Source organism: Helianthus annuus, chromosome 12 (assembly GCF_002127325.2).
Source record: "Helianthus annuus cultivar XRQ/B chromosome 12, HanXRQr2.0-SUNRISE, whole genome shotgun sequence".
Classification (NCBI taxonomy): domain Eukaryota; kingdom Viridiplantae; phylum Streptophyta; class Magnoliopsida; order Asterales; family Asteraceae; genus Helianthus; species Helianthus annuus.
Genome location: NC_035444.2, coordinates 134541687 through 134613775, shown reverse-complemented (window position 1 = coordinate 134613775; position 72089 = coordinate 134541687). Strand labels below are relative to the sequence as shown.

The window sequence follows — 72089 nt, the reverse complement described above, 5'->3', positions numbered from 1 at the left end:
AATGTGTAGCAATGCAGTGTGATGAAAATGTATTTAGTATAACATAACCTTTTGTTTATATCGAATCTCAGAGTACAAGACGGTTACAAATCGAAGCAAGTAGAAAAAGATAACAATCCGAAAAGTCGGGTTGTTATACCTGTGCGAAGACCCACCTTCGTACGAAGGCACGCCTTCGTACGAAGCCTCTGTTTTCCCACCAACACTCTGATTTTCGACCGTTTCAGCACTTTGGAGGACTTACGCTTCTGTTCCCGTACGCAGGCTGATCTGGCGCTTCCTTCAATCCACTTCAGACCGTGTTTACTTGTTAGAAACGCACTGTGAGTATACTCGAACCCTTTTTCGCTTAACGCACTTTTGGGTGTTAAATACGTTTTCTATCAAAAACACAACACTTAAACGCTTTACAAACGCTAGCCGCACTTGCATGTTATACGTGATTAGTTGAATACTTGTTGCTATGTTATACAGTGATGACTTGCCTTCCGCCTTTAGCAACGATAGTACTATAGTTTGGACTCAAGACCTGTTTAGTCAGGGGTTGCTAAGGATCACACACTTTACTTCACTTGTTCGCCTCGGTGAACTTGTGTCGCGCATACTCTACTCGAAGTCATGTGGATAGCTAGTATCATTGTGATAGTTACTTGTTTCGCCTGTTATGAGTTACATGCTGGTTATGCGTAAATGCTTTTTATATTATACTTATGCTAAACTTGTGTACTCACCTTTACATTATTGTATTGACTTTATTTTAACGTATGTGTCAGGTTGATGATTATCGTACACTGCAAACGGATAGGAAGTCTAGAAACCCACAATAAAATCTAGGTTGTCGGACTTGTTTTTGTTTGAGAGATGTGAACTCCGTTATGACTGTTTTTTGAAATATTTGTTTATTAGTATGGGATAATGAACCTTTTAAATATTGTCATTAAATTAGTCGTTATGGATTCTCTTGAGCAATCTAGTTCGCCTAGTGCCGCGCCCCGATAATTCCGCCATCGGTCGGGGTGTGACAAGAACAATGAAGGAAGCAAAACCGGAAGAAAAACATAACAAATGGAAGAAAATGTCCAGATATACCCCATGTCTTTCTAGGCACACCCTGTACCTAGGATTTGAAGACTGCTAGATACATCAAAAAGACAATTGGGTGAAGACCCGAGAAGAAAAGCCTAGGAACGCCTCGTGCCTAGTGCATAAAACAACTAAAATAATCACCTTTTTATAAGCACACTGCATCACGTCACAACTAGTTAGAATGAGAAACCACCCAGGCAATGAATCCCTAAGAACACGCAATCACCACTTATTTGATAATTAACCAAATTTTTGATTTCTAACCCAGCAAACCTCCCGCTAGAGATGGTTAAATCCTATAGTAAGTAAGAAGCTAGGGATGTGATCTACACCCTCAAGATCCTAAAACCCGGTCTAAGAAGTGCAATCAGAACAATATGTAAGATGGACTCAGTTCTCACTAGAGATAGTGAATCCCACAACTATCAGATATGGGATACCAAAAATATTAACAATCTTCTAACTGGGAAACTAACCCAAAGATGATAAACCGAAAACCTAGGAATAACCAAACGCGAATAAATAGATGAACCTCGTGCTAACGGGTATCCAGACTATCAAACAACAACTAGAGTAGAACTTAGCAATCTCAACTCACCTCTCGATTTGTCTCAATAGGATGCATACTTTATTTAACTGATTTTCTTGATTAGTTAGTTTGTATTATCTCTAATGATAAGATCTAGACCGAAAACCTACCGATTAACAACCTAAGAATGGCCATCACCACTTTGGTGGGGTGGTAGAGGCTTTGTGCCTCTTGGGGAGAGACCATCAGTGGCGGAACTAGCCCAAAAAGTTAGGGTATCCTATCTTTTTTTTAGGCTTAGAGGTATCCTTTATATAACGGAAACGGAGTTGAGAGATGATTTTACACTACGAAAATAAAATTAAGGAGTATTTTTACACTACGGAGACGGGGTTGAGGGGTAGCCAGTGCAACCCCTACTTTCACTCTAAGTCCGCCTCTGGAGACCATGGTTTAATTCTTGTCATGGGGTAAAATTTGGTGTAATTTAAGAGTAGTGTTATGTAACCTTTATCGTTAAAAAAAACAACCTAAGAATGATTTTATCGAATCTAGGGTGTATATCTACGTGCCAAGACCAACAAAATCAACAACTAAGTCAAGAATCACAATCAAAACCGGTACACATGATCATAATCAACACCAAATTTAGTTTATTTTAAATCAAACACAATTCGATCAAAAAGTCAAACTAGCAAGTCAAAGCATACGTTCAAAGTTCATCAAAACCTATAAGGCTATGGAAAAATAGCCCATAAACGTGTTAAAAACATTAAAAGAGTAGTATCTAGTCGAATTCATGATGATTCAAACGACAATCAAGTTTTAACCAAAACCGAAACACCAACCGAAGAAGCAATACTCAAGCCTTCGATTAAATCTTCAAGCTCTAATCCTTCCAAAAAGCTCACGTGCTTCATATCATCACAGTCATCTCCAAAATTAGGGTTTTCCTCTGTTCATTGTGATCGCCATTTAAAAAGAATGTGTTTTACTCGACACCGTCTTTCACGGACCGGGAAACACAGGTTCAATCTTTCATGGTCCGTGAAAGAAGAACTTTTCTTTAAATGACGGTTACCTTGAATTCTGGAATATTCTTGTATTCTTGTTGTTTCACAGACTGTGAAACTCTAACTTGTTCTTTTTTCACGGTCTATGAAAGACTAGTTTGACCAAATTTTTGACCTTTTCTTTTCTTTTCCAATCTTTTGCTCCGGAACTCCAATTTTGACCGTTTTGCTTACAAATCTCTAGTTTATTACAACAAAACCCATATATCACAATTAAGTACCAAACTCCGACAATTCCATAATAAAAACCGAAAGGATAATATTTGTAAATTAAAGCATATCAATATTCGTATGCGAATCTCGTAAATCTCTAGTTAAATTAGATGTGTATTATAAGGCCACCCGAGGCAGTGCCTTTTTTGCACGTTAAACTTAATATCCACGCGTGAAACAAACAAGCAAACCACCGCCACCAACAAAGTTCAACGCGTGAATTGTTGTTTCCGTGATAAAATTGACGTGTGATGGAAGGAAGGATGTGAGGGGGTGTAAGGGTTTATTATTGGGTGTTGTGAGTTGTAAAACCTCGTAAAATCACGTCCAATGATGTATTGACACGTGTAATAAAGTCAAACCTTGAATTTAAGGGACTAATTTTTCGAAAAATCGAAAAACAATGATTATGAAAGAACTGGAAGTATTAATATATCTAAAATAAGTTTCTGAATAACCTTTTACGGTTTTATATTCACAAATGTGCCACTTCTTGATCAAGTGTAGCCGTTTGCGTAATTAATTGAAAGTTTGCGCAATAAAGTGTTAAAAACGTCAACATGTTAATTCTTACCTCTGAGTGACCTTTTAACAAACTGGGAGCTTCATGATATTTGATTGTACTCTCGGGAATGCCAATTATTGGCCGTCTAAGGTTTTTATGCCTATAAGTAAAGTTACGCGCAACTTTGCAAGTTAGAGGGACTAAAAGTGTCAATATGTTTAATTATAACTCTGAATGACCTTTTAGCGAACCCGAAGCATTGTGATGTTTAATAATACTTTCAAGAATGCCTAATATGGATTAGATGAGGCTTCAATACTATTAAATGATGAGATGCGCAAATTTGCGCAATAGAGGGACCTAAAGCGTCAACTTTTGAATCTACGCCTTTGGTGACCATTTAAGCGATCGAGAGCGTAGAAATAGTTATACTCATGTTTAGGAATCCCTATTATGGGCCATGGAAGGCTTGGATATCATTAAACGACATTTCGCGCTACTTTGTGCGATTAAAGGACTATTTGCGTCAAACTGCAAAAGTATGTCGATTTGCATGTTATCGGACCTTCTGGAATATGACCATGAGTTAAACATGCCCTAATTATCCTTTATATAGCTTAGATATAGGCTTAGAGGTGTTCGGTGCGCAAAAATAAACTTTTAAGCCATGCAGGGACTAAAAGTGTCAAAAAGTGCACAAGTTTGCATTTTCGCGCATATCTTACATTCTGGATATATCCGGACATCCAAAAATTTGTGTAACCACTAAAATATTTTATTTTAGTGTTCGGCATGATAAAATTCCATTCGTCGCGTAATTTGGATCGTTTTTCGCGTCCGTTCGTGTTTTGTCGTAATTAGACGAACAACGTGACCGTACGACCAAACGAGCCGACATCCGACATGTTTTTAACATGTTTTATGTCCCCTATGTTTAAACATCATAGTGGAGCCTTGAAATGAGGTTAACGGGCCTTAAACGTGCCTAAAATAACCTTTTATGCTCACAGGGACCAATTCTGTAATTTCTGGAAGTTGTTTGCTGATCTATGTAAGCCAGGCGGGCCGCGTAAGGCTGGGGACTCATCCTACGCGGGCCGCGAGAGTCCCCAGACCTGCAAAAACCAGTTTTCCTTGAACCACAGCTGGTTTCTGGTTTAGCACTTGGTTTTATCAAACTATGGGCTGGTTTTTGGGCACCCATAGATTGCCAAACCAGTGGGTATGAAGTGTACGGTTCAGATCAAGGCTCGTTTATCGATGAACGATCCTAACGGTCTTGAAAAACCTATAAATACCCTTCCCTACTTCATTACAACTTGCACCTCTTCCATTCTGATCTTGTTCTCTTATTCAAGGAGGATTCTAAGCTTGTGGAAACCTCCATTCAGTCCTTAGGACCTCTTGTAAGTGTCCTTTCGTGCTTAGTTTAATTCTTTTAGCGTATATAGCCGAAAAGTCAAAAGTTGCGATAAACGCTTTGACTTTTAAAACGGTTGAGCCATTGTTCGCATAAAACATGGCTATGTGACCGTAATTAGGTAGGTATTAAACCCTCAAAAGGGCACCTCCTAATTACCATGTTTTCACAGTTAATTGTCGGGTCAAACTTCTTAATAAAAAGTCAAACGAGTCAGTTTTTACAAATAAATTCATAATTAATAATACTAATGTTATGGAGCATGTTTTAACACTTAAATAACTTGGTAATTAATATAAGAACATGTTTAAGCATGTTCAATCCGACAATTTTGAGTATAGGCTCGGTTCGGAACCGAAAGTCGCAAAAGTAGACTTTTGCGTTGACTTTCAGTTCTGACCCGATTTAGCTTAGTTTAGATATGCCTTAGGATTCCTTTAGGACCATGTTATAGGTTAGTATAACCCTCTAAGGTTATACAACTTGGATCCTTAGTTATCCTATTCATTTACATGTTTCCGTTATATGCCTAATTATTGACCATTATGCCCTTTTGACCCTATAACGAGAATTTTGAAAATGTGAGAGGACAATAATCTTTATTACTAATTTATAAACTTGTAGTTAAAATTTGACATCAGTCTGAGGTCTAGATTAGGAGTTATGCTCAATAGCGTAATTAGAAGGTTTTTTTATTAATTAAACGGCGAAATTAGCATAAAGCCTATCTAAACCCAATTTTTGAAACCAAACTTTTTACCTACTGATATAAAATAATATTTTGGGATTTTTAAATATTTTTATTTATTTTTAGGCTAAGCATAACATAGGGTTCTAGCTTTAATTCGGTAATTGCTGGTTTTACCCTTTTGGCCTATAAAATGAGTTTTACAAATCATTTTGATACCAAACCTTTTTCTACTGATCCTTTTTTTGGGTAAAGGGTTACCCCAGGTGAATTTTATAAATAACTCAAATAAGTACAAGGGTATGCCAGAATGACATACCAACTAGGCTCCACAAACCGAAGCCTAGGAAACAAACCAAGACAAAACACAACCCCAAACATAACAATGTCCAAACCAAACAAAAAAACCTAAGAAACACACACAGCCACGAGCCACACACTCGAGATCCAACACGCCAAGAGCTAGGCTCTAACCCGGGTCATCCTCCTGTTCACTTGAAGCGATCTCCCAGTTCTTTAACATCTTGTCCACTTTGGAATCACCTTTAAAGTCGAAACCCATAAGACGTAACCTGACCATGTTCTTAATCCTACCAACCACCGACTCAACTTTAGCCTGATTATTTGAAAACAAGCAATGGTTCCTCTCAAGCCATATAAAGTACGTAGTCGCCGCAATGACCAATTTGCAAACAATGTGATCTACCTTCTTAGACGAAGCATGAACAAACATCCAATCCATAATGGATTGCCAAGAGTCATCAACCTGATCCAACGACACCAACATCTTAACATCCTTCCATACCTTAGAGGAAAACGAACATCGAAAGAACAAATGGTCTCTAGAATCACGATTTTTCCTGCACAAGGGGCAACACATGAGGTTAAAGTTTGTTGCACTACCCACTTCCCACACAGCCAACCTGTCTTGAGTTTTAAGCTTATTCTTGATCACCAACCATAAGTGAAACGAGTGTCTTGGGATACACTGGGGAAACCAAACTCCATTAACCCACGGCACAATGCTTTCACGATGTCTAACCACGTTCCAAACCTCCGATGACCGAAAACAACAACTCTTACCCTCCAAGTCTTTCCAAATCGTACGATCTAGCATGTTATGGCTTAACTGTGGAACCTCCAAATCGATCAACACTGGATAGAGATCATACCAAGCTATCGGCCACTTCCATTGCCCATTACCATCAATCAGATCCGCAACGGTAGAGGACATAGAGAACCCCGCATGAGCAATACGTCTAGGAGTTATAAAGGAGCTAAGGGGACTAAGGTGGCACCAATTATCGGTCCACATATTGGTTTGACACCCACTCCTAACCTCCTTCCATATGAACGATCGAACAATGCCTCGGATGGCTAACATTTTCCTCCATCCCCAGCTGATACTCCCACGGGGTTGAATGTCCCAAAAGCTGCGATCATTCAGCTTATAAGCGTAGATCCAATCAACCCATAGGGACTTCCTTCGAGTAACAATGCTCCAAATATGGCTGGTCATCAGAGCCTTATTGACGTCTGATATGCTTCTAATACCGAGGCCACCTTCCGTCTTGGGCAAACAAACTTCCGACCAAGCCACTTTGGCTTTCGCCCTACCCTGAGACCCCGCATTCCATAAGAATCTCCTCATAAACTTCTCAAGATCATGAATAACTCGAGCCGGAATAATGAAAATCGACGCCCAATAAATATGCATGGATGATAACACTGCGTTAATAAGCTGTAACCTACCCGCAAAGGACAAAGATTTGTTAAGCCAACTATCAATCTTCTTTTCCATACGATCAACTAGGGGTTTGCAATCTTTATATATCAGCTTTGTTGAAATTAACGGTACCCCCAAGTATCTAACCGGAAGAGAACCCTCCCGAAAAGGCATCAAACTGAGAATTTGCTGACGAACATTAAGCGGGATATTGCAAAAATACACCGTACTTTTAGCTGGACTCGGCACCAGACCCGAGATCTTAGTGAATTCCTCAAGAGCTTGTTTCACCTTCCCCACGGACAACACATCCCCATGAACAAAGATGAAAAGATCATCAGCGAAGGAAACGTTAATTATTTTCTGCTTAGCACATTTAGCATGATACTTGAAGCCGTTACCTGACGTAGCCACATGCTGAAGCAATAACGATAAAATTTCCATAACCAACGTGAATAGGTATGGGGACATAGGATCACCCTGTCGTAACCCCCGTTTCCCTCTAAAATAACCATGCAAGTTCCCATTAATGCTGATTGAGAACGACGTTGTAGTAACACATCCCATAATCCATGCAACCATCTTATGATGAAAACCAAACGCCTTAAGCACATTCTCTAAGAACACCCAGTTAACCATATCATAGGCTTTCTGAATATCAATCTTGAAAGCACATCTAGCCGGCCCCTTATTCAGATGATAGTTATACATGAGCTCCTGAGTTAATAAAATATTGTCCGAAATTTTTCTACCCGGAACAAAGGCTGACTGATTAATACTAACCAAATTCTCCAGGCTCCCCTTGATTCTGTCAGTGATAATCTTGCTTATGCACTTATAAAGAACATTACAACAAGATATCGGACGATAATCCAGCACCGAATCCGGAGTATCCGCCTTAGGGACAAGAGCCAAAATTGTATGATTAACTTGTTTCAACAGCTTGCCATTGTTAAAAAAATCTAACACATCAGAGGACACTTCTTCACCCACAATATCCCAAGAAGACTTAAAGAATGCCGATGTATACCCGTCCGGCCCAGGGGCTTTGTTCACTCCAATACTAAACATAGCATTTTTTACCTCCTCTCGAGTTACTTCCGGAACCATATTGGCTGCACCATCACTACTTAGCGTATTAACACAAATGCCATCCAAGTCAATAGCTGCAACCCGATCCTCAGTACCCAAGAACTTAGCGTAATGAGCAACCAAAGCGTCCATAATACATTCCCCATCATACCGCGTCCCATTAACATCCTTAATAGTGTGAATTTTATTTCTAGCGTTCCTGCATTTAACACTATTATGGAAAAACTTAGTATTCGAGTCACCCGCACATAGCCACTCCACTTTAGCTTTTTGCTTAAGAAAGCATTCTTCATCATATGCTGCAGTCTGAAACTCTTTTAGACATTGAGCTTCCATGTTACGAAGATTGGCATCTAACGGATTGTTAGTAATCCGCATCTGAATATCATCAAGCTGCTTCCTCAAATCAGCGACTTTATCGTGCAAATTCCCCTGATTGAACAAAATCTTACGCAAATACGGCTTCAGATTCCTAAGCTTCTGGGTTACCGCGAACATATTGTAACCATCCACCCGCTTAGCCCATTCCTTTTCGACGCATAACCTGAATTCCGGCTTGGAGGTTATAAAGTTAGCAAACTTAAATGGTTTCGGCCGAACCTTGGCTGACGGAGCTATCTTAAGTATGCATGGGGTATGGTCAGAAATCCGAAACGGGTGATATAAGACATACGCATCCTTAAACATTTCCAAGAACTTCATATTACCCATCACACGGTCGATCTTTTTAAGCAGCCCAACACCATTCCCACCACTATTCGATTGTTTCTGGTTCCATGTGTAGTGTAATCCATGACCCTTAATATCCATTAACTCCGCATATTGAACACAGTCATTAAATTCTCTCATACCAATTGATGGAGTGGAGGGACCATTCAATGAATCCTCTATATGTAACGCGGAGTTAAAATCGCCCATAACGACCCATGGCTTGTTATAACAAAAACCCTTATGTTTACATAGGTTATCCCACAACGTTCTTCTCTCCTGATACTTATTCTTAGCATAAACAAACGAAATAAACACAGAATGATTATCAGCTTTAGAGAAGACCTGAGCATGGATGACTTGGTCCGATTGGGCCAAGATCATAATATCAACCACATCGGCATTCCAACCCAAAATAATTCTCGTACCTCGATCACATAATCCTCCATTCGATGTCCAATTCCAAGACCGGAAAACATTTTTACACACCTTAGCAAGCTTAGAAATATCCACATGAGATTCCAGAAGAGCACAAACAGATAGTTTATTTTCAGACACTAGAAGCCGAACCTCACTTTGTTTCAGGGGTCGGTTCAAACCCCTTATGTTCCATGCAGCCATACTATCCATTAACACCATTGTGACCGGGAGTGCTTGCCCCCTCAGATTGTTTTTGCCGCTCACATCGCATAAATTCAGCCATTTCAGTAGGGACCTTTTCCACCACCTCATCATCCAATCGAGGATCTTTCCCATTATTATCTACTCTACCCGAGTTCCCATCACCAACTTTTCTCGTGTCACAGACATCCGCGTCCCCATCATCCATATGCAAAGCATCAAAAGGGTTATGAGTATGTACCTTACCATTCTTAGCAACATTCTCCGTATCCTGTTTCGTGCCTGACGTACTCGGCCCATACTTGTTCACTTTAGGACGATAAACAAATTTCTGTTTTGGCTTTTGCTTCTTGTGCATCATTCCCCCACGAGCCACCTTTCTCTTGTCCACAGTGAAGCCATCCTCATCAATTACCACTTGTTTCTCTTTATTTTGGACGTTCTTGGCACAAGTCTGGTCATTATGGCCAAAAATACAACAAATCGAACAACGTTGCGGTTGCCATTCATATTCAATTTTCACCTTTTCAGTAATGTACCCATCTTCATCAAGCTTCGGAATGGCTACTACAATATGATCTTTCAGTTCCTGATCCGCATCTATCTCAATTAATGCCCGAGCAAAACTGCTCCTCCCCCAACTATCTGCACACATATCAGCCGTGTATCCATCTAGTCTCTTCGGGTTACCTATCTTGGATGCTAAAAGACTCAAGCCATCATCTGTGTAGACAGAAATAGGTACATTAAACATTTTAACCCACACCGGAACAGTTTTGATACCCTCCTTCCTCAAACTAACAGACGGCGACCATACATTCAAGAATAAAGGAGCCTTCCTGATTAACCATGGGCCCCCCTCCAGCACTTTGGCCATACCCTCCTTCGAATCAAACTTAAAGAAGAAGAAACCATCGGAATTCATCATAAGTTTAGAGTAACCATATTTCGACCATACATTCTTCGCGTAGTACTCCACCACAGGAAAAGGGAGACGATTACCTAAAAAATATCCATATAGAACATTATCAAACTTTTCCTGAACCTTCCGAACGACTTCTCTAGGAATTACCACATCCGCATCCTTAACAGTCTCCACCGAATCCATCTTTCGGAATTTTACTTCTCTTTTCAGCACATCATTCATCTTGACCTTATCAGCATATGAGACATTCGTAGTGTTCATCATTTGATCAGTTGTCCTATCTTCGACTCTATTAATATTCTCCATTTGAACCGGCACGGTAATCTTTTCCAGTTCATCAATAATATTTATTGGATTTTGCTCTTTCTGGACTGTACCTCGTCTCGGCAGAAGAGGGTTTCCATCAATTTTCAGTGACCTGATTTCAATACCCCTTCCAGATGTATGCATGTTACCTCGCACCTCTTGTGCATTTATCGGCTTTGTACTGCTCTTGCTAATAAAAACATCCCCATGCAATCTTTCTGAAAACGACCGAAAACCTAAATCCCCTAACCCTTGTTCATTAATGTCAGGCGATTCAGAATTCATTGTCACAAAAACCTAATACCATGCAGACGTAACAATGGCTAAAAGTAAACCCTAGTTTAGCCGACAAGGAATAAACAACTCAGCAAATCAGTAATCCACCAACCAATCAATACCTTGATGAAGAAGTAATAGCAATTCAGAAACCCTAATCCGCCACCACTCCAAACCAAGCAACGAATCCAAAGCAAGAAATCAACCCGAGCAAGTTGGCGGCAAACCCTAGCAAGAAAAACGAAACGAACAAACCCTAAACCTGATTTCAAAAGATTAGAAACCACGGTAGAAGTCTAGAAACCTTACTCAGAAGGATCGACAACACCACAATTGCTAACCCAGATCAATCAAGAATAAGCTCAGATGAACAAGAAGCTAGGGTTTCTCAGAAGTCGCCAAAATCGCCATTGAGTTCGGGTTACACATGGTATTTTTTCTACTGATCCTCTATGATAAATAAAACATTTTAAGCTTTCTCGAATGATAAAAATATCAGCTTTTCTTATAAAACCCGGAAATCGCTTAAAATCGCCTTTTTACGTGTTTTTAACGCATAGTATAAGTTAAAACTATTTTTAACATATAACGTTTGATACCCACAGATGTTCTAAGTAAATTTTCATAATTAAACAGTAGGCAAAAGTTTTAAACTCAGAATTCTAAATTTTGGCCTTTAAAGCTTATGTGAAATTACCAAAATGCCCTTCGGTGCATAGTTTGGTTATAATCAATAAATTTCACATATATTAAATACCCTACTGATATAACTTATTAAATTAAGTATTTTTACTGATCAAATCAGACCTGAACCTCAGATTTATATTTAATCTCTTTTTTAGCCTTTAAAATGACCAAAATACCCCTACGGGGCATAATTTGAGTTTAAACCCAAATTGAGCATAACGGAAGGTATCTTATTGATATCACAACATATTTAAGGCATATTAACTTAGGAAACCTGTATATGACTCTTATGGTTACCCGTTACGCATATTTCGCGTTCGGATCGGTTTATGTAACTAGTTTGCGTAAATTGATAGAAACGGGTCAAACCTTATCATTTTTGTCTCAAAATACAGAATGTGTTTAGCTTACCCATATTATGCAAGTCTCCAAACTTGTCGGGTCTAAATCACATTCTACTCCGATCTTCGCTTAATCATGCGTTTTGAACCGTAAACCTTTCCTTAAAACTAACCGGTCTAAGTTACGACTTAAATAAGACCCGTTAGGAATCTAATAGGTTAATAAAACCTTCGTTCCAGATTAAGAGCCCCAGTAGAAGTACTTGTGCTTGCTGATTAGAATATATGGCTGATTATAAATTGAATTGCTAGCTCAGGTAAATACTTTTAACTTATTTTCCCTATACGGGCTTGGGAGACGGTATTATAAAAATACCGCTTGGTCAGGTGTAGAAACCTTTTAATCGGAGATGACTAAATTGCATAATCCCGTTTTAATCCGTATTGCTTGATAACAAATAACATTAGGGGTTAATGACCATGTCCTGGATATCCTTGGCTCATTTAAAAAGTGAATGGCCACAACTTAAGCACAAGGTGTAGGCATAACACCTCCTGTTGCGTATGTAAAAGATATACTCACTCGTAAGGGTGTCTTCTTGTGAGATTATATTTGTGGTGTGTCGATTAATCTTGATCGGTTTGTATAATCACTAGCCCTAAATGTTGGACAAACATGTAAATCTGATACAAGATTTTTATTAATAAAATTGTCCCAAGTTATAAAAAGTTTTGTGCCTTGTGCATTCAAATCAATTTTCTTAAACATTTTCAAAATGAGTCAGTTAATTGTATTTACCAGTGTAAACTGACATATTTTCCAAAAAGGTTAAGTGACAGGTACTGTACGTAATTGGCTGGGAGCTCAGGGCGTTAATTGGGAATCTTGCAAGTTCTAGATGCCTAAAGTCTGTTGAACAGTTTTCTTTTATTTGATCCGCCTGTGGATCTTTTACATACCATTTGTAATGCTTTGATATTCTCATTAGGTTGTAATATAATTATCTTTTGCTTCTGCTGTGCATTTAAACTTGTGTTGTTTGACTATGACGATATCAACTACGTCACGATACTCCCCTCCAGGCCCACCGGTAATACGTGGAATTATCAGTGTGACATGAGTGATGGGCATTTCTGTAAGTCCCAAAACCGAGATCACAATGATATCACACAACTCGTAAGGTGGCGGAATCACACAAACAAGTTGTAAAAGAAATGAAAGATGAAGAAGAAGGATGATTGATATTCAAATGATTCACTAATCTTGCATACAAGTGTTTGTCTAATACAAGATTGCCCAAAATCACCAACCATGCACCTATTACATCACTTTCTATTTATAGAAGGAGTTTAGGGAGTGTGCTCCCTAAACCCTAGGCCCATAACGCCATAAATAGGCCCAAAACCCATAATTAACCCATTTCACCAACTAATCCACCTATTATCTTATCCATAAACCTTAAAGGGCCTAACAATATCCCCCTAGGTTTATTGGATAAGCAGACGCATCAGACTCTTGGATTGAGAGGACCTGGAGGAGGATCAACAAAGAGATAGTTCTTTAAAATGTTGGCAGCAGCACTTGTCCATGATTTTGCACATTCTTCGTACTTTTCATTGGTCCGAATTTGATGATGTGTGAGAATCAAGATGTCTTCTTCATGAAAGCTCATCAGGTCGTAAGAGTTTGGAATCCTGATCGACTGTTCTTCAGTAACAATAACATCCTCTGCCAGAACAGGATCATAAGCCCAGAACCTGAACTTCCTCAGTATACCTTTCTCAAACTTTCTTGTGAGTGGAATGATCTTCTCTTTGTCGGTGGGAGGCCAGATGATAGATTTCACTGTACTTTTGGTGAAAGAATCTCTAACGCCAGGATTTCTTCTTACTATGGGCTCGGCAGTCTTCATGGTTGCGAAGTTTGTCCTCACTTCCTTTTCGAGACGTGAGTGGAATGCCCAACCTCTGCCTCTCTTGCTCAGATCTGGATCATAATAAGGAGCTCGTAACAGAGTCTTCAGATCAATCTGAGTCCAGGATTCAAATTGGCTTTCCTTGGCATAATATTCCCTGTGCCCACTCTTTCGAGTAATCAACCACATCTGTTTGTCTGGCTCAAATCTCCAACACGCCACTTCTGATTTGTTTCCAACTTCATCGTAATGAGTAGATCCCAATTCCATCACTAGTCTGTCAGGTCTTTTTGTGCGATCCTTTAGTTGAAAGTTTTCATCCAAAGGATTCATATCTTGATTCTTCATCACCAGCAACTGTTTCTTTCTTTGCTTCTCTTGTTCTTTCTCTAACTTCTTCTGTTCACGTCTCTTCTTGGTCTTGCTGTTTAGCTTCTTTGGTTTTGCAGCTAAGTAAGCTTCTAGAGCTGCTTCACGTTCAGCTTCAGCTGCTGCATGAGCTGCTGCTCTTTGTTCTTGTGTCTGCTCAGGCCTTCCAACATAGAACTGCTCGTCCTCTTTATCAGCAAATTCATTTCCAAACTTCTTTTCAAGTTTCGCCTTCAGATCATAGACAGTTGACATTAACATCCCTAAATCCCCTTGTAGTTGATCTATAGTAAGATCTTTGTTTGAGAGTTGAGATTGTAGAGATGAGATCTGGGCTTCCTTCAATGCAGCATCTTGTTGTAGAGAAGCAATCTGAGCACTTTTCAGTTTTCCGTCTTGTTCCAATATCACTACACGCCTTTTCAAGCTTTTAACATACTCCTCTTCATCACTATCGCTTTCATAGACTTGTCTCTTCTCGCTTGCATATCGAAATGCAGCTTCATCATGCTCTGTTGTATGAGCCCCACTTGGGCTTCCTGCTTCAAACTGAACACCACCACTTGAACTGCCTGGCTGCGAGGGGGTAGTTTCAAAGTCGAAGTTGAAATCATACAAGTCTGTGTCTTCCAGGTCTGTTTTCTTTGATGCATCAGCTGTTTGTAGATCAGGTTGAGGGTCAATTGAAGGAGTGGGCTCAGAGATAGTCGAGGGCCCAGAAAGAGTGTTGTCAGGTGCATTGTCGGTCTTTTGTTTCTTTGGAGCCGTTTCTTCAGTCACATCAGCTGTTTCTTGAATATCAGTAGTGGAAATGGATGGAGGGTCTCCATCACCACCCTATAAACTTCGAATCAAAGCTGCAAGATTATCAGAAGTCATTGGCACTGGCTCACGAATAGCATCTTCTTCTTTATCAGATGTTACTATCTCTATTTCGCTTTCGGAATCTGTTTCTTCACTGGAGTCTGTATCAGATTCAGTATCAATCATAAGAACTTCTTCTTCATTATCACCTGCCTGCTGTTCTTGCTGCATAAGCTGCACATCATGCTCTTCCGCTACTTGTGCATTAATTGGAGGTGGAACAGGAGCAACAGGGATGACTGGAGGAGCTGGTGCAACTTGAGCTCCTTGTACAACGTCAGCAAACCGCCCATGCTTCTCAAGAGCATATCTTCCTTCAAAATTATGATGTTTGGCTCGTTTGTTTCTGCATCCATTCTCAAAGCATCCTGGCCCCAATGGCTTCAAATTGATGTAGTTTGGCCCCTTGACCAACGTTGGGTATCTCTTGTTAAGAATCATCTGTATAAACCTCGGGTATAGCATAAATATCTTCTTCTTTGGATCCTCCAACATCTTCTTCAGGTTAACAAAGATGAAAGCTGAGAAGTTGTAATCCCATTCATTCACAAGTGCTACAACTGCTGAAGTTTGCATCTTGTTCAATTGATCCCATCCACGCTTGTTTTCAGCAACACACTAGAGTAAAAAATGAACTAACAACCTCCAATAAGGTGGAAATAGCTTCTTCAGCACAGTAGGATATCCTCCTTCATAGCTCATTCTCTTTAAAGCAGCTTGAACTCTAGCTTGATCGTATAATGTAGGATGATGCGGCTGATCTCCTAGTCTTAATACTTCTCGAATTACTGCTTCAGATACGATAATCTTCGTCTTTTGTACAGTAGCTTCGATGGATCCTGCACCTTGCCTGTCAATCTTTGCAGTATTCCAAAAGGCGTTGATGCAGTTGCTGCAGATCACATGATTTGTTCTTAATGCATGTGTAAGAGGACAGTTGTTCAGACCCCTGATTAGCCATCCAAACAACTCAGCTTGATCTGTTGGAGGATTTGACAGAAAGCCCGCTTGATTGTGGAATTCATTCACCTCCAATTGTCGTTGATTTCTTTCTTGCAACATTGCGCCTGCCATTTTCTGCACTTTACAAACTGTCGTTAGATGAAATTGAAGGTTTTACTTACATTTTAAGTTAACGACAAGTCGACAAAATCAATTCAACGAAAACTCAAACATAAGCAACATTTTCAAATAAGCAGTCCAAAAACAGTCCAAAGGTTCATTGCAAAGAGTTCAGATGATCAGGTCCAACAGTCAAGTTTACAAAAATGGGGTTCATTTTGAATGAACTTCTTCATCCGGAATGGAACTCCGTCCGAAGTCATCCGTAATGAGCTTCATCAGTCCGGAATCATCCAGAATCATTCGGATTCATCCGTGATGATGAGCTTCTTGTCCGTAATGGTCCGGAATAATCCGTAATGCTAAATGACGATCCGGAATGAAGTACCTGTGGTCCGAAATCAATCCGAAATGAAGTCAATTGTGAGAAAATGTTGAGATTAGTCCGAGATGGTCCGTAATTGTGATACGGATTCTTGTCAGTTTATGGAATAAATACTCCGAAATGGTCTTGGGCCAGGCCCATTTCGGATGATCCGGAATAATGGGCCTGTTCAGAATTTGACCAAATCAAATCCTGATGGGCCTCATTTCGAATAGTGGGCCATCCAGACTTTGAAACATTTAACATTATTTTATTCAGCCTTTTCAAAAATAGCAAAATACCCCCTTTCAAAATCAACGAAACACCCCACTGAGCAATCGCAAAATATTAAAATAATAATAATAATTAATGAAAACTGTATGCACAAAATACCAACACATGGGTGATTTTGGGAAGACTATCACGGGATCAAATCATTCTTGGACTGATTAAGGGACACTTTTCGGCTCTTCGTTTACTTAGGCTGGTCCATGCAATTGTTGATATGTTTGTCCTCTTAAATCCACCGCTCAAACTTCAACTTTTAGCTTTGTGATACGCTTTTAGGTAGATTTATACTGTGACATCTGTGTGTCCCATTCCAAGGCATACCCCTGCGATCAACAATGATTCATCATAGCAGGTGAGTATACTGGTGTAACACCTTGAAAATTTACGTCCAATAGAGTATTAACACGTGTCATAAGCTCTGAACGTGTGAAAGAACACTTTAGAGGGACTAATGTTGACAAACGGGGAAACTATGCAAATATAAGGGTCCTGTGACACCTGTGTCACTGTGACCGTCAAACAAATACCAAACCAATGAAATATTGTGTTTCATACTTGGGATTTGTAAAAATATGTGTATCGTTTGCACGTATCAATTCTTGTTCGATTTCGGGCTTTAAATCGCTTTCTGGAAGGTTATACGCGATCTGATGCGTAAATATAACCAGTTTAATGCAACAAACACTCCGGAATAGTGACATAGGCTTAACATACCTTAAATAACCTTTACATAACTTAGAAATAAGTTTTGGATGGTTTGGTATGCCGAAATCAAGTTTATTCGCTTACAGGGACTAAATTCGACAAACTGCGAAAGTATGCCGATTTGTACTGTAATGAACAATCCGGAACTTGACCATAAGTTAAACACACCTTAAATATCCTTTCCATTGCTTAGAAATAGGCTTTGAGGGGTTCGGTGTGCTAAAATAAACTTTATGCTCATTCAGGGACTAAAAGTGTCAAAAAATGCACAAGTTTGCATTTTCGCGCATATCTTACGTTCTGAATATATCCGGACACCCAAAAATTTATGTTATCATTAAAATATTATATTTTAGTGATTGGCATGATAAAATTCCATTCGTCGCTCAATTTAGATCGTTTTTGCGTTCGTTACGACTTCCGTCGTAATTAACCGAACAACGCAACCGTACGACCAAACGGACCGACATTCGAGATATTTTTTAGCATGTTTCGAGTTCCCAATACTTTAACTTCATTTTAGGGCCTTGAAATGAGGTTAACGGGGCTTAAACGTGTCAAAAATGAGCCGAAATACAAGTTTCTAAGCTGCAGGGACTAAAACTGTCAATCTGTCAAACATGGCCAGGCGGCCCGCGTAAACCCAAGCCTTATTCTTACGCGGGGCGCGTGAGCCTATCAGACAGAAACATTGAATCTGGTCATTCAGTTCGATTTTGATGGTTTTGATCAATGGTTTTTCATACTATGGGCTGGTTTGTGTGGGGAACAAGTCCCCCAATCAGTCCTTAACACTTGTATGGCTTGGATCATGCCCTCTTCTCCAAGAAATGATCCTAACAGTTTTGCGAAAACTATATATAGGCCATGCTTTCATTCCATTTTCCTTGCATTTGGTCTGAGATTTCTCTAAGTGGTTGTGTTATTTCACTACCTACCTGAGAATACTTGGAACCAAATCTCTTTGGACCCTTTGTAAGTCCTCTTTCATTCTTTTATTTCTTTCCTAGCTCGAAAGTCAAACTTTGTTTGACTTTCAGCTTTGACCACGAGATGGTCAACGAGAAGTTCGTTTGAACTTCGCAACATGAGCGTAATCACGATGGTTATAGTCCTTAGTGACTATACCTACTGATTACCACGTTGACTAGGCGTAGTGACGAGTCGTAGTTTCGGTCAAAATGCGCATTAAGCGTATTTTGCAACCAAACTTCTCTTGGTATCGAAACACTTTGTTTTGATATCAAACCCGTTTTATAACTCAGTTAAGCATGTTTAACATGCTTAGCTCGTCACTTTTAGTTTAGTGCTTGTTAGAGTCGTAAGTCAAGCGGTCTAAACCACCGCTTAGACTTTCGAACTCGACCCGTTTGGTCGATCATTATGATTCGACCAAGCATGTTTAGTGACCATAGTTGTATAGGGAATAACCTTCCGAGGTTATACCTTATGGTCACCTAGTTTAAGTAGTTGTATGATAGGTAGATTATATGCCTTAAGTAAATGACCAAAATGCCCTTTTCATGCATAATTGGATTTTAAGCATATGTAACCTAAACATTTGTCACCTAACTGATTATGCAACATAATTAAACATGTTTAGGCATATAATACTTGTCATAGGACTAGTTAGACGTCTCGAACGCGTTTTACGCGAACGACACGTTAAAGTAGCGTAAGCTACCTAAACGGGTCGTAACGGGTCGAAAGCACTTAGGTTAGGTTTCCTTTTAGGATGTAGGCTTTGTTAAACCATATCACATGAGTTCCAACACTCATTTGGTTTACAAGACCTCATTCTATCCGATCTCCCGATTTAGGTCCGGTTATTTACATAGTTACCTATATAGGGTGCCGTTTGATTCCGTGATCCCTCTAGCTTTGCTTGGTTGTTGTCCAAGACTTCTAAGCACCCTCAAGTGAGTACATAGTCCCTTCTTTTACTGTTTTCAAACTGTTTTGGGGTGGAACACATGTGCCTACTTGATACTTTCATGTTTCCCATGTTTTTATATCATATAATTACTATGTTCAATAGTACACTATTAGTACATGATTTTATTACGTTTTGCTATGTATGTTCACTTAACATGTTAGCATATTGATTTCCGTATATTACATTTTGTCGCATATGCTCATCCAGCATATGGACACATTGTTTTACATTTTGAACCGTTGTAACCGTTTGATCCTGTGAACCGTTGTAACCGTTTGATCCTGTGAACCGTTGTAACCGTTTGATCCTGTGAACCGTTTGTGACTACTTGATTATGTGAACCGTTTGTGACTACTTGATTATGTGAACCGTTAGTAACCGTTTGATTATGTGAACCGTTTGTGACTACGTGACTATGTGAACCGTTTGTAACCATTGATTGACATGAACCGTTGAAACCTGTTTGAACCGTTGGGTTAGGGAAGTGATTAGATAACGGGGCGGGTATAATGTGTTAAAAGCATGGTGGATACGCCGCTGGTACTTCCTATATATAAGTGCTTTTAATACATTATATATAGTTGCGTTATCTAGATCACTTGGGCAATGGTAAACAAAACAAAGTTGTAATACAAGGTTTTTCCAACAATATTTTATACTATTCGAGTTTTTATTACAAAAACGATTTACAAATCTGGATTTAATTAAACAAATGTTTTGGAGTTAAGAATCATGGCTATGAGATTTTATAAACTCTAACCAATTTGATTTGAGTTGGTTAATTATGTCGCAATACTACACTTTTCAAAACAAGGTTTTTAAATAAGTATTGCAGCATGCAAACTAGCGATGAATCTGAAACTCATACAAAACCTATGTACTCGCCGGCATTTTTATGCTGACGTACCTATTTTCACATGTGTTTCAGGTACTATAGTTGATGATGCTTGATGATGATATTGGTGCTCTCTCACATAGGAATGAACAAGGCATTAGCGACTTTAAAACTTGAAAGATAATAGTTGTGTTTATCTAATTTGTATCAAAACATTTAGTTCAATAATACAATAAAACAAAACTATTTAATCCATGGTTGTGAAACAATGATTCTGTTACAACACTCCCCGACGTTTCCGCCACGTTTTGTTGTTTTACGTGGTCGGGGTGTGACAGGTCCAAAGTGTCAATGATGGATTATTATATTTAAAAATAGCCCTACAAGATGTTTATACCTTCAAACGAATAAATCATGGATCATACGAAGCTAAATATGAAAGAAAGTGAGAAATTACAAACTGCAGGGGCTAAAAGTGTCAACATGTGCAAAGTATACCTCTGAGTGACCTTTGGCAGACCCGAAGCTTTGTAACGGTAAAATATACTCACTAGAATATGTGATTAAAATTTCATAAAGTTTCGTTGTCGTATGAGAAAGTTATGATCAAATTCGTGTACGAGGGGTTAAAAGCGTCAACGTTGAATTCTAAGGCCTTATGAGTGTTTACAAAGTTGGTCAAGGACTTAACTAAGTTAGTAAAGGTACAAGAGCCCTTAAAAATCAAGTTTGAAGGCTGAAATAGCAAAAAGGGGACTTAAAACCATGTTACAAAGGACCAGGGACCGAAAATGCAAATTGTGAAACTTGTTTGACAGGTTTTGCAGGTCCAGGCGGCCCGCGTAAAGGTCCCCTATGACCTTACGCGGCCCGCGTCAGAGTGCCAGCGACAGAACTGTTGCACAGCTGCCAGTCAGACCTGATTAACCGACTTTAAAGGCTTGTTTTGCATACCAGGGGCTGCCCCAACCAGTTTTCATGCACTAGGGACAGTTGTAATGATCAGGGGACATGCATAGGGTTATTTGGCACCATCTTGTGAGATCAATTTCACTATATAAGAACTTCAAGTTGTGACCATTTTGAACATTCACTTGCATAAGTCCACAACTCATCTCTTGGAGCTCTCTGATCAGCAAGCAACCTTCATTAGGCTCCCTAAGCATAATTAGGACTCTTGTAAGTGTATTTAACCTTTCTAAATTCGTTTTAGCTTAGTTGATTAGCTAAAAGTCAAACCGTCATAATTAAGGTTTGACTTTGAGATTAGTCAATAATTACTCACTAATATCTCGAATTAAAAATACCTATAAGTAGGTAATTATGTGGGTAACAAACCCTTAAAAGGGTATTTCCAGATTCACACTCTAACTATGTTAATTGTCGAGTCAAAGCACATCTTAAAAAGTCAACAGAATGCTTATTTTCAAATTAATGTATAATTAGCAATGTAGGATACATGCAACCTGTTTGATCATTAAAATAACTTGGTAATTGATGTAAGAACATGTTCCAACATGTTCAACTCGACAATTTTCAGTTTAGGCTCGGTTTGGAACCGAAAGTCGCAAAGTTTGACTATTGCTTTGACTATCAGTTCTGACCCGTTTAAGCCAAGTTTAGGATTGCCTTAGAGCTTCTTTTGGACCTATTTGCATGTTAGTATAACTCTCTGAGATTATACAACTTGGTTCATTAGATATCCTATTCGCATGCATGTTTCCGTTAATCGCTTATATGTTGACCATTATGCCCATTTGACCTTAAAATGTGATTTTTGAAAATGTAAAAGGGTAGACACTTTAGCTACTGATTTATGAACTTGCACCTAAAATTTGAGATCAGTTTGAGGTATAGATTAAGAGTTATGCTCATTAACGTAAATTAAAGCTTCTTTAGTAATTAAATGGCGTAAATTGCATATAGCCTATTTAAACCGAAATTTTTATACAAGACCTTATACCTACTGTTATAAAATAATATTTTGGGATTTTTGAAGATTTTTATTTATTTTTAGGCTGAGCATAACTTAGTGTTCTAAGCTTAATTCGGTTTATGCCGGTTTTACCCTTTTATGCCATAAAATGAGTTTTACAAATCCTTTGGACCCCAAACCTTTTTCTACTAATTCAATATGTTAAATAAATTATTTTGAGCCTTCTGGAATATTAAAAATATCAACTTTTTATAGAAAACCCGGAAATGGCTCCAAATCGCCTTTTTAAGCGTTTTTAACGCATAAGCATGTATTAGAACATTATTAAACATATAGGGTTGAAACTTACTGATGTAATCAGTAAAAATTTATATTTTAAACAGTAGGAAAATATTTTAAACTCAGATCTCCAGTTTTGACATTTTAGACTTGTGTGAAATTACCAAAAGGCCCCTACGGAGCATAGAATGGTTATAAGCAATAAATTTCACATATATTTGATACCCTACTGTTATGACTTAGTAAATTAAGCATATTTACTAATTTAATCAGACCTGTAACTCAGGTTATTATTTAAACTCTTTTACACCCTTTAAAATGACCAAAATGCCCTTATGGGGCATAGTTTGGGTTTAAAACCAATTGGGGCATAATGGAAGGTATCATTCTGTTATCAGAACATATTTTAGGCATATTTACTTCAGAAACTTGTATTTGACTCTTATGGTTACTCGTTACGCACTTTACGCGTTCGGATCGGCTTACGTAACTAGTTTACCCATTTTAGCCGAAACGGGTCAAACCATATCATTTTGGTCTCAAAATCCAGAATGTGATTATGTTACCCATATTAAACAAGCATGCAAGCTTGTTGGGTCAAAACCACATTCTAAAATGGTCTTCGCCTTATCGTGCGTTTAAAACCGTAATCTTTATATAAAACTAACCGGTCTAAGCTTAAGACCCATTAGGATTCTAATAGGTTATTAAAACCTTAATTTCCAGATCTAGGAGCCCAGTAAAAGCTACGTGCACTCGCTGTAATTGATTTATACTTTGCTCAGGTAAATACGTTTAACTTATTTTCCCTATACAGGCTTGGGGTACGGTATATAAAATACCGCTTGGTCGGGGAATTGACCTTAACTGGTCGCTGGTTAAGTGTTGTCAAAATAACCTGTTTAAATGATGTTTTGTTTGTTTAACGCCTTTGGGGGTTTAATGACCATGTCCCGGATATCCTTGCCATCATTCAAAGAATGGCCACGACCTTAGCACACGGGTGTAGGCGTACACCCGTAGTGCATCTCAATAAAGTATAATCGTTGATCGTGAGAAGTCTCGCGGTGGAATTATATTAAGTGGTGTGTCTATTAATCTTTAACCCGGTACGACCCGGGCAACTGAACGCATATCAGACATGTAATTCTTTTACAAGATTATAAGCAAATAATTATCCCAAGTTATAAAAAGTTTTATGCCTCGGGCATTTAAATCAATTTTTAAACATTTTCAAAATGAGTCAGTTAAATTGTATTTACCAGTGTAAACTGACGTATTTTCCAAAAAGGCTAAGTGCAGGTACTACGCGTAATAGGCTGGCCACTCCTTAGCATCCATAGAAGTCTCGCAAGCTTAGGATGCACGAAGTCTGTTGAAATAAAGTTTCCTCTTTTGTTTAGATCCGCCTGTGGATCTATTTCGACTATTTTGTGATACTTGGATATTACAATATTATTAAGTTGAAATAAATCTTTCTTTGCTTCCGTTGTGCATTTATATATTGTATGTTTGACTATGATGATATCAACTACGTCACGGAACCCCCACCGGGCCCACCGGTGACACGTGGAAAATAGGGGTGTGACAGGTTGGGTCAGAGCCAACGCTGAGTGAATTAAACACTAGCCTTTTATGTTTAATCTCAGTCAAATAAATGCACATTCCTCGAGTTCTGAGTCTAGACAAAGAACGTAGGACAAACTCTGTTTTGTTTTATTCTATTTTCTCCTTATTTTATTTATATATATATATATATATATATATGTTGTTGTATTATTAATGTTGATAGGTCTAACCATGCCACCAAGAATGAGACGCGGACGGGGAAAGGATCCTTTCACAAGCCACGATCATGAAGCCGGACCCTCACACCGGCGAACACCTTCCATCACGATGAGTACGAGCCCACAAGAGCCGTGGAGGCTCTACGTTGAGCCCGGGAGGCGATCGGTATCCCTCAGCTCCTCACCTTCATACTTGCATTCCTTTGGGCCCCAATCAGAGAATGAGCCCAATAATCAATCCCCTTCTTTCATACCATTGCAAAGGCCCAATTCTCACCATTCGTATGACGACCCAACCCCAGTCTTTCAAAGCCGGTTCAACCCGGCCAACATCTTCCCAAAACACGTGGGATTCAACCCACTAGGACCTGAGGATCATTTCTCAGGAGACCATGCTGACGATATGGATGAAGACACGGACCCCATGGAACCAGCATCCGGAACACCAAACCACCCCATCGAAATCTCCGATGGGTCATCCTTTCACGGATCGCCTTATCGCGGTCCGGACAGCTACGAGGAGAGATTCCAGAATATTGACTGGTATTTTACCCCCTCTCACCACTCGTCTCCTTATCAGCAGCAGCAGCAGCAACAGCAACAGGATCCTTCTCAGGATTCTCGTTTCGTGGCAGTCACTCCGCCACCACCACCACCAGTGGAGCAACAACCGCCTCCGGAGCCACCGAGGCGGAGAAGGTCAAACGCACGGATGTCCGTGCGAGGGGGAGTCCGCATCAGCACTCCCAAACCATCGAGTAGCAGTCATTATCCGCCACTCCAGGAAGAAGAAGAAGAACCTGAAATGGGGGGTCCATCAAACCCCATTCCAGAGTTCAACTCAGTGCCTATGGCACCTCCGTTGGGTTTTGACAACCCAATACCTGCTTACGCTGGCTCAGCGGCGTACAACCCTTTTGAGCAGCCGGCTCATACCCAGTTCGACTATGCCAACGTAGACCCATATCAGGAAGCATAGGACTACAACGCACGTCACCCAGAGGGACCCTATGGTGGTCTTTGGACCATTGGTTACCCAACTTATGGGTACCAACGTCCACCACCTCCTCAACCTCTGTACCAGCCGCCGCAGCCGCAGCTAATCCCGCCGGATCGCCAGCAGGAGGTTCTTGATAGGTTGAACCAAGTCGAACAAGAAGTTCGAGAAGACCGCAGGGAACGGCAAGGCTTCTTCAAAGGTCTGTCAGACCTACTCAAGGGGAAGTCCAAGAGAAGGGGTCATTAAAGACCTTGTTGTTTATTTTATTTAGTTGTAATCAATCCCTGCGTGGACTTTTTATTTCTGTACTCAGCCCTGCGTGGGCTTGTCTTTCAGTATTTTGCCCCTGCGTGGGCATGTCTTTTAGTTAACCCCTTCGTGGGTTTGTTGTTTATTTTTCGCCCCTGCGTGGGCATGTTATTTTGTAGAAGTCCCGTTTAGGGCAAATGTTGTACTGTTTAATCTTTATTAATGGAATGGTTGAATTTTAATTTTCATAATTGTTTATTATTTATAAGTATATGCATAAACTTAAAATAAAAAGTAAAATGAAACTAACATTCCTAAATAAAGAAGATCTACCATTAATGGAAAAATCTAAAAAGAGACAAGACCTAGCCATGTGTCATTTTAAGACAAGGCCAAGATGGCATCTCCATAGTGAGATTCAGATCCATAATTAACGTCTCAACTTAGGATTGATCTGCGTTATAAAAAGAATCTTAGGGGTAAAACCTAGCCACGTGTCGTCGCAGGCATGGCCAAGATGGTAAAACCTGTCTAAAAGATTCCAAATTTATGTTAACATCTGTAGGTATGTTAGCATATTGGGCAAATTGTGATGCAGTATAAATCACATAGGCCATCTTTAAAAAAATTGGGTTAATTTAAAATTCCCTGAAAATAAATAACCATCCCTGGGGATGAAGTGCCTACGGGTAATAAATTAATGTCCTCTTGACTAAGAGACAGTAGAAGTCTGTAACTCATTGTCTAGAATAGGGTAATGAACTGTGGTTCAGACCCTAATACCTTGATTCTGTAAGAATCCGGGTTATAAATTAACACTGTCTTTGTGACTAAGTTATATGTTAATTCTTAATTGTAATATAGGATTATAATAAAGGTCCTAAATAAATACCCGATTAACAAATTAACCAGCAATGCCTATTTAAAACCATGGTTAATAAAAATATAAACTGTTGTATTAGCTTCTAAATAAAACCTTGCCTATTATTGTCTATATGTAGCAATTGAAGCTACATGGCTAGGTCGGACGAGGTAAACAGTCGTCCGGTAGAGAATTACGAGAATGCAAAGATACAGTTAACTGGCGCAGAGCTGAAAGCGCTTGTTGATGATGCAGTTACAAAGGCTTTAGAGTGGCAGTACAGTGAGTACAGTGGGACCCATAGTAGGACCTTGTCTACACAGCATAATAAGTCTAAGACTCACTTGGAGTCTCACAGCAAGCCAACCTCTGTCCAACCCAAGTCTAAGAAGGATGAGACTAAGAAGGATGATGATAGACATTCTTCAAATGAAAACAGTGATCACCCCAAGAAAATTGTGTTTGATGATGCCCCACGTGCCAAAGGTTGCACGTATAAATATTTTGTGTCTTGTAAACCCCGGGATTTTAATGGGGAGAAAGGGGCAGTGGACTGTATGACTTGGCTACATGAGATGGACACTGTTGTGGACATCAGTGGTTGTGCTGAAAAGGATATTGTAAAATTTGTATCCCAGTCGTTTAAGGGTGAAGCCTTGGCCTGGTGGAGGTCATTAATTCAGGCTACTGGAAAGGTTCCGTTGTATAACATGTCATGGGATCAGTTTGTCGCTCTCATCAAGGAGAACTACTGTCCCCAACACGAGGTGGAGAAGATAGAATCTGATTTTCTGTCGTTAGTCATGAAAACCCTGGATTGCCAGGCTTATCTCACGAGTTTTAATACTCTGTCAAGGTTAGTTCCTTACCTGGTGACGCCTGAACCGAAGAGGATAACCCGTTTTATTGGGGGTCTGGCCCCAGAAATAAAAGCAAGTGTCAAGGCCTCTCGGCCCGCTACATTTAGGTCAGTAGCTGGCATATCTCTGTCCCTCACGCTGGACGTAGATAGACAGAGATCGCTAAGAGCTGCAGATGCCGAAAAGAGGAAACGCGAAGATGATGGTTCGCGACGCTCAGATAAGAAGCGCAAGGGAAACAACGACCAGAATAAAGGGTCGGGATCCAAGAAGGGAGATCAACAGACGGGTGATAAACCCAGGTGCAAGGTTTGTAAGAAGCACCATTTTGGGAAATGCAGGCATGAGTCAAGATCACAATCCCAGCCAAAAGCGTGTGGAATTTGCAAGTCCCCAGATCACAAGGCAATAGACTGTAAGAAACTTAAGGATGCCACATGCTTTAATTGTAACGAGAAGGGGCATCTTAGGCCCAACTGCCCGAAACTTGCGAAGAAGGCTGAAGAGGGAAAGAAGACCAATGCAAGGGTCTTCCGCATGGATGCGAAGGAAGCTATTCAGGATGACAATGTCATAACATGTACTTTTCTCATAAATGATGTCTACGCAAGAGTATTATTTGATTCTAGGGCGGATAAATCTTTTGTAGATAATAAGTTCTGTGAATTATTGATATTACCTGTTAAAACCCTAAGTGTGAAATATGAAGTGGAATTAGCTGATGGAACCATAGAAACCGCTTCGACTGTATTAGATGGATGTGTCATATCCATTAGGAACCACTCTTTTCCTTTGTCCTTATTACCTTTTAAGCTAGCTGGCTTTGATATAGTGATAGGCATGGATTGGTTATCGCATAACCAAGCCCAGATAGTGTGTAACAAGAAGCAAGTAGTAATCAAGACTCCATCTGGTGAGCCACTCACCATTCAGGGAGATACTCAGCATGGATTACCCGAGCAGGTGTCTATGCTCAAAGCATCTAAATGCTTAAAGAAGGGTTGTGTCATTTATATGGCACAAGTGACTGTTGATGAACAGAAACCCAAGATTGAAGATATTCCAGTCATTTCTGAATACCCCGAAGTTTTTCCGGAAGAGCTACCTGGTTTGCCACCAGATAGACAAGTAGAGTTCAGAATCGACATCATCCCCGGAGCTGCACCTGTTGCTAGAGCACCTTATAGGTTAGCACCAACAGAGATGAAGGAATTAAGGACACAGCTAGATGATTTGCTAGCTAAAGGTTTTATTAGACCTAGTTCGTCTCCTTGGGGAGCGCCAATATTGTTCGTCAAGAAAAAGGATGGATCAATGCGTCTTTGCATTGATTACCGAGAGCTTAATAAAGTTACTATCAAGAATAGTATCCGTTACCCAGGATCGACGATCTGTTCGACCAGCTACAAGGAGCAAGCTACTTTTCCAAGATAGATCTCAGGTCAGGCTATCATCAATTGAAGGTCAAGGATGAAGATGTTCACAAGACCGCGTTTAGGACTCGTTATGGTTATTACGAGTTCCTAGTGATGCCTTTTGGGCTCACTAATGCACCTGCCCCATTCATGGATCTCATGAATCGCGTCTGCAAGCCTTATTTAGATAAATTCGTCATCGTCTTCATCGACGACATTCTCATCTACTCGAAAAGCCAAGCTGACCATGAGAAACATCTCCGATGCATTCTTAAACTGCTTCATCAAGAGAAACTCTATGCCAAATTTTCAAAGTGTGAATTTTGGCTTCGAGAAGTTCAGTTCCTTGGACATGTCGTGAGTGAACGTGGAATTCAGGTGGATCCCGCAAAGATAGAAGCTATTATTAACTGGCAAGAGCCAAAGACGCCTACAGAGATTCGTAGCTTCCTAGGTTTGGCAGGATACTATAGGCGATTTATTGAAAATTTTTCAAGGATTGCTGCGCCCTTAACTACGTTAACACGTAAGAATATTAAGTTTGGTTGGGGGCCCAAGCAGCAAGAATCTTTTGATATCTTGAAGTAGAAGTTGAGTAACGCTCCAGTACTGACTCTACCTGAAGGTATTGAAGAATTTGTGGTGTATTGCGATGCATCACACACCGGAATGGGTTGTGTGTTAATGCAAAAAGGCAAGGTCATTGCCTATGCTTCACGTCAACTAAAGGTGCACGAGAAGAATTACACCACCCATGACTTGGAATTGGGTGCCGTTGTATTTGCAATTAAGCTTTGGAGGCATTATCTGTATGGGACTAAGTGTGTGATCTACTCTGATCACAAGAGCCTTCAGCACTTGTTCAATCAGAAGGATTTGAATATGAGGCAGCGACGATGGATGGAAACTCTGAACGATTATGACTGTGAAATAAGATACCATCCAGGAAAGGCAAACGTAGTCGCTGATGCCTTAAGTAGAAAGGAAAGAGTGAAGTTTATAAGAATCAATGCCAAGAGCATTGAAATCAAGAACAGTTTGAATGAAAGGTTGTTAGCTGCACAAAAGGAAGCTGTGTTGGAAGCTAACTATCCTGAGGAAAAGTTAGGAGTGACTGAAGAGCAGTTGTCCTACGATAAGGACGGAATGTTGAGATTGAATGGACGAATATGGGTTCCTGTAAATGGAGGACTTCGGGATGTTATCCTCAAGGAAGCCCACAGTTCCATCCGTTCATCCTGGAGCTGATAAAATGTACCAGGATTTAAAGGCAAACTATTGGTGGATAGGCTTGAAAAAGTCTATAGCTGCTTATGTAGCTAGATGTCTGACGTGTGCTCAGGTAAAGGCAGAACATCAGAAGCCGTCAGGATTGCTACAACAGCCTGAAATTTCCACTTGGAAATGGGAAAGGGTGACGATGGATTTCATCACCAAGTTGCCAAAAACAAAGAAAGGAAACAATACTATATGGGTCATAGTGGATAGACTGACTAAATCAGCACATTTCCTACCCATTAAAGAGACTTTCAGTTCCGATATGCTAGCCCAACTATATGTGGATAAAATTGTATCCTTGCATGGCGTACCAGTATCTATTATTTCTGATAGGGATACAAGATACACCTCTCATTTTTGGAAGAGTTTTCAACAGTCGCCGGGTACGCAACTAAATTTTAGTACAGTTTACCATCCGCAGACAGATGGGCAGAGTGAGCGTACTATTCAAACGTTGGAAGACATACTGCGAGCATGTGTAATTGATCTAGGTGGTAGTTGGGACAGGCATCTACCATTGGTCGAATTCTCCTACAACAATAGCTACCATACCAGCATTCAGACTGCACCTTTTGAGGCATTATATGGTAGGAAGTGCAGAACGCCCATCTGTTGGGCAGAAGTAGGGGATACCCAATTATTAGGTCCTGACATAGTCTTCGAGACAACGGACAAGATTGTCCAGATCCGCGATCGCCTAAAAGCTGCCCGGGATAGGCAGAAGAGCTATGCAGATAAGAGGCGAAAACCTCTTAAGTTTGAGGTTGGCGATAAAGTTTTGCTTAAGGTATCGCCCTGGAAATGGGTAATGCGATTTGGTAAAAAGGGTAAGTTAAGCCCAAGGTATATAGGACAATTCGAGATCATCGAATGTGTAGGATCAGTGGCTTATAAGTTAAACTTACCTGAAGAGCTCAGTGGTATTCATAACGTATTTCACGTCTGCAATCTGAAGAAATGTATAGCTGATGAATCGCTAGTCATACCACATGCAGATGTGCACATAGACGAGAGTTTAAAATTTGTGGAGAAACCAGTGTCGATTGAGGATCGAGTCGATTGAGGATCGACAGGTAAAAAGGCTTCGAAGGAAGCTTGTGCCTATTGTCAAGGTGAAATGGGATGCCCGCAGAGGTCCTGAATATACGTGGGAGTTAGAGTCCACAATGAAAGAGAAGTACCCTCAATTGTTTCAGTAAATCTCGAGGTCGAGATTTCTTTTAAGGGGGTGAGGATGTAACACCTTGAAAATTTACGTCCAATAGAGTATAAACACGTGTCATAAGCTCTGAACGTGTGAAAGAACACTTTAGAGGGACTAATGTTGACAAACGGGGAAACTATGCAAATATAAGGGTCCAAAGTGTCAATGATGGATAATTATATTTAAAAATAGCCCTACAAGATGTTTATACCTTCAAACGAATAAATCATGGATCATACGAAGCTAAATATGAAAGAAAGTGAGAAATTACAAACTACAGGGGCTAAAAGTGTCAACATGTGCAAAGTATACCTCTGAGTGACCTTTTGGCAGACCCAAAGCTTTGTAACGGTAAAATATACTCACTAGAATATGTGGTTAAAATTTCATAAAGTTTTGTTATCGTATGAGAAAGTTATGATCAAATTCGTGTACGAGGGGTTAAAAGCGTCAACGTTGAATTCTAAGGCCTTATGAGTGTTTACAAAGTTGGTCAAGGACTTAACTAAGTTAGTAAAGGTACAAGAGCCCTTAAAAATCAAGTTAGAAGGCTGAAATAGCAAAAAGGGGACTTAAAACCACGTTACAAAGGACCAGGGACCGAAAATGCAAATTGTGAAACTTGTTTGGCGGGTTTTGCAGGTCCGGGCGGCCCACGTAAAGGTCCCCTATGACCTTACGCGGCCCGCGTCAGAGTGCCAGCGACAGAACTGTTGCACAACTGCCAGTCAGACCTGATTAACCGACTTTAAAGGCTTGTTTTGCATACCAGGGGCTACCCCAACCAGTTTTCATGCACTAGGGACAGTTGTAATGATCAGGGGACATGCATAGGGTTATTTGGCACCATCTTGTGAGATCAATTTCACTATATAAGAACTTCAAGTTGTGACCATTTTGAACATTCACTTGCATAAGTCCACAACTCATCTCCTGGAGCTCTCTGATCAGCAAGCAACCTTCATTAGGCTCCCTAAGCATAATTAGGACTCTTGTAAGTGTCCTTAACCTTTCTAAATTCGTTTTAGCTTAGTTGATTAGCTAAAAGTCAAACCTTCGTAATTAAGGTTTGACTTCGAGATTAGTCAATAATTACTCACTAATATCTCGAATTAAAAATACCTATAAGTAGGTAATTATGTGGGTAACAAACCCTTAAAAGGGTATTTCCAGATTCTCACTCTAACTATGTTAATTGTCGAGTCAAAGCACATCTTAAAAAGTCAACAGAATGCTTATTTTCAAATTATTGTATAATTAGCAATGTAGGATACATGCAACCTGTTTGATCATTAAAATAACTTGGTAATTGATGTAAGAACATGTTCCTACATGTTCAACTCGACAATTTTCAGTTTAGGCTCGGTTTGGAACCGAAAGTCGCAAAGTTTGACTATTGCTTTGACTATCAATTCTGACCCGTTTAAGCCAAGTTTAGGATTGCCTTAGAGCTTCTTTTGGACCTATTTGCATGTTAGTATAACTCTCTGAGATTATACAACTTGGTTCATTAGATATCCTATTCGCATGCATGTTTCCGTTAATCGCTTATATTTTAACCATTATGCCCATTTGACCTTAAAATGTGATTTTTGAAAATGTAAAAGGGTAGACACTTTAGCTACTGATTTATGAACTTGCAACTAAAATTTGAGATCAATTTGAGGTATAGATTAAGAGTTATGCTCATTAGCGTAAATTAAAGCTTCTTTAGTAATTAAATGGCGTAAATTGCATATAGCCTATTTAAACCGAAATTTTTATACAAGACCTTATACCTACTATTATAAAATAATATTTTGGGATTTTTGGAGATTTTTATTTATTTTTAGGCTGAGCATAACTTAGTGTTCTAAGCTTAATTCGGTTTATGCCGGTTTTACCCTTTTATGCCATAAAATGAGTTTTACAAATCCTTTTGACCTCAAACCTTTTTCTACTGATTCAATAAGTTAAATAAATTATTTTGAGCCTTCTGGAATATTAAAAATATCAACTTTTTATAGAAAACCCGGAAATGGCTTCAAATCGCCTTTTTAAGCGTTTTTAACGCATAAGCATGTATTAGAACATTATTAAACATATAGGGTTGAAACTTACTGATGTAATCAGTAAAATTTATATTTTAAATAGTAGGAAAATATTTTAAACTCAGATTTCCAGTTTTGACATTTTAGACTTGTGTGAAATTACCAAAATGCCCCTACGGAGCATAGAATGGTTATAAGCAATAAATTTCACATATATTTGATACCCTACTGTTATGACTTAGTAAATTAAGCATATTTACTAATTTAATCAGAACTGTAACTCAGGTTATTATTTAAACTCTTTTACACCCTTTAAAATGACCAAAATGCCCTTATGGGCATAGTTTGGGTTTAAAACCAATTGGGGCATAATGGAAGGTATCATTCTGATATCACAACATATTTTAGGCATATTAACTTCAGAAACTTGTATTTGACTCTTATGGTTACTCGTTACGCACTTTACTCGTTCGGATCGGCTTACGTAACTAGTTTACCCATTTTAGCCGAAACGGGTCAAACCATATCATTTTGGTCTCAAAATCCAGAATGTGATTATGTTACCCATATTAAACAAGCATGCAAGCTTGTTGGGTCAAAACCACATTCTAAAACGGTCTTCGCCTTATCGTGCGTTTAAAACCGTAATCTTTATATAAAACTAACCGGTCTAAGCTTAAGACCCGTTAGGATTCTAATAGGTTATTAAAACCTTAATTTTCAGATCTAGGAGCCCAGTAAAAGCTACGTGCACTCGCTGTAATTGATTTATACTTTGCGCAGGTAAATACATTTAACTTATTTTCCCTATACGGGCTTGGGGTACGGTATATAAATACCGCTTGGTCGGGGAATTGACCTTAACCGGTCGGTGGTTAAGTGTTGTCAAAATAACCCGTTTAAATGTGATTTTGTTTGTTTAACGCCTTTGGGGGTTTAATGACCATGTCCCGGATATCCTTGGCATCATTCAAAGAATAGCCACGACCTTAGCACACGGGTGTAGGCGTACACCCGTAGTGTATCTCAATAAAGTATAATCGTCGGTCGAGAGAAGTCTCGCGGCGGAATTATATTAAGTGGTGTGTCTATTAGTCTTTAACCCGGTACGACCCGGGCAACTGAACGCATATCAGACATGTAATTCTTTTACAAGATTATAAGCAAATAATTATCCTAAGTTATAAAAAGTTTTGTGCCTCGGGCATTTAAATCAATTTTTAAACATTTTCAAAATGAGTCAGTTAAATTGTATTTACCAGTGTAAACTGACGTATTTTCCAAAAAGGCTAAGTGCAGGTACTACGCGTAATAGGCTGGCCACTCCTTAGCATCCATAGAAGTCTCGCAAGCTTAGGATGCACGAAGTCTGTTGAAATAAAGTTTCCTCTTTTGTTTAGATCCGCCTGTGGATCTATTTCGACTATTTTGTGATACTTGGATATTACAATATTATTAAGTTGAAATTAATCTTTCTTTGCTTCCGCTGTGCATTTATATATTGTATGTTTGACTATGATGATATCAACTACATCACGGAACCCCCACCGGGCCCACCGCTGACACATGGAAAATAGGGGTGTGACAACTGGGATCATCCTTTTTTATTTTCAACGCCAGACTTCCTGGTGAACAGGTCAGTACTTCCGTACAGCAGAGAGACCAAGGAAGTTCTGACGAGGGCGAGACAGATACCTTAAACAGTACGGATTTGGCTATGATAGCACACAGAATTCTCTTATTTTGTGAGATTTCTAATGTTTCTAGGTTTTGGCCCTTTTTGTGGCTCTTTTAGCAAGATATCCTGACTGTGCCCAGGTCTGCATATAGTCTGGATGCAACAGAGGGACAACCCTGATATCCCGGATGATTGATCAGTATAAAGACCCGAAACCTCAGATGTTGGCTATCTATCAACGCAGGATTTAAGACCATGAAATCGTATGTCGTTGGTCTGTTACCCACGAGATGTCCAGTCCATTATGTTTGTATCACTTTTGCGTCTTTTGCTTTTCGAGCGGCAGACCTATCAACACATCGCAATGGAGCCTAACCTGTTTAACATTGAAACCTTACGTGTATTAATTAAGTTCTTTAACACGAAAGCTCATTTCATTTCCTGGCAACTTTTCTCCCCCTAAATTTGTGCAAAAGTTGAATACTTTATGCCCAAATTTACCAGATGGAAACACATAAAAACCCCTTATTATTATTTACAAGAGTTTTTTTTTAAATGCTCAGTCGGTGAAGCGAATCATTTTCAAGAGGTCTACAAGCACATTAAACCTAGATATGCTGACAGGTTTGGTAAAAAGATCCGCTGTGTTAGCATCAGTATGGATCTGTTCAAGTTTAATAAGACCTCTGTCAAAGCAATCTCTTATGAAATGAATTTTAATGTCAATGTGCTTGGTTTTGGAGTGAAAAACAGGGTTTTTAGTGATCTGGATGGCGGCATCGTTATCACAATAAATAGTTGTATCAAGATAAGTCAAACCGTAATCTTCCAATTGATGCTGCATCCAAAGAACCTGGGAGCAGCATGCAGATGCTGCAACGTATTCTGCTTCCGCTGTGGAAAGAGATACTGTCTGCTGCTTCTTGCATTGCCAAGAAATGAGTCTGTCTCCCAAGAACTGGCATCCTGCTGATGTGGACTTCCTATCCCTGTCAGTTCCTCCAAAATTGCTATCTGAAAAGGCAAACAGATCAAAGTTCGAATCTCTGGGATACCAGAGTCCGAGTGTAGGAGCTCCCTTCAAATATCTGAAAATTCTTTTAACAGTAGTTAAATGAGTGAGTTTAGGATTAGCCTGATAACGAGCACACTGACACACGGCATACAGAATGTCTGGCCGACTGGCAGTCAGATACATTAGTCAGCCGATCATTGAACGATACAGTGTCTGGTTGACAGGACTTCCTTCTGGATCCTCAGTTAACAACGGCCGTTCTGCAATTGGGGAGTCACTTGGCTTTGAGTCTGTCATGCTAAACTTTGCAAGAACGTCAGTTACATATTTACTTTGGTGAATCAATATTCCTTGATTGTTCTGACGGACTTACAGACCCAAAAACATCGTCATTCTCCTAAAGGACTCATCTTAAACTTTTTCTTCATGACTTCTTCAAACTCCTTGCAAAGAGCATCATTAGTCGATCCAAAGATGATGTCGTCGACGTATATTTGAACAAGAATGATATCCTTGTCAACACGCTTGATGAACAATGTCTGATCGATCATTCCTCGGGTGTATCCATGAGTGAGCAAATGTTCTGTTAGAGTTGCATACCATGCACGAGGTGCTTGATGCAATCCATACAGAGCCTTGTCCAGCTTGTAAGCATACCCTTCCTTTTCTTGGTCAATGAATCCCGGCGGTTGAGCAACGTAAATTTCTTCCTTGACCTTTCCATAAAGAAATGCCGTCTTGACATCCATTTGATAGAAAGTAAATCCCATAAAAGATGCGTATGCCAAGAAGATACGGATGGCTTCTAGACGAGCTACTGGGGCATACACTTCATCATAATCTAGGCCTTCAACTTGACTGAAGCCTTGGACTACTAATCTGGCCTTATTTCTCACAATCACACTAGAATCATCTTGCTTGTTACGAAATACCCATCGTGTGCCAAGGGCTCTTTTTCCTTGGGGCAGCTTCTCAAGTTTCCATACTCCAAGTCGTTCGAACTGATTGAGCTCTTCATGCATTGCAACGACCCATCCAGGTTCCTGCAAGGCAACATTAATGTTCTTAGGCTCAATCTGTGATATGAAACAAGAATACAAGCACGTGTTGATGTCTCCAGATTTGCTGCGGGTTTGAACGCCAGCAGATACTGGGCCAATGACATTTGAGAATGGGTGACTTTTCTGAACACGCTGCGGAATTGCTGTTGCAGGAGCTTGCAGATTAGATTGCAAATTTGAAAAGCTTCTGGAAGCTATTCCAGATGGCTCCCCCTCACTTGGTGTTGTGGGGTGGATCTCATGTGTATCTGCAGTGCAATCAGATGGAATTGTGTCTTGAAACAAAAAGGCTCCCTGAACATTTGACGGACCGGTAGAGCCTTCAGTGTTGTTGGTTTCACTATTTGAGTTATTTGTTGAAGGTTCAGGACGCGATCCCTAAAAGGATGATGAACGGCTCGTATTTTCTTTGTCAAATCCCGATGGATTCACAGTGAGCTTTCTGATTAGATTCTGCAATGGCACATTCTCATCTTCATCTTCAATAGGAATAGGCATTTCTTCTGCTGTATTTTCTGCAACAATTTCGTTAGACAAAATAGGAAACGATTTAAACAAGGAGGAATAGTCATATAACCAGTCAGGGCCAATGCGAGCGTCTTTTGGATTTTCTTCCAGCCAATCTACATGATATGCTTCCACAACTTGCTTCTTGACCTTGTTGTACACACGATAGGAAGTATTCTTAGCATAACCAATGAAGTAGCATGGATCTCCTCGAGCTTCAAACTTTCCCTTGGAGTCCATGAGAAGAAGAACACACGGGCAGCCGAAAGTGCGAAAGTGTTGCACCGAGGGTTTTTGACCTTCAACAATTTCGTATGGAGTTTTCATGTGACGCTTGTTAATCAAGGCATGATTCTGAACATAGTAAGCCGTATTTACTGCTTCAGCCCAGAATATAAGTGGAAGCCCCGAATCTATCAGCATTGTGCGAGCAGCTTCGATGAGAGTACGATTGCGTCTTTCTACAACCCCATTCTGTTGAGGGGGTCTTGCTGTGCTGTATTGACGGTCGATTCCTTTGAGTGCACAAAATTCGTTCAGCTCAGCATTCTTGAATTCAGTTCCATTGTCACAGCGAATAATCTTCACACGTTCATTTGACTGATTTTCCATGAGTATTACAAATTTCTTAATTAAATTGGTTGTCTCGCTTTTCTGCTTCAAGAAGAACACCCACGTGAAACGTGAAAAGTCATCTGTGACGACCAAGCAGTAAGCCTTTCCTCCGATGCTGAGTACATTGACTGGACCAAATAAGTCCATATGCAGTAGTTCCAAGACTTTCGAAGTGGTGTGAACAGGTTTGGACTTATGAGGCCTACGATGCTGCTTTCCTCGAGCACATGCTTCACATTTCTCTATTTGCATGAAATCCTTGATTGGCAAGTTTCTGACCAGACCTCCTTTAGCTAATCGATTCAAATTTTTCGTGTTCAGGTGACCCAACCGACGGTGCCATAGCATAGCATCATGCTCAGCAATTTCTGAAAACAGACAAGTAACTTGATCAGTAGGAGCTTTATTCATATCAATAACATAGGCATTTCCTCTTCGTTCAGCTTCAATCAGAAACCAGTCTTCAGGTATGAGGATTCCTGGTTTCAGGATGACACACCCACTCTTAGTGAAGAGAACTTCCATTCCTTTGTCACACATCTGCGATACACTCAGCAGACTATGCTTAAGCTCAGGGACATAGTTAACATCTGAAAAAGTGAGGACGCCATTCTTGACAGTGCCTTTCATGGTGATTCTTCCTGATTCTCCTCCTGCGAACTTGACACATCCACCGTCGAATACCTTGATATCATTCAACTGGGACATGTCTCCCGTCATGTGTCTAGAACAACCACTATCGATAAACCAAAGTCTAAAGATAGCCCTCCATAGTCGTTCCAGCACATAAAACGGAATCAGTTAGAGACTGGAACCCAGGCCATAGAGGACCTGAGTTTACCATTGTGACACCCCAGGAAAACCAGGAAACCAACGCAACATAACTAGCTTCCTCAGTAACCACGTGCTAAATTTCGGGACGAAATTCTCTTAACAGGGGGAGAATGTGACAACCCTCAAAAACTTCATGTAACCGTACAATTTATTAATGATAATTAAAGTGCTTGATGATTGTGTGGAATTACTTAACTGCTTTCTGATTAATGTGTTATACTTACATGTGCTTGTTAACATACTAGTCTTGTGCAGAAAAGTTACTAAATAGTCTTGTATGCTTTCCTGAGTGTTGAAAATTAAAAATGTTACAAAAATCTATATATAGGACACTTTACGGATTAATTAAGCACCTTAACGGAATAGTATCAAACCGAACAACCAGACATTACGCGGAACACCAAAATAATGCTAGAAGCATTGTTTTTATTTTTCTGAGCTAGTTAGGGTCCCCGAACACCCTAACACACTATATATTACTTGACACTCATAATACACTAACTAAATACTTAATCTCCTAACTAGATCCCTAACCATCCATCACCACCCAACTAAACCAACCCCCCCCCCCCCCCAACCGGTTCTAGAAAGTGGGATCCCCACTTTGATTTCTTTTATTTGTTTATTGCAATTGTATAGTACTTGGGGGACATAGAACACATTGGGTAATAAGGTGTAGGAAGTTCTTATATAAATCCTCTAGACAATCACTCATGTCATCTTCATCACTCAACACCCACACTCCTCTCTTCCTCCTTCTTTGGCTTCGGCCGAACCCAAACCACACCACCATCATCATCATTCGATCTTGTTCATCCATGCTACAAGCACACAAAGGTGATAAAGGTCATACAACGAAGCTTGGTGTTCTCGGAAGTGGAAGGACCTTCTCTATTTGCTATTAACCACCACATTTCTTCACTTAAACTTCCCTAGTCTTGAACTAGTGGTAAGAACTTAGATCTTTGCTTTTTACATCTTGTTTAAGTGGTTAATAATGTTTAATGATCAAAATGATAAGAACTCTAATGAATCTTGTGAAGAAATCTTGAACATAAAGTAACAAGATGATGAACTAAGATGAACTCATGGTTAAATGAAGTTGGTTTGGTCATGTTGATGATTACTTGGTGTTTATTTGGTGATTACTAGCAATATGATGTTTGATCATCATATGAAGCTTGTTAAGTTATGATTGAAAACATGACTTAACAAGTTAGAGGTGATTATGTGTGCATAAAATAATCATCTTCTTGTTAGAGCATGAACTTGTGAAAATGATTGTTCTTGAAAAATAATAAACCAAGTGAACTAGTGATTCTCATAGATCTAAAACTTGTGAATGATTTTTCTAAATAAACCAAGTCTAAAAGACGGGTCTTGAAGGATCATAACTTTTCCTTGCATATACATTATTTTTGGAAATTAAAAGGGGTATAAAGATGCAAGTGAAAGTTGAAAATTTGGTAAACAAATATTTTTGTAAAAATATGTTCACAAGTTGTGAACATCTAAAAATCACAAGAATGAGATTTTAAATAAAGTAAACACACTTTGGAGGGTAACTAAGACCACTAAACACCCCACTAAGTTACTACGCGTTTTTTATGAAAAACCAAGTTCATGTTATTATGTAAAGTGCATTGTTTTTGCACTTGACTAGTGTAATGTTGTTTAGTAACTTGTTGTTGATTGATTGAATTTTTGAAAAGAAAACGATATGCTAGTAAGCATGGACACCTCCGTTTACAAAGGAAACTCTGGCGAAATTTTCTAAAAATTCCAATACTTAGAAAATATTTTTCTAAACAAGCATTACAAGTATATTTTGTAACTTGTGTTTCGAATATAAACTCCGCCATAATTTTTGGTAACAAAATACAAAGTGTCGGAGGTTGGTTTTTGTAAATAAAAATGGGTAAATATATATTTTGAATATATATCTTAAATTAGAACACTTGTGTGGATACTTGTTTATTTTGTGAGATAGTTATATTATTTTAGGGTAAAATAATGTAACTTAACAATATAACTTGACATGTGAATTGTGTGATATGTGATAAAAATAATGAGTAGATAAACCATACGTGTTGTGCATGAGAAATTGATTGTTATCTGTACCTTATTAGGACGTGCTTGATTTCCTGATTATTAGAGTAACTAATCTAACCGAGCAAACCGAGGTGAGTTCACACTTTTCTACAAAGCATGGTAAATTCCCGGTGGGAATGGGAATGGGTTCAGGAATAGGGATTCCTCGTCCTTGGGACGTACTTAGACTTACTGGACTAGAACTCTATCACCGAAGTCCCTCCCTTTATATCGACTTAATCGCCGAGGCTATGGCGAGCGGGTCATTAGTTAATAGCGCTATTAGGTTTAACAAACCTCACACCGTGCCAGTCGGACGGGCGTGTACTAATGGACTATGGCACGTCGGTGATGATAGACACCAACGCTAGGGCACAATTAATTTTCGTTAGTAGTCGATATGATAAACGAGTCTGGTAGTTTAAATAACGGGGTAGCCCCCACGGCCGATGTGCCGGGCTGGATAGCCAGGGAAGGTGGACATGGGATGGATAACTAATAAATGTTTTCGAACTATGGGGTAACCCCCACGGCTGGATAGCTGATTAAGATTAAAATACGTTTTTGGAAACAAAATCTAAAATGGAAAACCAACCGTGAACTCACTCAACTTTGTTGTTGACTCGTTGTTACATGCTTTGCAGGTCGCTAGATGCTATGGGGCTCGCACATGGAGGTGGTCGTTGTGGGATGCGTACGGATATGTCCCGTACTTAATAAATAAACTTTATGAACTTATGAAACTTATGTTTTGGGTCTCTAAACTTATGAACTACGAACTTATGTTTTGGTTTAACGTCTTATGCTTCCGCTGTTTAAATTGAACTTGGTTAAACTTCCTTTTGGTCACCAATTGTATTGTGGTTGGTTTGATCTACTTAATTATGTTGTTCAATATGATTGGTGGCTCGATCCTGGTCATGTCACGCCTCCAAGCGGTGATGCTCCGCATGGTGGATTTTGGGGGTGTGACAACCATCGCTATCTGTGTAGGTAACTTCGCGAAAGATCATATAGTTTTTATCATTGTTTGTGACATATGGTGGTGTGGTAGAAGTTGATGGTTGTGAACATGGAGACTGGGATCTAACAGGACCTTTTGGTTTCCAATCTTTAGTGTCCGAGACACTTCTGTTTGATGAAAAGGATTTTGTCTTGTCTTGAAACCTGTTTGTTTTTAAAAACTTTTGTTTTTCCTGCTTAGCAAGATTCCAGTCTCTGTCAGAAGGCCTTGCCTTGGGATGTTGATGTTTGATAAAACTAGAGTGCAGGCCTTCTGATGGTACATGTTCCTAGAGTAATAGGGACGATGAACACAATTTCTTGTGATGTGTCCCGGAATTCCACAGTTAAAACATGTATGTCTTTTTGAGAAAAAGACATCTAGTTCGGCTTGCGTTATTCTCGAGAACTGATCATGTCTTTTCAGTTCATTTGACACTGAGTGCTTTGGAGTGTGCTTGTTCTTGGAGGAACCCGCTTTACAGCTGTCAGCACAAGAGTAAGTATCCTCAACTTCACCCTTGAGCTTGGGTTCAGTTTGCTTGAGATTTGAGGTTTCCCTTTTTGGATTCTTCCTTTTCGGCCTTCTGTTTCTACGCGATCGCTTTCTTTTAGGGGGAACAGATTCAGTTGACTCTGTTCTGTTGAGGTTACTATTGGGATCAATAGGTGAGTTGTCTGTAAGGGTTACTTTCACATCTTCCTTTTCTGTAGAGAGCATGTCTTCAGGAGAATCTTGAGAGAAGGTTTCCATATCAATTTCTTCTATAGTTTCATCATTTGATTCAACTGTGGAATTGATTTCAATGAATTCCTTCTCCATAGCTTCCATGTTTCCATGAGTTTCTGCAGAATTGGACTCTATGGATGTCTCCTCTTCAGTCAAGTCACCTTCTGAGTTCTCGACATTGGATGATTCTGGTAACTCAGACGATGAGAAGTCTGTGTCTAAGACAACTTGACTTTCTTCTTTAGTAATGCTGCAAAAATCTGATTGATCATCACAATCGGAAACATTCAAAGATTTGAGCTCATTATCTGGGATCCCTGAATCCTCTGTTTGATTGCCAAGATCGTCAGATGATCCCTGTTCAACAGTAAATTCTTCATTATCACTATTAGTTACGTCAAAATCATCATTGCTGTAGGGAGTGTCTGATGTGTCATTCAATGTTTCAGACATACAGGTGTGGTATTCCGAATTATCAGAATGGTTTTCTGAGTTATTTGAAACAGATGTTTCGAATTCCTCAGACGACGCATCAGGCTCTCCTGCCACATCATTCTCAACATTTACAACATTTTCAACACAGTCATTCTTATCACATGCATAATCTAAAATAATAGAACCAAATTTATCAGTCTTAGTGGGAACACCCCAAGTCTCAGCAAACCAAGAAAAAACAGAGTTCCAAGCATAAATGCCATTTTTATCAGAAACAACATTATTAGCAGCACTTCGATGTGATTCATCATCCTCCTTAGACTCTTCTTCATTTCTTACTGACTCTGCACACAAACTAGAAAAGTTAGTATTTTCAACAGAATCAGAATTTGATGAACTTTCCTTCATCTCCTCTGCGAGTTTGTTAACCGGTTCCGTTTTTGTTTCAGTTTCGGTTTCTGCATTTATCACGGTTTCATTTTTCTGATCGGACTCATTATCTGCTGATTCATTTTGAACATTTTCATCTTTAACAAAACTCATTGGTTTCTTGAAATCAGCATATGGACTCCTTTTAGACTTAGATGGATCATAATCAACATAATCACTAGGTTTGCCATACATCATAGTATCATAATTTTCCATTTCCTGCTCAGTGACTGGCAATCTGGAATAATTATGATTATATGGTGGCGGGACCTTTTTATACCCCAAACCCTTTCCCTTGTTTTCTTGATAGGCAAGTTGCACATTACATAGATTTTGAACTGTGGCACTGGAAGTATCAAACTTCTTGATGTTTAACTCGTTCTGTTTGTACTTTCCAGTGAGGAGCTCTAGCTCACCCTTCACAGAGTCACATTCAAGAGTTTTGACTATGAGTCTATGTTTATAGTCATGAACCCAACATTGCTGCCGGTTCACGTCTCTGTGAAGTTGAGCTATGTCCTTTTTAAGTGCTTCAATCTTTTCATAGAGAATTTTATTATTCTCTCGAAGACTGATGTACTTTCCCATCACAGTATTATTATCTGTAATTAATGCTGAATTTTGAGATCTTAGCAAAGCAACTTTCTTCCTACAATGTTCAGTACATAAAAGGGAGTTTACCGTCTCAGCGAGTGACTTTGGTTCCTCAGTCATGGCCATCAAACACTGATGAACCTTGTCCACAGCAGCAGATTCAGACAACTTCATAGATTCCACTTGAGCAACAGCATCAGCCCAGTTGAAACCATTCTGCTCTTGAGCAATTAAAGCTCTTCCAGCTCCAGAATTTCCCTGTCCACTTGAGGTAGCAGTTTCAGCAGGCGTAACCGGAACCATAGACCTTTCTTTATTCCTTGCTGCAGCTGCCTGAGTAGCTTTATACCCTGTAAGAACCTTCTTGCAATCCCTAGCAAAATGCTCTGGCTCATAGCACCTGTAGCACCTCAACCTGTTTTTCAGAAAACCTGGACTAGCAGACATAGGACGACGTCCATATCTTTTTGCAAACTTATCAGCTTTAAAGGCTGACATAGCCATGTTCCAAGCCACATCCAGCTCATCTAAATCCTCTTCCACGACTTGATTCATTTCTGGCGTCATTTCTGTTGAAGGAATGAGTTCTCTTGCCAAGAAGGCATTGAAACTGTTTATCATAGAGGCTGCAAGAGCAAGTTTTTCTTCATTCTGCTTGGTTAAGAGAGCCATATGATCCACTGATGGGGTGTTCTGGGGAGCAGACCGATTGTTTGAACTGAAAGCAGCATTTGCATGTTGTGGTTGAGGCTAAGATTGAGATTGTGGCTGGGTGTTTGTGGCATTAACAGCAGGTGCTTGAGAGGTAGGAGCAGCCATCCCGTACACATAATTTGGCTTTGGTGCAGCAATGGGACTGAAGACAATGTTTGGGTTGTGATTCACAACACCATGAATAGGGCTGAAAACCAGATTTGGATGAGCTTGAGACATCAGTGCAGCATTGTTTGGACTGGTTACTCCAGCAACCATCAGAGAGTTCTTGTGATTCATTTCTCTTTGTTGATTATCAATCTCGCAAGATTTAATGGTCGCAATCAACTCTGTTAGCGTCATTTCATTCAGATCCTTGGTACGCTTGATCATAGAGACCTCGGCATCCCATACTTTAGGTAGAGAGTTAAGCAATTGCCGATTCATTCCACTGTTTGAGATGTTAATTCCAGCACTCACCATTTGAGATACAAGCTTAACAAACCGTCTGATTTGATTTTCAACCGTTTCCCCATAGATATGATTGAAGGAACTGAATTGCTGATTCATCATGTTAATCCTACTTGCTTTCATATCAGCATTTCCTTCAAACAGATGTGTTAGTTGATCCCAGATTTCTTTAGCACTTATGCAGTTTCTGACTCCAATCGAAATATCTGGGCCAAGTGCCATTGATAGAGTTCCATAAGCAGCTTCATCATCTGCAATGACCTTCCTGTCATCATCAGTGTAAATGTTTTCGGGCTTCGGAATTTGGGTTTGAGGGTCATCTTCAGTTGAATACATAATAGTACGTGGCCCATTTTTGATGTTTCTCCATACATGAGGCTCTTTTGCCTTGCAGTATTGTTCAAAACGAAATTTCCATTCGTAGTAGTCATCACCGTACAAGAACCTAGGAACTTTGGTGGATGTGCCGATAACTTGGTCAAGTTCTTGATGAAATGCCAAGGACTGAGTCTGAATTGCTGCGAGAGTGGCATTAGCGAGATCGGTTGCAGTTACAACACCGTTCATGACACCGAATTGGTTCAACGTGATTGAAATGTTGGTCGAAATGAGGTCGAAATCTGAGGTCCGAAATGAAATTTGAGGTCCGAAATGAAATCTGAAGTCCGAAATGATCACTGATCAGAAATGAAGCAAGTTCGAATTGAACAGTGGTCCGAAATGAATTCTAATCCGTGATGCTGAGTTCGAAATGAGACAAGCAATCTTCAAACAGTGAGATCCGTAATCACTAACTTCAATCCGAAATGGCTAACTTTAATCCGTAATCTGATGATTTTGATTCGAAATCTGATGATCTTAATCCGAAATCTGATGATGATTGTCCGTAATCTGATGATTGGGGTCCGAAATCTGTTGATTGCAATCCGAAATTTGATGATATGATCCGTAATCTGATGAAGACGATTCGTAATTTGATGATGACAATCTGAAATCAAGCAAACTTCAAGTCCGTGATGATAAAGACAGTCCGAAATGATCCGAAATGTTTTGAAGGCAGTCCGTGATCAGCAGAAATAACTCGAAATCCAGCAGAAACTCTAGAAACCGGAACAGTAGCAAAAACCGGAACAGTAGCAGCGAACAAACCAACGCGATATCAGATCCGAGCCTGGAAATTAGGTTCAACAGGCTCTGATACCAATTGTAAGTCCCGAAACCGTGATCACAATGATATCGCACAACTCGTAAGGTGGCGGAATCACACAAACAAGTTGTAAAAGAAATGAAAGATGAAGAAGAAGGATGATTGATATTCAAATGATTCACTAATCTTGCATACAAGTGTTTGTCTAATACAAGATTGCCCAAAATCACCAACCATGCACCTATTACATCACTTTCTATTTATAGAAGGAGTTTAGTGAGTGTGCTCCCTAAACCCTAGGCCCATAACGCCACAAATAGGCCCAAAACCCATAATTAACCCATTTCACCAACTAATCCACCTATTATCTTATCCATAAACCTTAAAGGGCCTAACAATATCCACTAAAAGAGGTTGTGAATGATGGAATAATGATTGATGACATGGCGGAAATTGATTTGAATTTGTGAGTGATAAATGGGTGGTGAGCAAGGTTGGAGAACTCGCTAGTCGCTAGTCGGCCGGTGAAGTGGGGACTAGCGACTACTCGGGATTACTCGGGATTAATCGGGATTAATCGGATCGGGTTTTTTATATGTAATTTTCAGTTTTATGTATAAATATATACATTTTTATAGGTAAATATTTTAAGTGGCTAGGTTTTAAATCTTACTCAACTCATTTATTTAAGTATACATTATTTATTGTTGGAATTCAAATGATTTGGTTGGAAACTGACCGGAATTTAGAGGTTTAGGCCGGAATATACAGGTTTTTTGCTGGAATCGTCGACTTTTGGCTGGCCTAGTCGGACCTAGTCGTGCCTAGTCGGACCTAGTCGGTTAATGGACCGATTTAAGAAAAATTACTCAGTAGCTGGACGACTAGCGATTAATCGCCGACTAATCGTCGCCTAGTCGCGATTTTTACAACACTGGTGGTGAGTGATAACCACCCTACCCCCTAGCTCATGGAAAAGATTATGAATTTAAGTTAGAAGTTAAAATGAATAAAATAATTCTAAATGAAATGATGCCAAACATTTGAAAAAAAGAATCTGTGATTTCCATCATAAGCAAACAAAAACGAGCATCAAGAAGAAATTCTTGTGGCCGGCGGGCCCACCAGTTAAGAAAACATTGATATTAATTCAGTTATTTGGATCAGAGTCTGTCTAGATAGAGTGTTGTTGATTAATGGAGTCGCCATTTAAGGGAGATATCTTGAAGGGGAAAGTAGGATTGCTGACCGGTGGCGGATCAGGAATCGGGTATGAAATTGCTGCAGAGATGGGGAAACATGGAGCCTCCATCGCCATCATGGGTCGTCGGAACCACGTCCTTCACTCCGCTGTTTCTGCTCTTCAATCCCATGGCATTCATGTAAACACTATTCTATTCTATCATAAATACTTTGTTAAAGAATTTCAATATACCTACTAACAATGATCATTTATTAAATCAACTTCTCTGCAATTTTTGACATGATTAAAACCACAACATGAATCTAGGCTATCGGGATTGAAGGAGATGTCCGAAATAAAGAGGATTGTGCTCGAGTTATAGAAACAACAATTAAACAATTTGGCAAACTCGACATCCTTGTTAATGCCGCAGCCGGGAACTTTCTTGTCCCATCTGAGGATTTATCGCCTAATGGTTTCCGAACAGGTGTTGTTCAGAAAACAGATTGTGTTATAATATATTTTTTAATAATTTAGTAACACTTTATTTCATACTAGTGTAATATTTAATATTAATTTGATTAATGCAGTGATAGACATAGATGCAGTTGGGACATTCACAATGTGTCATGAAGCACTTGAGCATCTGAAGAATGGTGGTATGATCATAAACATAAGTGCAACTTTGCATTATACAGCAACTTGGTATCAAATCCATGTCTCCGCTGCAAAGGTTTATAGATTAACCTTGGAATCTAACTATTTTATAAAAAAGAAGTAGCGATCAAACCTGCGTTTGTTGGATGTAACTAACAGGCAGCTGTAGATAGCATTACAAGGAGCCTGGCATTAGAATGGGGAACGGATTATGGAATCCGAGTGAATGGGATTGCACCGGGCCCCATTTATGACACCACTGGTACTTCCAAGCTCGTACCTGAGAAAGTGCTGCTCAAGAGAAAACAAGAATCTGCTTTGTACAGGATGGGGAAGAAATGGGATATTGCTATGGCTGCTCTCTATCTTGCATCTGATGCAGGTCAGTTAATTCGATCTTAAATTTGATTAACCTAGCTGATCGAGCCTTCATGGGACACGACAGGTCAAACGTAGTCACTCTAATGAGCCAGCCACCTCGTTGTGCGCCATCTCCATTAGCCACCATAAAGCCAAATACAGAGTGAACTCATTTTATAGTATTTTTTTAGAACGATCCAGTTCAACTAGAGCCCCTTTTGGTCAAAGCCAGAGTTGACCACAGCCAAGTTAATTTTTTTTTAAATGACCCATTTTGAACTTAACCATGTTTGATCACATCCTGTTTTGAGGCTTGCACTGATGCATGTTCAAATATCCATATTTTGTGTGATATATTTACTATAGATTATAGTCGTATGCTCGTGCATGTGTTTGATATCTTTTGTGTATAAAAAGTTAAAGCAATGTTGATTACTGTTTGAAGGTAATTACGTAAACGGGACAACATTGGTGGTTGACGGAGGAATATGGTTGAGCAGTCCACGTCATATATCAAAAGAGGCTGTAAAGCAAGTTTCAAAGACAGTAGAAAAGAAGTCTAGAGATGCACCTGTTGGCATTCCAAAAAGCAATCTTTGATCCTTGTGTTTTATCACCTGCTGCTGCTGCTTTATCAAGCTCACATTTGCAGCGTTGTATTTCATTCAAATTCAAATTCAAAACAAGTGTAATAATAATGAACACAAAACGTGAGTAAGACAGATAAACACAAGTATTCTGAACGATTTACCTTGTCAAACAAGAACGTTGTGACATAATCTTTCCTGACGCAAAAGAAACTGTGTATATTACAATGGACACCAAGATTATTACAGATGTACATTACAGAACAACAAAATGAACACTCCTACTGATCCTTCTCCAACTTTGCTAGATAGGATGCGCCAACATATAGAAAAGTGGGACCCATAAAATGGAACGTGCTGATGTTGAGTGTCTACATCACAAAACCATAAGTTAATCAGTATCAACGTCAATTTAATAAAATGAACCATATTGGTTCTAGGCGGTTGATTCAATCAACAGACAACAATTAAAAATATGAATCAAGTTCTACCAAACAGACATGGATGTGCGTTTAAACTTATTGTTTAGGTTAACAAATCATATTGGCTATAGACCATTGATTCAATCAACACTAAACGATGACTAAAATTCTTCTACCAAACAGACAGTAAACCAACAGGGGTGTTTGGATGTGCATTTAAACTTGATGTTTAGGGCCAATAGGCCTTTGATTCAATCGATATGAACCAAATTCTTCTACCAAACTGACCCTGACCCAACAGAGGGTGTTCGAATGTGGGTTTAAACTTATTGTTTAGGGTCACGAGAATCAAAGGAGCAGATAAGGAATTAAACCAAGAAAGCTAATCACTAAGGTTACATAACCATCCCTAACTTTACACACTAGATTATCTTGGCATTTGATCCTGCAAGTTCATGATGGTCGCTATAAAAACGCGCATCCAAACACCCCATAAAGCTAGGCAGCCAACGACTCATGAAGCCCGGGTACTTTATTTTTAGGCGTTTAAGGCTAAATTAGGCTACTATTCAGACCAATTTTCCCTGTTTTGGACCAGTTCAGGAAGATTACTGGATTTTAACATTGAATGAATCAAACATGACAAAAGTATCCAAATTCACAGATTAAAATACATTTCCTTCATGGTTCTGATACACAAGAAGCACAAACAAACAAACTAGTCTCTGACCTTAGTAACCGAGTGGCATTATTCCAAATCTTCCATCTGAATGCTGCTTTTAAGAGGCACATACTCCCCAAGATAACCACCCAAATGATCATACAAGGCATTCTTATCAATCCCTTGATGATGATAGCTTTTACACACATAGTAAAACACACTCTGCACCAAAAACCCAACCAAATTCACAATCACCAAAACCCCAACCAAGAACCCCCCAACAACAATCCTTGAAAACACTCCATAATCATACTCCCCACCATGCACCACAATCGCCCCAAACAACCCATTAATCGCCCCACAGATCACAAAATACCCAAACACAAGCACTGATGCCATCCGCGCCCTCCCTTTCAAAATCTCAAAACTCTTCCTCATCGCGGCAAACCCATAAACCGGCTCCACAACCGACACCACACTCGCCAAATGCCACAAGGCAGTAATATACACATGCACTATTAGAAACAAGACAAACACAACAATCAAAGAGAAAAAAAACAAGACAACATTCTGCGTATCAATGGCAATTATCAACAAGACAACAAACCCTAGAAAGACAACATTATACACAACCATAACCAAACCCACCCATAGAAAGGTAACAAAGAGGCGTTTAAAGACCAAGGGGATAGCAGAAAGAGTAGATGAAAAGGACACCGGTTTGGAAGTGTACAAAGATGCTACAGTGAAGACAACGGCGGCAGTTGAGAGGAGAGAGAAAATGAAGAGGAAGATGAGGTAACAGAACTGGAAGATGAGGAGTTTGGTCCACTGGGAGGTGTGGGAGCCGTAGGGGTCTTGGATTTGGGTGATTAAGGGGTGGGTGAAGAGAGAGTGGGCTAAAATGGCGAATGATAAGGGGAAAATGAGGGTTAAGGTTATGAGGTAGAAGGTGCGGGGGGATTGTTTGGGGATGGAGATGGATTCTTTCAGGATGTCGGTTGCGGAGAGGAATTGGAGCTCGTCTGGAGGTAGATCCATGGCGGATTGATTAATTGATTGATTATTAGGAAGATGGAGATGATTAGGGTTTGCAGATTTAGATCTGGAAGAAGAAGGAAGCAACGTGGTCACTATTTGTCTCAACAAAAGTCTAGATGGAGGAACAAGGCTGGGACTCTTTTGTTTTACTCTTTTTTTTCCTTTTGTCTCAACATGAAAAGTTGAGGTTTTGCTATTGCCCACACGACTCCATGTAGTCTTAGTGGGTGTTTTCGTTAGCTTTTCTAAACTTCTTATTGACTTTTCCCCTCACATACAATCACAATCTCAAATACCATTTAACTTTTCAAAAAGTCAATAAGTTATAAGATCATGTATAGTGGTATTGCACATACCCTTGTGCGTTTTACGTCATGTGGCAGTCCAGTCAGCAATAGTACATTATAGGACGTTTTCTAAAATAGGTATAGTGGGGATGTGGGCATTATGTTAAAAAGGGCTGAAAGAATTAAATAAATAAATAAACCATCAAAAAAAAAGTAATTGGCCAAAGAAAAGGAAGGTTACCTGTGATTGGCCAACCATATCTCCATCAGGCGTTTTATTTCGCACGCCCCATCCAAATTATTGAAGAAAAACGCCCTCGGGGGTGGTGTGCGGGCTTTTTGAGGCAAAAAACGTCCAAATATTGCCACACTACGGATGGTCTAAGTTGGCTAAAATAAGCAATCCCAAACACCCCCTTAGTTAAAGTTAAGAAACATAACTCACGACGGGGTTCACCTCAAATCAGTTAATCACACTTCTATATCTTTTTATTTTTTTCATACAAAAAGAATGAGATAGTTAAATGGAGGGTTAGCTAAAAATTCATTGTCTATGTGGTAGTAACGTGTCAGAATTTTATATATGTTTTAATTAAACCACAACATATGGTATTGAAGGGGTATGGTCCTGAATCCTGTGTAATCATGTGCAAGTCATACGCGTAAGGGACCATACCCAATCTTAATCATAGCAACACCCGGGTGTTTCCAGAATACCTGAGTGATGTGTACAAAATGCAACATGTAAATTACATCAATAAAGGCATAAAACCAACCTTTTTTTAGTACTAATGTTGGAAAAAGCGCGTTTCTTTCTTCCTTTTGAATTTACATGACCAAGTGATCTTAAAAGAATAAAAGGAACAAATAAGCAGCAAAAAACCAACATAAATACAAAAATAAGGAATAACGTGACATGCCCGGCCCCTCGGCAGCATCTCCCAAGACCAAAACAAGAAAATAGAAGCTGACCAAGGGGCCGTGCGTAGCCAGGCATGGGTCGTGGTCAGACCTCACACAAAAAGACAAGACCAGCAGAAGCTTCTACGCCCACCATGGGGTCGTGCCCAGCTCACCATGGGACGTGGTCAACTCTCAGATTTGCAGAATCTTGATAGTACAACGAAGAGTTGACCACGGGGTCGTGTCCAGAAACCACGGGGTCGTGTGGGCCCTCTGCTGACAGCTGCAATTAATGAAGGAAGAGAAGAAGCTGGCCACGGGTCGTGCCTAACGGACACAGGGCCGTGGCCGGGGTACTGTTCTGACTATAAATAGGGGTGTTTGGTTCACTTCAAAGGCATCCCTTGGCAAACCACTTCTCTCTCACTTTGTCACTATTCCACCACCACTACAACACCAACACCCACCACCATCATCCATCTATCATCTTTAGAGTATGTAGTAGTCTCGGGATCCAAGATCGATAGTAAGAGTTCTTGTCAATCAAAGGCCATGCTTGGCTAATCTCTTACATCACTTGGTGAAGACAAATCTTTAATGTATTACTTTTGATTTTTAGTCTTTCGGCACTTTTTAGTTGGGTATGTATTAATGACTTTAATAACTAGTTTCTTATGTTGAAAGTGAATTTTCTTTACCATTTCTTCATGATGTCATTGATTTGCTCATTCGTGTCTTTACGGTCTATATAAAGCGCGTTAACTAATTGGAAGGGGCTTAGAAGGGTGGTTTGGTAAAGTTCTTGTCTCGTTCAGTGTATAGATCCTACAGGACTTGGTTCAAGCTTACTAGGACCTCCTTCAATGCCCCAAAGGTATTGGATGGTAGGGGTGCGAATAGCTTGAACCCCTCATATGTAAACTACTATTAAAACATTAAACCGGCTTCTTGGGATTGTATCCTTGCTGACTCAAACCACTTAGCCGAGGGTAACGTCACCTTCAAAAGAAGGGCCTACCACTTTTCGCATTAATAACTTGTTTAATTATCTTTCAATATTCCGACCCTTTGGGATTGTATCCCTGCTGACTCAAACCACTGGGTTGAGGGTATCATCACCTTCAAAAGAGGGGCCTACTCCTATAACTAAGATAATCTCTTAAAAAGTACGAAAGTGCGAAAATCATCAAAGGGTACATTAAAGATGAGTTGGATCCAAGTGATTCTATCTTGTCTATTTGTTTTTTTGACAATAAACCGGTATTAAAAGCTCTAGTTTCCTTGGACGACCTCGGTATCTTACCAACACTATACTACGCTCGCGATTGGTTCACTTGCTCTAGTGTGTGTTTAGTGTTAGCATAATATTGTGTTTTATAAATTTAAAACTTGACTAATGCGTAAAACGAACTTAAAATATTAATAAAATCATATCACGCTTCACACACATCACTGAGCAAGGGGTTTAAAGTGTGAAAAAGGGAAAATTTTGCCTTCTAAGAGTCCTTTACGGACTGCAAGGGTTAATCCCTTACCGTCCGTAAGGGGTTTATTTTTTTAATGCGCTAGAGGTCCTTACAGACCGCAAGGCAGGACCCTTATGGTCCGTAAGACCTTCGCTGGCAGTTAGTTAACCAAAGATTGGAAATCAAATTGGTTTGAGTCAGGGAGGATAAAGTCCTGCAAAGCCGGTTTAAAGTTTTAATAGTAGTTTATTTATAAAGGATTCAAGTCATTCTTACTTCCCTCGATTTGATGTTATCTGCCTCAAAGGAAGTCCTAATAAGCTTGAATCAAGTCCTCGCAGGATCTACACACTGAACATGGCAAGAACTTTACCCAAACCACCCTTCTAACCCCCTTCCAGGTAGTTAACGTGCTTTATATAGACCGTAAAGACACGAATGAGTGAATCAATGAAACATGAAGATATGATAGGATAAAATTCACTTTCAATATAAAAAACTAGTTATTAAAGTCATTAATACAAACCCAACTAAAAGTTAACCAAAGATTGGAAATCAAAAGTAATACTAAAGATTTTGTCTTCACCAAGTGATGTAAGAGATTAGCCAAGCATGGCCATGGTTTGACAAAAGCTCTTACTATCAATCTTGGATCCCGAGACTACTACCCACTCTAACTCTAATTAGTGTGGTGGATGATGGTGGTGTTGTGATGGTGGATGTGAGAGAAATGGTTTGCCAAGAGATGGATTGCTATTGAACCAAACACCCCTATTTATAGATGAAAACAGAAGCTTTACGCTGCCCCGTGCCTTCCTTCTTCTCTGTCTTCATTTATTGAGCCTGTCAGTCTGGATGCTCACACGGCCCCGTGTGTCAACGGCACAACCCTGTGGCCATTGTACTTATTGTACTATCCAAGATTTGCATATCTGGAAGTTGACCACGACCCGTGTCCATGAGACACGACCCGATGTCTCTTGTCTGCATTTGTTTGTTTTCTTCTTCCTGGAATCTTGGGTAGGGCACGACCCCATGCCTGGTAGGCACGACCCGTGCTTGTCTTCTGATTTGTTGTTTTTGGTCTTGCGATGAAGCTCGGAGGGTTGGTATATTGTATCAACTTCCCTTCTTTTGTATTCATGTTGGTTTTTGCAGTTAATTTGTTCCTTTTGTATATTTAAGCTCTTTTAATCCTGAAAATCAAAAGTATACAAAGAAACACACTTTTTCCAACATTAGTACTAAAAAGGTTGTTTTTATACCTTATTTGATATAATTTATATGTTGCATTTGGCGCATATCATTATGAATCGTCACGCATAAACCCACCATCCGGGCCCACCAGAAAACGCGGTGTGACAGGTTTTAGGATCGGATCTCTTACTCTCTCACAATTAATACACACTTGTTTACTCTCTCTAAACGTATACTTATTTGCACGCAGGAGGGTGGTTACAAGGAGAATCCCCCACGTCTCCTTGTATGAGCTTCACGTTGTTCTTGTTTTTGCAGATTCGTTCTCATAACAAGCTCAGTCACTGATCAAGAAGAGATTAAGGAATAACCATCTTGTCGAGACTACGCCCTTAAGCCTAGAACATACGGTTTAGACTTGGTATTTCTTCAGGTATACATAAATAAGTAGCTAGTTACACAAATGATCCGTGTGGCTTAGACAAATAACATATTTTGGTATTATTTATTTTAATTATGTGTTTGGAGTTTGTGATTATAATTTCTCAAACAATAATAGTTCGACTAGAGCTGTTTATATCATGATACAAGTAGTGCTTGTTCATACGTGAGTGAGTTGAGGAAAATAGTCTTTGTATTGAGTATATAAGTACTATAAATATACTTGCGGATCCGGTGACTAAAGTTCTCCCACCTAAGGTTTTTAAAGAGCTTGTTTCAAAGATGGGTTTTACTAAAGACTTTATTTAGATGCATATTGTATTTACTTATGTTTTATTAATGAAATTTCCTAACTTTTGATTTTGTATGTCTCTAAATATGTTATGCTAGCTTAATGACATATAGATAGTAATTATACAACTGTGAGTGCATAATGTCTATCACTTCCGTCAATCACGTATCGTAGCTTAATCAGATGCAACAAAACCGGTGCTGAACTGAGTTAAACATCAAGATGTTGAAGTATACAGTCCATTCGGACGAATGGACACGAAGTCCATCAGAAAGAATGCATAATATGTTCATCCGCAAGCTTGTTTTGTTCAGATGAGTCCATCCGTCCGGATGGAGACCATCCGTTGAGTACAGCCGTCCGGATGAACACTGCCTATAAATAGGAGTGTAGAGTCTTGTCATTAGAGAACTTTTGGTGACTAGAGTGGGGAAACTCTGTCCATTTGATTTCGTGGTTTTGTGAATGTCAAACATCAATAGAAATTATATTATAATTACATCTGAGTGTCTGATCCACACACGTATTTGGATTCCGCACATTATATGTGTTCATACACATTCAACGGTCAAGGAATTGATCCAGGATTCGAACCCACAAGTGGTATCAAAGCGGGTGTTTATTTGCACGGATTGAAGACACGAAGATTGAAGCTGTTTCATCATCATCAGAGCTGAATTCATCATCTTTTACACACATCTTATTATACTCATCTTCTATATTTTTTTAACTTAAAACTCAGATCTACAACGTTTCCACGGTTAAAATTAATCAAATTTTGGATATGTTATGTGGAAAACGTTTTTGAACAATCCTTCAAAGTTTCAAATCATAATTCAAATTAGAACTCATTAAAATCAGTAAAACCATGAACTTTGGAACTAAGTTTGCTGAAGGTCTAGTTGTTGTTCGGATCGGGAATCCTATGCTCACAAAGGAGGATTACGATCAGATAGACGCCGAAGAGATGGAATTAATGGATATCAAATGGTGTCTAGCTAGTGTTCTCAGACGAGCTGAAAAGTTCAAACTGATTACTGGGAGAAATGACTTTCTCGATGCTCATGTATCTACTTTAGGTTTTGATAAATCTAAAGTTACTTGTTTTCGATGCAGGGAGAAAGGACATTTCAAACGGGAGTGCAAGAACAGGGAAGCTAGTGGTGCTCAGAATCCGTTTGGAAAAGAAGATTACTATTGGAAAGCCATTTATCAGCAGGTTGGTCAACAACAAGAATCACAGATGGCTCATGGTAGAAAGATTGAAGATTCTAAAAGAGCATGTTTGGTGGATTTTAACTGGAACAACTACATATCACCTGAAAGCAAAGCATGTTTAGTCGATCAAGATGATGAAAGACTACCTGAAGGCTTCAGCTGGGATATGTTTGTTGATGAAAAGGGAGAATTCAAAGCCTTCATTGCTAAGATTGTCAGAGAACCAGACATGTTTGCCACGTGGATGAAGTCTATTGGTGAGACTGTAAAAAGTGTGGAAGAAGAGTCTGTTGTTTCTGATGAAAATTCAGAAAGTGCTGATGATAACTCACAAAGTTCTGATGAGAGTGTACAAAACGATGTTAGTTCAGAAAAGGGAGTTGTTTTTGATCAAACATCATCAGATTCTGGTTTATCAGATGCTAGTTCTGAAAAATCTGTACAGTTTGATCAGTCACCAGTTGATGATAGTAGTGACGATGAGGAAGAGAAACATATTAATGTTGCTAAAACTCATCTTTCTCCTGAAAGTTTTCACTTCTATTTTGCAGATCGCATGGAGAAGCTAAGGGAGAAACGAGCTGCTAAAGAACAACAACAAAAGAAATCTGAAGATGTTGTTCAGAATGAGAAAGTTGAAAGTGTTGCTGAGGAGATGGTTGATACAGAGCAGGTGACAGAAGAAGAAAAGGTGACTGAAGCAGAAAAGGTGATTGAAGTGGTGAAGACAATCGAAGTTGAAAAGATTGTTGAAGTCATCAAGCCTTGCACAAAGTGTTTGGAAGCATGCAAGGAATGTGCAGCAAAAGATGATATAATTGTTGAGTATGAAAAGAAGAAGGAGCAGTTGCTGTTCAATCTCAACTATGTAAAAGAATCTTATGATGTCTTGAACAAAACAGTAACTGGTCTCCAAAAGACAAACTCTGAAAGAGAACAAGCTCTAACGATGATGAATGTTGTTATGATGACAAAGCAGAAAACTATCAACTTTTGCATCGAAAAGAGTGCTAAGTGGAAGCAAGAGTTGGAGACAGAGAAGATTGAGAATGAGAGAATTAGACGTTTATTACAAAGTTATTCTAGTTCTGATTATCTCATTGATCGTATTTACCCAACTGTTGCAGGTATGGAAGCTTTTCAAGATAACAAGCCGAAGAAAAAGGATACTGGTAAGAAACCGACTGTTAGCTATAACAAGTGTCCGCCTCCGATTTGGGAAGGGTATTCTCCTAGAAAACCAAACGAGGAGCAACTTGAATAAGCAGTCAATATAAAGCTAAAAACCGACACAACTGACGTATTACCAGAAAACATTGACGTCACGTTTACCTCGTCTGACACTGATCATGAGTCTGAGTTAATCAAAAAGGTGGTCGATCAGGTGTTGGATACTGATGAGGAGTCCGAGTCAAAGTCTGAGTCTGGAGGTCAAATTCGCCAGTCAACAGTCCAAAGTCGTCAGTTAAATGTTCTTATAGCAAAGAATTTTTGTTATCAAAAGCAAATTTGGATGATGAAACATTTGAAGTCTCGTACACTTTAAATGATTCTAACAAATTGTACTCTGATAAAGAGTTTCCAATAAGAAGTGTTCGTTTTGACATGATTAAAAAGGTTTTCAAAATGACAGAAATTAATATTTCTGAAATAAAAGATTTAAATCTTACTGGAAAACCTAAAAAATACACTTCAAGAGTTCAACAACGTTTAAACAAGAAAAAGGGTTACAATTCTGGTTCTGGTTTTCAAAAGAAACCAAACCAAAATCGTAGCTACAAAAAGAAAGGATTGGGCTTTATTCCACCAGAAAATCATAAAAAATATGAAAATTTCTAAAACAAAAACAGAATTTGTGTCAGGTGGAAGTGCATAAGAGGAACAGAAGAAACCGTTCTGGAGACAATCAAATCAAGAGTTTCTTGCTGAAAAGAGAAGGAATGGAACTGAAGTGTTTCGTCCAAAAGAGACTCGCACCTGTTACAAATGCAATGAAGCCGGTCACATTGCATGGAACTGTCAGAAAAATGCCAAAACAAAACAGGGAGTTTCTAAGAAATTAAAAGAAAAGGTTGTTGATGTTGAACCACCAATTGAGAAATTTAAAATTTTTGAAAATTCAACTTATGAGATTGGTGAATGTTCTAAAAAGATTTTTTACAAAAAGAAAGAGAAAGACAACCAATTGTGGGTTGTTAAAAAGGTTGATGAGAAAGTTGGCGATGAATCTGGTTCCACAAAGCCAGAAGAGCCACAGGTTGAGGTGAAAATTTCAGTGAATGATGATGAGTTTCCATCACTGAAGTTTGAAGAGGTTAAACAAAAGGTTGGCAAAGTTGATATCTCGAATCAATTTTACACAGAGAAAACTAAGTTTGATGTCGAGAAAACATTCAATGGGAATGTTAAGAAAATTTTTGGGAAAATGTTGAATGGGAAAGCAAAGGGGGTTAAAGATTTTTATGCAACTAAAAAGGCAACATACAACCCTACTGCGCAAGAATTGAAAACCATCAAGTCTGAGAAGACTTGAATGGAAGTCTGTTTCCCTTGAAGTCTTAGGACTATGCCGGAGATCCCAAGTTTATATCATGGATCAGGAATCGGCATCATTCTTGTAAAAGTGTGTTTGTTTGTGAAATAGTCCTTCAACCTAGATTGAAAATGTGTTGAATTTTTTACAGAATAAAGGAATACGTCGGAGCTTCCAGGTTGGTAAGTGTGAAGCATGAATCGGCATTCTGATTGGTAAAATGGTTCAATGTAGATGTAACATTCCTATAGTTAGTGTTGTTTGTGATTTTTACAAGTGGTACAGAGGTTGCTTAATTGCAAATGGTAAATCAGGGACATTAAGTTGTACTTGATTTACTACATATGATAAAAATAGACAAGATGATGAACCATATCCCTGTACTTCACAAGTGGTAAACTTACAAATGGTTAAAACAAACTCATTTTCGGAAAAATTGTCACACCCCCAAAATCCACCCGCGGAGTATCACCGCTTGGGAGCGTGACTGACCAGAATCAAGCCACCAATCATATAGAACAATGTAAATAGTAAAGTAAATGTAATTTAACCAAACCAATCCATATGAAAGGTGTTCAAAACATAAGTATAAATTCAGCGTTTAGCGGAAGCATATGAGTAAAAGCCCAACATAAGCAAAGTATGAAAGGTCAAATGTTTAATCAAAGCATTCACGATCCTTGTCCACAACGACCGCGCCTCCCAGTGCAAGCTCCATGTATACCTAACGACCTGCAAGGCATGCAACAGAGAGTCAACAACTAGTTGAGCGAGTTCACAGTAAGTAAGTTCGTAATAGTAAGTTTGTTTCATAACGTGTGGCTCTACTAGGCCGATAGTATGATCTATTAGTGGGGGCTTCCCATAGTTGCATATACACTAGACTATTTGTAACCATAAGTGTTCTTCTTAACCTGAGAACAGTAGTACGTACAAGGTTTACGTAGGTTTTACGTAAGTGTCCTTCCCAACCCGAGGACAGTGGTACGCGGGGGTTTACGTAGGTTTTACGTAAGTGCCTGACACAACCCGAGGCAGTAGTGAGTATAAGTTTACGTAGGTTTTACGTAAGTGTCCTTCGCAACCTGAGGACAGTGATGAGTACAAGTATACGTAGGTTTTACGTATGTATCCTTCGCATCCGAGGACGATGGTAGATAGTCTAGTAATAGTGTAAGTACAATCCCATTCCTTCAATCCCATTCCCAACCCCGGGAATCCCATGCCTTGGTTAGAGTGTGAACTCACCTTGGTTTGCTCGGTTTGTTATTGCTTCTAGTGTTAATTAATGGTTAGGTCCGTTACACACGACCTAAGGTACAATGCATATAAACTCAATGTAAGTGTTTACGTTCAATTAGGGTTTACAATTTCTTGATGTCCAAACAATTGTGTTCCGTGTGATAATCGTGTACAGAATGACATGACATAGATTGTTCATACATACAGTATCATCCAGTAATATACAGTAGCATACAGTAGCATGGTGTTCCTCATACAGGGTTTTGAACTTGGCATTATAAATAAACTCGGATCCCTAGTGTTAACATTAGGTTCTAACACTGGTGTTTGCCATAAGCTCAGACACTTATTCATACATGAAATTCGGACCATATAGCATCAACAAACTCAGACACTTATTCATCACTAAAAGTTCGGACCATGCATACTTGTCAAAAGTTTGGACCATGTTTCATTATCAAGATTCGGATCATTTATCATTTACAAAAACTCAGACCATTCATGCTTATAAAACTCGGACCCCATGTATTTCTACAAACTCGGACCCCTTAATACACTTACAAAGTTCGGACCCTTCAAGCCTTGCAAAAATTCGGACCTTTACATCATTCAAAAAAAAGTCGGACCACATGTTACATCACAAAACTCGGACCACATATTACAAATCAAAAGTCGGACCACATACAAAATAAAGTTCGGACCACATACAATGATAAAGTTTGGACCTTGTTGTGCATTACAAAAATTCGGAGGCAAGTGACAACCTCAGACTTGTGACTTCACAAAACCTTGACACTTAACTCCGAGTTATCAACATGCGTGAATTCCAAAACTATTTTACAGTTTTCAATGGAACAGTTACATTTGCAGACTACGATCAAAACCCTAATCCCAGACATTGCCAGTGTTGTAATCTAATTAACAATCAAACAATTCTAACATATCATTGTTAGTGCACCTACGTCTGCTGACTACGTCTTTCATCAAGTTGTGAAGATTGAACAGATGAAATATGGCACGGAATCCTAGAATAGTTTGAATTATATAGGATCGCTTTTATGTACCAATCTAGGATCGTTTTTGTGTCATAGTTGTTCTGGATCGCCTTTATGGACTTGTTAGGATCGCTTTTATGGCTTTGAGGTGGAACCGCTCATACGGACATGTCGTATGAGCGGTCCATGAAGTCTATATATACCTAGGGGCGATCCAGCACATAGTAACAGTGTAGTTTCTTCCGGCGAGCCACGAAGTGCTGCCGAAGTGCTGTTAGACCTTGTAAAAGTACTTGAAATCAATACAACAGCGATATTAAAGTGAATACGGCTTCAATTGCACCAGGTTATTAGTTTCCGCCTCTTAATCTGGACTAGATCTTCTCTGAACGACTCGTGAGGTCAACAAACGATCCTACAAGTGGTATCAGAGCTCAGGAGGTGGAGTTCTTGCCTTTGTAGCTGCTATTCTTCTGTTTTTCTACCTTTTCTTCACTTTTTCGAAAATTTTCGCGATAAAACAAGCTCAAAATCACACAGTGCACTCGAATTCATGAATTAACAAACCCTTGAAGTTTTCAGAACTAAAATCGAAGTAGAAATAGAGATTTTAGGTGTTTTGTTGATTCAGGTTCGCTCGAAATATGACGTAAGCACTGGAACCGCTCGAAATTTTGGACTGGAACCGCTCGAAATTTTGAACTGGAACCGCTCGAAATTTTGGACTAGAACCGCTCGAACTTACCTTGTGAACCGCTCGAACCGACATCTTGCTTGGATCGCTCGAAAATTAAAACTTGAACCGCTCGAACTGTTATTGTTTGACTCGCTCTTTGGACTGATCTTGGACCGCTCCAGACTCAAAGGACTGAATTGCTTTTTCAAACCTTGCTTGGACCGCTTATAAGTCAACATTATTGGACCACTTATTAGTCCGATCGCTCGAGTGGACATAGTGTGTGGACCGCTCATTTAGATAATTAGTCATTTCATTGGACCGCTCTTGTGGACTGTTGTATAAGACTTGAAATTGTTAAGAACTTGTGAACGTTTGAAAGATGGATACTGAATTTTATAACGCTTTTGCTACTCCGACCTCGATTACCCAAAGTGCTTTGATTGAAAATGAAACCGGAACGTCTCAAAAACCACCGAAACTCATGGATATTGACGATTATAATGTGTGGTCGGAACGATTCGGAAATTGGGTAGAAGCTTATCATCTTGATGCGTGGGAACACACCGAAGTACCATATACTAAACCCACGAAAGACAATGTTGTGAATGGTACTCCACTAACACTTAGGGAAATGAGTACTGTGGATAAGAAGAAATATCGAGATGAGAAGCTTATGGTGAGTCTACTTCAACAGGCGATAAAAGAAGACATTCTGATCTTGCTTCAACATGACGGAACTGCATATTCAATTTGGACAGAGTTAGAAGCAAAGTTTACGGGAAGTGATGAAATGTTAAGAAACAAAATGTCTCTCATGAAAAAGGAATTTGATCTGTTTCGAGGATTGAAAAATGAAACCACCAAACAAATTATTGATCGATACTGCAATTTGGTGAGAAATATGACAAAATTGGGTGTTAAGAAAGATACTGATGAATTAATTGAAAAACTTGCAGATGCGCTTCCATATGAAATCTGGGGAACATTCTTAATGATGCTGAAGTCAAACAAAGAAGAATACAAAAGAATGAAACTAGGAGACTTCATCAAGCATTTAGAAGCCCAAGAGATGGAGAAGAGAAAGATCGCTAGGATGAAAAACTACGATGGAGAGCAGGATATCAGTTTGTACTACAAACATGGTGCTACTGATTCAACAAAGTTTTCACCTAAGATTGAAACTGCCTACAGCGTTAAAGATTCTACTGAAGTGAAGACATCTCAGGGATCAAGCAGCAGCAGAAGATTTTCATCTTTTGATCCTAACATCTCTGTAACAAAGAGTGGTAGAAAACTTCAGTGTAACATTGTGTTGAGTCTTGAAAATGATCAAGATTACTCTGAAGATATTGCTAAAAACCAAATGTCTTTGTTAGGGATGATTCTGGAATCTTATAGTTGTTTTGTTGCAGGAAAGATCGGTAATCCAATGCTCACGAAAGAGGATTACGATCAAATTGATGCTGAAGAAATGGAGTTGATGGATATAAAATGGTGTATGGCAAGTGTGATGAGACGTGCTGAAAAGTTCAAACAAATTACTGGCCGTGATGATTTTCGTGATGCAAATGTTTCAGCTTTAGGTTTTGACAAATCTAAAGTTACATGTTTTCGTTGCAGGGAGAAGGGGCATTTCAAGAGGGAATGTAAAAACCGTGAAGCTACCGGTGCCCAGAATCCTTTCGGAAACAATGATTATCACAAGAAGGCCATCTATCATCAAATTACTCAACCAGCACCACAGCATCAGGCACAAACAGCTCATGGAAGAGATGTGATTGATAAAAAGGCTTGTGTTGTTAGTCAGGGAAAGTATGATAATTTTACTTGGGAAAAGTATCTTCCAAAAGAAAGCAAAGTATGTATAGCTGAACAAAATGACGAGAAGATGGCTGAAGGATTTACTTGGGATGATTTTTGTCAAGATCAAGATTTTATGGCCAAAAATACTTCTCATGCTTTCTTTGCTAATGCTTATGATTTGAAATGTGCAGAAAGATGCAGAAAAGTCATGGAAGCTGCTGAAGAGAGACGAAGACAGATCAGAGAGGAGGTTGAAGAGGAAGAGAGATTGAAGGAAGAAGCAAAAGCGGAAAAATTGAGGAGAGCTCGATTTTTAAATTCAAGCAAGATAGTCAAAGAGGTTCCTGAATTCGAGATTAAAATAGAGGCTGAACCGGTCATGGTCCCAGAAAAATGCATGAATTGTGATTCGTTGATAAAACAGAACAATGAGTTATTGCATAACATTCACAAGCTGAAAGAATCGTATGATACCATGAACAGAGAAATCAACAAATATACAGATTCTGATGGTGAACAAGCTGAAGCTATGAACACTTTGAAAATAGCTTATCTGAGACAGCTTGATACAGCAAATTATAACATTAAGAAGTGTGCAGATCTCGAGCTTCAGTTAGCGACACAAAAGATAGAAACTGAGAAAGTCAAGAAATTATTGGACAGCTACTCATGTTCTACTTTTGTTGTTGACAGGATTTATCCGGTGGTGAAAGATTTGAAGACCTTTGAAGAAGTGAAGATTGGTGAAGAAGAACAATCCGTGACAAAAGATGAAGAAAAAGTGAAAGCTTCTGGTAAGAAACCGAGTGTATCCTACAATAGATGTCCGCCCCCGGTCGAAAATGGATATTCACCCCGAAATCCTAATTCAGAAAGAGTCAATAAAGCGATCAATCTGAAATGGGAGTCTGGGCTTTCGGATAACTTGCCAGAAAGTATCGATGTCACGTACACGTCATCAGACACTGATCATGAGTCAAAGTTGATAAAAAGTGTGGTCGATCAGGTGTTAGACAAAGATGACAATGAGGAGTCAAAACCCGAGTCAAGGTCTGGGTCCAGTGCGTCAAAGCAAACAGTCAAAAAGGACAAACGGGTTTATAACAAAGAGTTTTTACTTTCGAAATCTAATTTGAATGATGAATCAGTCAAAGTAGCATATACTTTGAAGGGTTCTGACAAATTATATTCAGATGAAAGTTTTCCAATAAGAAGTGTCAGAATTGAAATGATTCAAAAGGTTTTCAAAATCACAGAAATTAATATTTCTGAAATAAAAGATTTTAATCTTAATGGAAAACCTAAACAATACACTTCAAGAGATCAACAAAGAATCAACAAGAAAATGGGTTACAATTGTGGTTATAGTTTCCAAAAGAAACCAAACCATGATCGTAATTACAAAAAGAAAGGTCTTGGTTTTATTCCACCGAAAAACTATAAAAATGAAAAATTTTATAAACAAAAAAATATGTTTGTTTCAGGGAAAACTTCGGAAGCTGAAAAAGAAAAATTATTCAGAAATCAGACAAATCAGGAATTCCTTGCCAAGAAGCAAGAAGAACTAAAGAAGACCGAAGTTCTGAAGAAGGTTGAAAAGAGATCCTGTTTTCAGTGTAAAGCTGTTGGTCATCTTGCGAAAGATTGTCCGAAGACATTCAGACCAAAACAGGAAATCTCAAGAAAAATGAAAGAAAAAGTTGTTGAAACGACTGAACTATCAACCCGGAAGTTTACAGGCTTTGAGAATTCAACTTATGAAAAAGGAGAATCTTCACAGAGTGTTTCCAAACACATAGGCAAAGAATCAAATCAGAAATGGGTTGTGAAAGGTTCAGGTAACAGTTCTGGTGATGAATCTGATTCCATAAAATCAGAGGAGCCATGTGTTGAAGGAAAGGTTGTAAAGAAAACTCCGAAAGTGGACGATGTGAATTTTCCGCCACTACATGCTAAAAATTACAAATCTAAAATCGGAAAAGTTGACGTTCCAAATCAATTTTATTCAGACAAAAAGAAAATTGATGTTGGAAAAACTTTCAACGGCAATGTGAAACGCATCTTTGGAAGAATGGCCAGTGGTAAGGCCCAAAGCATTCAGGAGTTTTATGCTTCCAAAGGATGGGTTTACAAGTCGGTTGAAAAGAAGGATGAAAATGATGAGGTTACACCCAAGGATGGTCAGGCTTGGGTGGATATATTTTTCCAAGAATAAAATCCTGACTTGCCGGAGATCCCAAGATGGTATTGCGGATCATGAATCGGCATCTTTCTAAATCTGTTTGTGAAGTTGCAGGACTTGCCGGAACTCCCAGGTTTGTAAGCGAGGAGTAGGAATCGGCATCTTGAGAATTCAACCTAAAGATGGTAATTGGTTGAAAAACAGGTTTGAAGAGATTGAATTGCTAAACTTACAAGTGGTTGTATGGTAGTAATTGATGTAGATCTTACAAGTGGTTAAATCAGGGTCATTAAATTGGACTTGATTTAATTATCATTCAAGAATTTGGTAAACAAAGTGATGATTTGAACCCCATTTTACAAAAGATAAAAACAACTAAACTTATTTTCCGGAAAAACCATTCTGATTAAAACAAACTTAAGTGTTTTGAAATCATTATGGGAAAATAGTTTGTTGTGAGGGGGAGTTCTGATTGTTTAAGCCAAACGGATGGAGAATTGAAGTGTTTTGATATCAGTTGTCATGTTCTGTATAGTTTGTTTTAAATTTTCTTTAGATGTATTTGAATTTTAGGGGGAGTAAGAATTTTTAGAAAATCCAAAAACATCAGAAAATTTGAAAAAGCCAAAAACATGATAAAATTGAAAAATGAGTTTTTGTTGCGAAAAATAGGAAATGATAGTACATCAGTGAACGATCACAACACGCTAAAGAATTGGAAAGTCAAAATGTGATAAACAATCTTACTGCGGATGTGTCAGTAGATTTTCGCACATTTAGTAAATTGAAACGAGATATAAACCTAAATCAAACTTGCTTGATTCGTGGGTAACTATTCTTGGATATATGGGTAACCCCCGAAATCTTGTTTGAAAGGTCCCGTATTCTGAGATACTAGGTCTTTATGCTCAGTGATATCTGGGGTATTATTCCGGGACTTCTACTGTATGGAAATACTGACCTAGTCCCCGAATAATACTTTCTGCAAAAAGCTTTGAAATATAAGCGCCGCCCTCAGCAGACTGATTAAACAATAAAATTGGTAATCTTTGCTGTTGTAACAAAAGATCCTCTAAAGGGGACCCACCAAAAGTCGAAGCCGTCATCTCTCTGCGTATACGGAAGTATCGACCTGAGCTCTCACGGCCCTCGCACATTACCCCTTTACAGATATCATCTGTGGTATACTCACCTGTAAGACTGAATATTTGGGATCTGGATACGGGAGTATATTCAAGTGGAGTGATACACAATTGAGTTTAAGTCTTTAAAACATTAATATCGTATCTCGAATCGATTGAAATCTGTGTTGAAAATTTAAGTGGACAAACATACTGACAATCTAGGTAAATTGTTTAGAACTTATCATGTAATCAAGCTTAACGGTGTTTGCGATATGTTTCATAACTGATATGATCCTCTTGCACGAACTCACAAAAATATTGTCTGTAAATATTTCATTTTCTGCATTTACTTTCATTCCGAAAAATCCAAAAAGATTTTCAGTGTGTTTTAGCATAAATTTTGAAAAGTCAAAAAGATTTTCGACAACTGGTATTGATATGCTGATTTTCGAAGTTCAAAGTGCTAAACTTGAAGAACTGGTTTGGGGAGTGTTTGAGAGAGAAATGATAAAATTGTTTTTGATGAAATCCAATAATATTCTTGAATGCAAAATCATTATTATTGTGATGTATTCATCATAGTTTCTAAAATTGTTGAAAAATTTTATTTTTATAGAAACTTATGGTTGGGTAAGAGATTGTGCAGGTATTAAAGTGCCAGGTTATGATCTTAAACCTGATGAAGTTTGAATTTCAGACTAAGATCCCAGCTGTGTGAGAGGGGGAGTCTGAAGATACCAAGTTAACATTCAAGAGAGTAGAGTGTGTTGATGATGGAGATAGAGAATCAGGATTCTTGAAACGATAGATATTTCAAAGAACAGATTGTCGACTGATGAAGATTGTAGATTGCAGTCTGAAATGAAGACATTGATGAAGACTCCGTCAACATCCGAGGGGGAGTTTGTTAGTGCACCTACGTCTGCTGACTACGTCTTTCATCAAGTTGTGAAGATTGAACAGATGAAATATGGCACGGAATCCTAGAATAGTTTGAATTATATAGGATCGCTTTTATGTACCAATCTAGGATCGTTTTTGTGTCATAGTTGTTCTGGATCGCCTTTATGGACTTGTTAGGATCGCTTTTATGGCTTTGAGGTGGAACCGCTCATACGGACATGTCGTATGAGCGGTCCATGAAGTCTATATATACCTAGGGGCGATCCAGCACATAGTAACAGTGTAGTTTCTTTCGGCGAGCCACGAAGTGCTGCCGAAGTGCTGTTAGACCTTGTAAAAGTACTTGAAATCAATACAACAGCGATATTAAAGTGAATACGGCTTCAATTGCACCAGGTTATTAGTTTCCGCCTCTTAATCTGGACTAGATCTTCTCTGAACGACTCGTGAGGTCAACAAACGATCCTACAATCATGCATCTCATTGTCAAGCATTTGATTAAGCAACTATTCACAAACCATTTCACCATAAGCAGGAGGATCAATAAACACAGAGCCATTATATGTAGAACTAGGGTTTTGCATGAATCACATAATCAAGGATTAACAACAAATAATCATTAAACGTTTACCTTAGATTGATTCTAGATGGATTGGAAGATCAAGATTGATGCAAGAGAACTTATGTAGCCAAGAATGATAGCCAAGAATGATAGCCAAGAATGATGAGAGAAATGATTGTAGAGAGAATGATTTGAAGTGACGTATGATTGAAATTGGTGAGAATGATTAGGGTTAAGGGGTTTTGTTTTATTTTCATTATTACCACTAAACACCCCTAAGTATCATCCTTTACACAAAACACACACACCACCTATAATTTACAGTTTCATCACCAAGTTCATGTATTTGTCAAATCATTCGTAAAATAACACATAACCATGCAACAATCACAATACACTTTATCAAATCAAAACGTATACAATTACAAAGCAAACAAATTGAGTAAGTAAGCACTAAACAAATAGTGAACGTGTAATAAATGCGAAAGTGGAATCTCGGAAACTCGAGTTGTCACAAAAATCATTTTGATTAAAACAAACTTAAGTGTTTTGAAATCTAAATGAGAAAATGGTTTGTGATAGGGGGAGTTCTGATTGTTTATGCCGAGTGAATGGCGAATTGATGCAATTCGATGTCAGTTGTCAAGTTTCTGTATAGTTTTAGTTTACAATTGGGTCATGAGTCATGTTTTTCAATTTTTCTTTAATGTGTTTGCATTTTAGGGGGAGTAGAAAATTTCAGAAAATCCAAAAACATTAGAAAATTTGAAAAATCCAAAAACATGATAAAATCATAAATGAGTTTTGTTGTGAAAAGAGGAAATGATAGTACATCAGTGGACTGTCACAACATGCTAAAGAATTGTAAAGATAAAATGTGATAAATAATCTCACTGTGGATGTGTCAGTAGGTTTTTATACATTTAGTAAATTGCGACGAGATATAAACATAAAATTCGAACTTGCTTGTTCTGTGGGTTAACAACTGCTTGGATATATAGGTAACCCCTGAAATCTTGTTTGAAAGGTCCCTTATTCTAAGATACTAGGTCTTTATGTTCAGTGATATCTGGGGTATTATCCTTGGACTTCTGCTGAATGGAAGTTCTGACCTAGTCCCCGGATAATGCTTTCCGCAAAAGCTTGAAACATAGCTTCGCCCTCAGCATGCTGATGAAACAATAAAATTGATAGTCGCTGCTGTTGTAATCAAAAGATCCTCTAAAGGGGACACATCGAAAAGTCGAAGCTGTCATCTCTTTGCGTATACGGAAGTATCGACCTGAGCTCTCACGAAAGTGGAATCTCGGAAACTCGAGTTGTCACATTATCCCCAACTTGAAAGAAATTTCGTCCCGAAATTTAGCATGCGGTTACTGAGGAAGCTAGTTAAGTTGTATCGTTTACTGGTTTTCCTGGGGTGTCACATCATCCCCCCGTTAATTTGGAATTTCGTCCCGAAATTCTGTAGTAGCTTCAGCCTCAGTAGTGGTTGCATGGTTTCCGAATAACTGGGGATACTTGAGTTCCATTTGGTCTTCTCGTTCCCAGGTATACTCTGGGCCACGACTGGAGTTCCAACGAACTCGTACAAGAGGTGTTCTAGTGTTCTTGAGGACCTTAACGTCCCGGTCCGTGATTTCAACAGGTTCCTCGACGAAATGCAACTGTTCGTCGATAGTGAGTTCCTTCAAAGGAACTATGAGGGTCTCATCTGACAGACACTTCTTCAGATTCGACATGTGGAAAACGTTGTGAACTGCACCGAGTTCAGCTGGTAGGTTTAGTCTGTAGGCTACTTTGCCTATTCTTTCAGTGATTTCGAACGGTCCAACATACCGCGGATTGAGCTTGCCTCGTTTACCAAAACGAACCACACCCTTCCAGGGTAAGACTTTGAGTAGCGCTCGATCCCCAACTTGGAACTCGAGCGGTTTTCTGCGTTTATCAGCGTAACTTTTCTGACGGTCACGAGCTGCCGCCATGCGTTGTCGTATCTGTGCAATCCGTTCAGTAGCATCAACTACCATTTCTGGACTTGTGATCTGACTATCACCCACCTCTGCCCAACAAAGAGGTGATCGACATTTACGCCCGTACAATGCCTCGAATGGAGCGGCTTGTATGCTGGTGTAGTAACTGTTATTGTACGAAAACTCTACTAACGGGAGATGTTTTTCCCAGCTGTTGCCGAAATCGATAACACACGCCCGAAGCATGTCTTCTAGAGTCTGGATAATGCGCTCAGCCTGCCCATCTGTCTGAGGGTGGTAAGCTGTGCTCATGTCTAACCGAGAGCCAAAAGATTTGTACATTGCTTGCCATAGTTCTGAAGTAAATCGTGCATCACGATCTGAAATAATAGAGGTTGGCACTCCATGCCTCGAAACAACTTCTTTCAGGTAAAGGTCTGCTAATGTAGAGAACTTGTCAGTTTCCTTGATAGCCAAGAAGTGAGCAGATTTAGTGAGTCGATCCACGATCACCCAAATAGTATCATTCCCACGCTGGGATCTAGGCAGGCCAGTAACAAAATCCATGGAAATTTCTTCCCATTTCCACTGTGGTATCTTGGGTTGCTGAAGTAGGCCTTAGGGTTTCTGGTACTCCG

The 72089-nt window shown here is 39.2% G+C and overlaps 3 protein-coding genes across 3 annotated transcripts; 1 reads left to right on the top strand and 2 right to left on the bottom strand.

The window, feature by feature from the left end:
* Window positions 1–42416: 42416 nt before the first annotated feature.
* Window positions 42417–45101, bottom strand: LOC110893496 (papilin-like). Its single transcript, XM_022140603.1, has one exon. The coding sequence runs from the start codon at window positions 45099–45101 to the stop codon at window positions 42417–42419; it is 2685 nt and encodes an 894-aa protein (XP_021996295.1).
* Window positions 45102–47871: 2770 nt separating this feature from the next.
* On the top strand, window positions 47872–49686 carry LOC110895870 (peroxisomal 2,4-dienoyl-CoA reductase). The gene is made up of 5 exons (XM_022143239.2): window positions 47872–48122; window positions 48251–48410; window positions 48514–48656; window positions 48740–48962; window positions 49386–49686. Exons 1-5 carry the CDS (start codon window positions 47937–47939, stop codon window positions 49538–49540), a joined length of 867 nt encoding a protein of 288 aa, XP_021998931.1. The 5' UTR covers window positions 47872–47936; the 3' UTR covers window positions 49541–49686.
* On the bottom strand, window positions 49611–51808 carry LOC110895869. Its single transcript, XM_022143238.2, has 2 exons — window positions 50680–51808; window positions 49611–49898 (listed from the first exon to the last, which is right to left on the bottom strand). Exon 1 carries the CDS (start codon window positions 51649–51651, stop codon window positions 50698–50700), a length of 954 nt encoding a protein of 317 aa, XP_021998930.1. The 5' UTR covers window positions 51652–51808; the 3' UTR covers window positions 49611–49898; window positions 50680–50697.
* Between the last annotated feature and the right edge of the window lie 20281 nt (window positions 51809–72089).

Excerpts from the sequence above, each read along its gene's own strand:
- LOC110893496 (XM_022140603.1), bottom strand. The coding sequence starts at position 45,101 with ATGGCTCTCTTAACCAAGCAGAATGAAGAAAAACTTGCTCTTGCAGCC.
- LOC110895870 (XM_022143239.2), top strand. The coding sequence starts at position 47,937 with ATGGAGTCGCCATTTAAGGGAGATATCTTGAAGGGGAAAGTAGGATTG. Across the intron at positions 48,411-48,513 it reads GCCTAATGGTTTCCGAACAG|TGATAGACATAGATGCAGTT; the intron begins GTGTTGTTCAGA and ends TGATTAATGCAG. Across the intron at positions 48,657-48,739 it reads TCCATGTCTCCGCTGCAAAG|GCAGCTGTAGATAGCATTAC; the intron begins GTTTATAGATTA and ends TGTAACTAACAG.
- LOC110895869 (XM_022143238.2), bottom strand. The coding sequence starts at position 51,651 with ATGGATCTACCTCCAGACGAGCTCCAATTCCTCTCCGCAACCGACATC.